This window comes from Hippocampus comes, unplaced genomic scaffold (genome assembly GCF_001891065.2).
Source record: "Hippocampus comes isolate QL1 unplaced genomic scaffold, H_comes_QL1_v1.1 scaffold314, whole genome shotgun sequence".
NCBI lineage: Eukaryota > Metazoa > Chordata > Actinopteri > Syngnathiformes > Syngnathidae > Hippocampus > Hippocampus comes.
In genome coordinates, this window is record NW_017805152.1 from 484,631 (window position 1) to 553,460 (window position 68,830).

The following is a 68,830-nucleotide window of genomic DNA, read 5'->3' on the forward strand; positions in this document are numbered from 1 at the left end:
GAAGCCTCCTCTTTTTTTATACTGTACTTGTGAATTTTTTGGGTTTTATTCTTTCAAACTTGGCAAGCTTGCTCACAACGCTCTTCTTTGTCCTGTGTCATTTAATTTTTAATTTACAGGGACTTCAATATGGCAAAAGCTTTGGTTACTGTCCTTGTTTGACTAACATAGAGCACATGACCAATAATTCACATCTAAATATACGTGTGTGTGTGTTTATACTGTATATTATAGCACCTTCGGGTACGCTGCACAGAGGGAACGGAGTTCTACACTCGTTCCTGCACCAAGGTGAAAGGTCGACTGGGACACAGATTCATGTTCATCGATGGAGACAAAGCCGTGTCCGGGTCTTTTAGGTCAGTGCTTCAGGAGTGACACGGCAACAATGAAAGTGGTCTTTCAATGCAATTTACTCAACATTGACGCCAAGTTAAACCTTTTCCATCTCGGCAGGTGTGGTATTTGGTCGCGTTGTAAACAACCATTCATCTCATTGTCAGCACGTCACTGTGTCATAGTTTTAGTTTTTGTAGTCAGCCGTCATCCGATTTTTTTGTGATGTAAATTTTGGTGTTTTCTGAATAATCCGCAGTTTCACCTGGATGTCCTCACGACTGGATAAAAATCTTGTCACCGTGGTTACCGGGCAGGCAGTGGAGGCCTTTGATCATCTCTTTCGCCACCTTTACATGAGCTCGACATTTGTTGATCTGCAACAAGTCACCATGGAACCCGAGCCTGAGCGCGACCCCCTTCCGCAGCTCGCCCCCGTAGTCCTTCCTTCTGCGACTATAACAAGGAAACTGTACAACCCCAAGTACGCCTTACTTATTGGAGAGAGTGCTAACTCTACCTCTGCTGAACAAGACACCCCCAAAGACTCCCAGACACCGGAGGTCCCAGATAGTAAGAAGAGAAAGCGAGGAAGAGGAAGTAAAGAACCTGTGCCAGAAGAGGACTGCACCCATCCTGGACTGATCAATCTAGAGAAAGCAAACTTGATCCCTTACTTGCCCACCTGGCCGGAACCCGACCCTCCCAGTGATGTCATTGGTTTCATAAACATCATGGATACGAGCAAGCCGACTCAAGTGCATCTGCAACGCTCCGAGAGGTTTGAAACCAGTCAAGCCATTCGGTTCACAAACCCTCTGACCGCGCCGAAAGAACCCCCGCCAGAGGTTGCAAAGCCGAAAGAGATTAGTTCTGCGATTGAGGACAAGACAAATCCTTCACCATCACAAGATCGGATCAAGCCTCCAGAGTCTATCTATGACAGGTTGCAGCGAGTGGACTCCCCCAATACAAAAGCTGAGAAAGTTGAGCAACACTCGGTCACCTCTAGATTTGAGCAGACTATTCACACAGTCTCACCAATGGGTCAAAATGAAGGTCAGATCACAAAACGCATGTCGCCCTTGTCCGGCAACATAGAGCACATGAGTCGAAGCGGCACCGGTAATCTCGAGCACGCCTCGGAACAAAAGCCCAGAATAGCACCACAAACGGAGACGAGTTCATCTCCTGCTAAACAAGTCTCTAACCTGCCAAGTACCGGTGACTCAAACCTGGGAACAGAATGCACCGAAACGAAAACAACACCGCATCTCACGCGAGCTAATCATACACAGCCATGTAGCACCTCTAAAAGTTCCCCGGATAGTCACACTCTTGACACCTCCCACCTTTCCTCTTCCTCACCTTCAAGCCCAAATCATCCAACTCTGCAACCTCACACTGTCCATTCAGCCACCAAAGACAGGAGCATCACTAATGGCCTGGGCACGCCAAATATGAGCACTCATAAGAAGTTGAACAGCCCGACGGCAGATAGAGTCACCAGCCACAAGTCCACTGGGGAAAACACGCACGACACTATCAACAGAAAAACGGGAGTGCAGAAAGATGACAGAACGAGTGACGCCCTCCAGAAAAATCAACAGAATAAACAAAAGGAAAGCACTGCAGACAGTCAAAATAATAAATTAGTTGGACTACATGATGGAAAGGGAGGAACTCCGGGGGGCTCCGGGAACACAAAACAAATCCAGTCGGATGCCTCGGCAACTTCAGCACCGAATAGAGACGGCGTGAATACACAAGAAAACACTTCAGGTGACATCAAAACTGTGAGGCCAGTCGACTGTGACGGAAGTTCAAAACCACAGGACGACCTTGTCAAGACTGAAAGCAAGTCTACGTCGAGACAGCTCACTGATCCTAAATCTCCCCAAACCCCAAATGAAACCCAATCGGAAATGAAAACGTACCACATCAAAGAAAACAAACCACAAAGAATCACTTACGGTCAAAGTTCCCCATTGACTATGTGGGAGCGAATTCAAGCTGCTACGGTCGGGCTGCCGGTCGATGGCGTAGATGACACATCGGCGAAACCCGGTGAGAGTACCACAAATTCGCCAAAGAAGAACACCCGAAGAGTCTCACAAGACGGCCCGCAATCTCCAAAAGAAAAAACAGTCGCTCGCCAACCAGAGAAAGCTGTCCAATCAGCAGAGAGACAATTGCGGTCAACCGCGTCTGGCAGACGCACTTCTGACGACTTCCCTCCAAGTTTACCTCCACCCGCGCTCTCTCCGGACCTTCGAACGCCTACGTCAGACATAAGTGACGGCTATCGCTCAAGAGAAGACTCCAATCGCTCCACAACCTCGGAGGACCATGTCGAATCCTGCGGCTCGCCAAGCAAAGAGCAAGTCATTGAAAGAGTGACCCACTCCGGTCACAGTACAGCAGATCAGCAGAATCCCGAGGACGATCAAAGCAATAAATCTAATAAGGATGCCACTAGTCCTATATTCATAGACTACAGTGCGTACGTTGCTTTGTTTGACAACAAAAACAAGCACACCTCAAGCAAAGAAAGCCAGGGGCTTGAGAGGAAAGTGAAAATGAGGGATAAGGAGGATGTGAAAAGTAAAGACGGTGGAATCCGAAAGACATTCAATCGAGATTCCAAAGGGAAAGAGGGGCGAAACGGGAACGAGGAATCAAAACCCAAACCGTTTGAGAAAGAAAAGGAGACCTCGAATCAAGCTCTCCTGAGAAAGTCACGAACTCAGAGGGCAACGGGTTCCGGTAACGCGGAGAACAGAGATGGCTCAGCCAGAGAGGTTGCTGGTCAGAAGGTATGAACGTACAACGAGAGTATCTGCAGTTCTACAACGCTAGAAAAACACAACCATAGCTATACATAGATTAGTCAATGAATATGACTGTGTCAATTCAAACAACAACAACATTCTTATCTTTAGTAAAGGCATTGCTTAAAGGGTCTTTATCATGCTATTTGAAGCCTTCCGCAGTTAACTAAAGCCGTATATTTGATTATATTTTATCTTTAGCACAATGCTGAGCTAAATTCTTCAGAATTATGATTTATTTCGGTTGCTATTTTTCGAACCCGGAAGTCAGGCGCCTGGCTCACGAAAACCCCGCCTCTCTCCGTGTGGCTGCCACGCCCCTTTCACGACCTTGTCCTCAAGCTGCCCGCTGCCACGGACGTATATATGAATTCGTATATGCGTCCGTGGCTGATGCTGCGCGCACCGCCCACGAAAATCGGAATAAATTTGGTCGAGGAGGCCGCTCATAGTGCCTATTTCTCAGATAAGCTCTTTGGGCATCCCACAGAGGTCCAGCCGGCGGGGCCGGCGCCTCGGCCAGAGAGGCCGCTCGGAGCGCGCCTTCGTCGGACTCGCACGTGCGGGCGAGTGCACAGAAGTGGACTCAGAAAAAATTGGGAGCACCGGAGCTACAAGAGGCAAGGTAGCTGATCATAGGGCCTCTTCCCCGGATATGCTTGTCGGGCATTCCACTGGCTGCTGGAGAAAGTGGGCGTGTGTTTAGTCTGCAGGGGTGGCATGTGGGATCGCTCCCTCAATTTTATACGGATAAAATTCATGATTACGTATAAAATTGAGGACCCGGTCGTTTTCTTGGAGTGGGCGGAGCTAGTGCTTAAATAGTAGGAATGAACAGGAATGCTCAGAGTTGGGTGAATGAAGGAAAAATACCACTGTAGTGGTCTGTTTGGTGAGGAATTTGTATTTGAATATGGCTTGAAGCTAAAAAATAAATAAATGTTGATTTGGCATGATACAGGCCCTTTAATACTTGTGTTGGAATCCATTTGATCAGGGGTGCACAAATAGGAGCTAAAACGGTCTAGTTCAGGAATATTTCTACCGGTTGAGATCCATCACAACATAATGTACGGTATGTTTTGCAATTTAGTCCATTCCAAGAATTTGTCAAAATGACCCGATAACAATACTGTAGGTCTTGTTCTGCATTATTGTTTATTTTTTTCTCTTTTTCTTTGGGATGGGAGGTGGGTGTTTTGCACCCTAGCAGATATTTCTTTACCGTCAATAACATAGAAGCAAATTCTATTCAGTTTGCAGAGAATTACCTCCCGCACATACTATTGCCTGTGCAACTAAATTGAATTATGCAACGTCATCATTACTCATAACTGAATGACACGAGTGTGTAAACGTAATGTTGAAAGAACCACGCAAATACACTCTGATACAATAATCATGAATGGTTTAAAGACCGATCGTGCCACATTTGTTGGCAACCCACCTCAATTATTAATATTTATTAATAATGCCCTCCAAGACAGTGCTTACTTTGCTCCACATATTTGTTTATATTCCCGAAGCAAATTCCGACTGCCAAGTATTATCAAAGACAACATTTACAATGTATACATAGACGCAGTACGTCGGCGCCGCAGCCATTTTGAATGTGGCAAAGTGAAGCTATTTGCAAGGACGCCTCATTCAGTTTTATTTCTTTTTAAACGCTTAGCTTAAGTTTTAAACTGCTGCTCTCAGCGCCGGACTAAAGCAGAGTCATCTGCCCTCGTTATTTACAAATGAGTTCATATTTTACACCCCAAAAAAATTTTAAATTGCAGATTCACTTTGAATGTCGGACTTTTACACACACACATTCACTTATTTGTCATTTATAAGCCTGCATACTTATTGGTGGGCAGACTGGGCCCCTCTGCAAGTAACTGGATTCGATCTCAGCAGACTTTGGACAAGGACCAAGGTACACCCGAGACAGCTAGATAGGCATCTCGAGAAAACATTCATCTTCACATTCACACCTCTGTGCAATTACAGTCTTTAATTACCCAAGCGTGTTTTGGCAGGGAACCGGAGTCCCACGATCCTAACTTGTGCTTTCGACACATCGGCAATGTTTTAATTTCACTTTCACAGGAGAAACTCACAATGGACAATTTTTTTTTTTTTTTAATCAGGTTTTGCTCCACCATTGTTTGACCACAAGGGAGGGTTAACTGACAGTTTCGTAACTAGATGAACTGCCAGATGTTCTGTCTGTCACTTGGCATGCTTTTCCCTCACACTGTCTGACTGGTTATGCCAGACAGTTCAGCAACAAGACGACACGCCTAAGAGACACTTTCAATTGCTCCAGCACCAGTCAGTGACAATACTGAACACAATATTCTCAAGATTTTTTTTTTCCTTTCCAGACCGGTTTGAACCTCTTATCATGTATTACTATCGGTATTTAAATGGCTCTGTTGCGAAGCAAGCTGTGAATGAGTGGCTTAGGTCCGTGGTCTCCTGCCTCCGATCCGCGGACCAGCGCAGATAGATTGGGGGTCGAGGCGGGGGCGGGACTTTTATTTCCTTGTTTTTGTAATGCAACCCCCTTGTTGTCGATGAATGGTTACTGGTCTTTGTGAAAAATCTATACAACTTTTAATTGGTCTCTGTTGGAAAAAAAAAGTGGGGGGGGGGGCACATGCTTAGGTTTGTTTTTCATAATAGAAGTCCATCCAGATATTGTTGCGGGAATAGGGGTGGCCCCGGGGATTTTGGGGCTCTGTAACAAACAAACAAACAAAAAAAATCTCACTTTGGTCCTCTTCATGTTTATGCTATTTTCAAGGGCCCCTGATGTTCGTTGGCCACTTTTCCCTTCTTATGGTGCCCCTGTTCAGGAGAATTACAATGCAACGGAAACAGGTCGTTACAAACAGAATTAGAAATTGTTTGATGCTTCACAAGTGGAACGTCTTTTTGTGTTTTGCTTGAAAGTTCAAATGACGTGCCAGCGGCCACGACATCCAAACCAGTGGGTTGCTTGGTTTTGAGATTTTATTCTGGTAGGATAATAAACACCAACATGCTCACCGACCAGTTGTAACATTCGTAACTGTGACTGTATAGTTTATTTTTAACTAGAATTTCACAGAATCAACCGATATTTTGTCACATTTTTTTTTTAATATGTACTTTTTTTTTTTTTAATATTCTAGTCGTAGTCACAATGTAACGATATTCAAAGATCTAACATCATTACAGGTATTGTATGTGCAGGGACATTGTACTGTATGTTAGAGTGACTATATGGTTCCATTTTCCAGATGACACTCATTGTGCACTTTACATTTAAAGTATGTTGAAGGTAGATATTCTGTTTTACAGAATGCTCTGTTATTCTACCGTTGTTGAGTACGTGCTATTTTTGACACGATGTACGTTCAGTGGCTTAAGAATTCACGTTCCGGATTGTTTTCTTTCTTTTTACTATTTATATTCAAGGTTTTCTTGGCAGAGAGATAAAGTTCTTGTACAGATGGATTACTTGTGAGTGAGAAGACTGTTCTCTAAAAGAGCGACAGCGTACATGTTGGCATTCAAGTTTGGTCGTGGTGAGCTGCAGCGTCTTCGTTTTCAGGACAAATAAACGCATTGGCGACATCAATGAAACGGCTCCTCTTTCTTGACTGAAACATTTTCACATCTCCAATAGGCACATGTGTTATAATTGAGCATTACGATAAACATGCATTTGCACACTTAACACCTACACGATACAGCGACCACAATGTGAGGCAATATGCTATATTTTATTTAAAAACTATTCAAGAGCAAAGACCCACTTTGCTGTGTTTTATTCATGATTTAAAGCCACACTTCCCAACCCGTCCTTCTGACAACTTATCGGCACAAACTGCTTTAGACTGTACGAAGGCAGGTGACCTCTATTCTTCGACATTGGCGATGGCTCTTAAATCATGGACGACTTCCTCTGAGCAGCTCTGAAAGACTGTGTGCGCTGTCTTGGATCCAAAACGCATGCATGCCTCAAGGCAGAACAAGCAGGGACGGATTAAATATCTTAAGAAGTTGATCTGCCCATCTTTTTTTTTTTTTACATTCAGCGCTGTCAGGAAAGTCTTAAATAAGGCTGCAGTGCCATTCTAGTTCTGATATTGTCAGCTAGGATGCAGATTGGACATGGGTGGGGAACCACATTCGATTTAACATTCCAAGAGATATTTTCGGCAAGCAAAAAAAAAAAAAAAAAAAAGAGAAGTTGCATAAAAGGTTTCATTTTCTCCAAAGTCTCTTTGCTGTTTTAAAGGATCACACTGACTTGAACTGTCTGCTGCCTCATTTATGCAAGCCTGGATTTGCATGTTTTGGGAACAAGAGGGAGATAAAATGGAAAGATTAGGGTGTTTGTTGCAAAATATAGAAGCGTGCACAGACGCAATCGCCCACAGATTCCGTGACAACGCCACGGCTCCCGTTGCTCACCAATAAATCCTGATGATACAGCTGACTACTGGTAAGAGAGGAAAAAACTCGATGATAGAGATGCAAGATGAAACACTTCAGGGATACTCGTCTGGGTTCCTAATCCAGATTAAAAATGAGTCAGGCCGCATGAGGAAGCGACAGAGAGTCGAAAAGGCGGTGATTGATATGTGGAAATCAAGAGATAAGGATTTTGGAGAGAACAGAAACCCTTGTTATCTTAGAAGATGGAGAGCAGAGGAGGCGGAGAGATGCAAACACAGGGAATCGAGTAAACTAAACTGAACCTCTGACTCTTCATCATCAATCTATCAAAGAAAAAAAACATGTTAGTTCGTATGTTGCAATCAGATGTTTTCTGCATTGACTTGTGAATGTTTTTTTTTTTTTTGTGTGTGTGTCCACAGCAGCCGCATGATGAATTGTTATGACAGCTCAGGCTGAAAATTACTTTTGGATAGATACTGAATGACGCCTTCTATGATGATTAAAAAGAAAAATATTTGACCTGGGGCTCGTCACTCAGCGTGATTTGCGAGTTGCACTAAGCAGGTGAAATGTTTGTATGCCAATCAGTGCTTTAGTAGCTTAAAGAGGGCATATTATGGGAATTTTAAATTGTATTTCCTTGTACAGTACTCAAATTTTGATCCCACGTGTAGCTGCCTCCTCATAAAGTGTGAAACTAAACAACCAAAGTAAATTAGTTAGCTGCCTATTTCTGGTTTCTATGAGCAAACTGTTCTGAATTTTGCCAACACAATTTTGCTTATTTACATGGTACTGTATCCACACCACTTTTTAAGCAAGCTAGCCAGCTAGATGGATCGCTAGCTAGCTAGTTAGATGGATAGCTAGCTAGATAGCTAGATAGATCGATGGGTATGCTGAAGACTTCACATTTGAGAGTACAAAAAAAATGTTAATCCCCTCTGACAGCATCAATCACAACTAACCATTATTTATTTTGTAAAGACAAGATTGAGCTTGTGTAGGATCTTCATACATAGCTCAGGTGTGCCGATGAAGTGGGTGGTGAATGTATTTGATGGAAAATTACCCCCCAAAGTGACTGCGATTGGATTTCATTCATTTATAGGAATTGAGAGTGGCTGTCAGAGAAAGAGAACGTTAAGTCTTACAGTCTGTTCACGGCAAGCACTGCATTCTCATCTACGCTCGAGGCAGGGGAGAGGTATCTATGTACGGTATTTGTTAAGACTGATGACTGAAAAGAAAAGAAAGCCATCTATTGTTTGAACAATTTCCAGACCGCGAAATAGTTTTGCCCACTCCCTATTTATTGTATAGAGGGAGTGGGCAGGACCACACTGTGAACCCACGTCCAAAACATCCAACAACTATCTGAAGTGCAACACAGACACGCACGCATAGGGTAGGTTTCATGATATAGTATTTTGGTTTTAAGAGTGATTGGACTGTATGATAGAGTGGACAGCTCCCGGAATAGGAAACGACACGCACTCAAATCCACGTTTGGATGGCGGTTGCCATCTTGCCTCCCTGAAGCCATTTATATGGAGATGAGAGACTTGACTTTCCCATCAGACACACTCAAACACATACGCATAAGAGAGGGAACGGTGCCCCTCCTCAAACAAATTCCACATAATAAAAGGTGGGATGACATAGGCGGTGCCGCGCAAAAGATAAAGACGCGGGACACACACTATTATGCTCGAGGCCTTATTGCAAAGGCATCCATTCAACGGGGCCCTCCAAGCGCTTATCATAAATGATCATTGCTGACATAGACTCATCCTTAGGGGTGATGAAACAACAGCCATGCACAGAAACACGGATAACAAAACACACGCTCACTAGAAACACTCGTATCCTCTCGGACATGATATGAATTAGGAGGTTGGTGCGTGCGTGTGTGCACGAACCAAGGAGTCTGCTCATGAGATCTATTAATGTCGAATGAGTCACACTTTAATGAGCGTACTCACGCTCACTCAATCCTGTGGGTGATTCGACTTTCAAGCAACCAGCACACACACAGGTCAGTGCAGATGTGTCCATTTCACAGAAGGGGGTGCATGCAAGAAGAAGATATTTCTGTTCCAAAAAGTCCTTCCAGATGCCGTTACTATGACAAGAGGACATCATCTTCAAGTTCTTAAAGGGACCAGGCAACTGAACTACACAGCACCGATCTTAAGATCTCCATACTGGTTTTAAAATCTTAACTATTGCTACGCAAAGCTCCAAATGGCCTTGGAGCAAAATATTTTCAAGACCTTTTCAGGCATCCAGAACGCTCAGGTCATCCATCCGGTGCAGGTTAGTTGAGCGTTGCTAGAACCAAACAATATGACGCAGTATCGTCAACTGTGGCACAAACTTCCCAAAGACCTGAGATCTGCTAGTACATTTAATTTGGGCCTGCAAACGTTCTTGTTTCCTGCTGCTTTTTCATAAAATCAAAATAATGACTTCTTGTATTGGCTATCTTTTGTTTTGTGATTTCAACTCGATCATCATGATTTCTTTGCCTCTGCAAAGCACCGTGTGTTTGAATTGTACCATTCAAATACCAAGAGTGTGATTTTGTGTGCGTGTTTGTCATTTTAAGACCAACACCGACCCAGACACCAACGACACGCGAGCAGCTTTGACTTGCAGTTGGCGCATTACATCAGCTGGTTTGAAGATATGACAGGGGGCAAAGATCAGTCTGCTGAGAAAGCGGCGAAGCAGCATTAATACAGCACAACTCCGCAGACGCTAATAATTGTGGTGGCAGCTTGCCGCATCGCTGCTGGGTGTCCACATTACTACAGTTGGATATGCTTTCATGGCTTGCTTTTTAGGCACGTTTTCCACCAAAGTAAAAAAAAAAAAAAGCCCACAAGTAGCACGGATGCTGCAGGACGCTGACTTCATCCAGTACAACTCTCAAACGGAATTGTGTTTTCCAGAGGCCATACCTGTGCTAACGTCTTCTGGCAGAGTGTCCAGTCGACTTACAGAGAGAATTTGAATGCGGCACGAGATGAAATGTGAATATTTAAAAAAAAAAAAAAAAGGGGGGGGGTGATTTTTATACAGGTGTTCTCAAAGTTTAGATTTAAAGTGAGTGTTTTTAATGTCTTTCGGCTAATCAGTTTATCCTCGAGAGGACGAGCTCACAATAACGGGGTGTGTCCACCCGTTTATGCTGCGCGCACATTGGCAGTTATCTGATATGTTTTGAATTTTTATCCACATTTAAAAGAAAAAGCCTGATTGTGATCTTTGCATTTTTGTTCTATTTAGGTTGCGATGACGAATATACGAATTCCACCACATGATGGCAAACAAGCTCCTGCAAGAAGTTAAAATGGAAAAAAAAATGTGCCCCAACCGTTTACAGTCTTAACAGCTTCCACTGATGTTATCTACAATCTCTTGAAATGCCAAATAATTAAGATTCAGGGGGAATTTATGATTCTTATCGAAGAACCAATTAACTAATTAGTTGAGAAGTGTTTCTCACTGACTTCCTCGTGCATTTTTGACAGTGACAAACTGAAGCTGGTGTATACAAAGCCACCACAGAAAATCAGGTGTGGCATGCAGCGTCTGGAAGATCCCATCTGCACACATTCTAACAACTGCTCGGGGACGCTAAATAAAATATGAGCAGACATCTCTTTTAAACTTGCCCCATTTCAAAAATTGCCACTACTCGGAATAACTGTATGGGATCCAGTAAAGTTATACTGGCCTGAAGGATGAAGGGAGAAGTCCCAACACCAACCTCTGAGAGGACCAAACCTGAACCCTTTGAAACATCATTCACCGATTGATCCCCACCAATAGACTTACCTTGTCAGGCTGGTCTGCTCTTTTGGGGGGAGAGGCAATGACCTACACAGAGCAGAACAACATGAACAAATATTAACCATTGCCGTTGCATTGTACCAAAAGATACACAAGGAAGATGACAGATTTATGTTACAGTAGAGCTTAATTTTTATTACGATTTCCTTCTTACGAGTACATTTTTAAAGTTATTGTCAACCTTATTTCCCCGTTCCCATTGAAAAGACACATTTTCAATGACTTCCGAAATTCTTTTAAAAATATGTAAAAACCTCCTGGTTGCACTTCATACATTTCTCTGACAGCTAAAGGGTGATCAATACCTTGCCACGCTGTACGATACTAACTTCTTAGTATCGTTTGAAAGAAAACAACAAAGAGCCTATTTTAATTGCGTTGTATCACTTGATTTGGTATTGCAAGAAACAGTAAATCAAGCAACACGTTGGGACTTACGCACTTCCTTATTCGAGTACGTAAGCAGTTTCCATCAAGATCCCAGGCTGATGGCTTCGAGTATGCTAATTAATGGGCTCATATTTGTTGTTTCCTGTTTTCTTAAGTCTTGTTTATCAGTCTTGTCGTTCCCTGTCTGCGATCAAGTTCTCCTCTCATGACGTTTTTTTTGTTTGTTTGTTTTTGGGCGTTGGCTTTTACCTGGTTTCTTTGTTGTCTCGTCGTCTCCACCTTGCTTTGTCTCCTCTGGTTTTACTTTGAATGTCAAAGATTTGACCAAACTGACCGTCACATTATGTGCCAGCTGAATCTGGTAAAACTACAGCAGTCTGGACCTCAAACAAATACCTAGTACATTCAGTAGGAAAAGAAGAAGTCTGAAATACATCACGAATGTTGACAATTAAAAAAAAAAAAGACGCGCGCCAGCACTGGAAAGCATTCCGTCGACTTCACGAAGTCTTTGTCTCCACCTAGAGTAGAAAAGCCTACATTACAGTCTTTCCACCTGCAGTCATTTTTACAACTCCTCTGTGAACACCTAGCGCCCTCTATCTGTGGATGACCACAATCTCACACTTCTGCAAGAAGTAAATATAAATGACAGTTTTTGATTTTAATTTAATTATGTAATCAGTGAAATAAAAGAGTATGGACAAATATGTGCTTGTCTAAGGACCAGCTTGCTTGTTTTGACATTCGGCTTTGTCACCGTCATATAGGGCAGGCCAATCAATACATTAAATAACTAGTTTGTGCATAGATTATTGTGTGTACGCATCATACAATCTGTGTTGAGTGAGTGGAACATTGTATCTCTAAAATACTTGTTTTCCTTTCGTACTCACAAAGGTAGTTTCTAAAAACGGTAAAAAGCATCAGACGTGAAATAAAATGTTCCAGATCAAAATTTATTGCCTTACCAGCATAAAGCACTGAACAACAGCATACATATCTACTGCATTGAAAGTTCGTTTACCAACACGTTTAATGATGACAAAACAATGAAGGAATTTCCTACGGCATCTGTAAAGTATCTTTTATGCTTGTGTATAGGCGTCTCACAAATGAGACCTCTCGTCCGTTATTGTATTCATTGTACACTACAGCTTCATATACTCACAAATGATGTTTTCAACGTAGGTCCAAAATCAAGCAACAAACGTCACTGCATCAGTGAGTTTTGACCTGATTTCTGCACATAACTCAGTGAGACGTCTCCTAAATTATGAATTAAAAACTCATGACAAAGACACTAGCCGTTCTAATTGTGTTCAGACCGACGCTACATTACGGCAGCGAGTGGAATAATTTATCATAGCAAACCACAAAGTAGTGCAGCGACATCCTTACGAACACGTTTGTTTATATTTTCTACGCAAGGCTCTTGTAAATATTTCTGGCAGTAAGTTAGAATATGATGCTTTTTCTCCACATCAAATTCTAATACAACTGTGCTTAATCCTCTCAAGATTTAAGTAAAAAAAAAAGATATGACTGTCGTGACGGTCTGAGAGTGTATTATATACCTCCAAAAAAAAGCTCAGGGTCAATCGAGATAGCCTTGTTTACTGCAAGTCATCCAGTAGGGGGAAGCCTCGGCCCTCACGTGTGTTACCATGACGATGCATTTGGGATAGCATGCCATCCATACAACACTTGGATAAGACAACTCAGGATGCGATATTTTGCTCATGCTGCAGCTATGAGCATTATATAGCGACTTTAAATCATAATCATAAATGGAAAAAAAATGGGCACTGCATTGAAGATGCTTTTAGGTCAAGTCTACTTCAGGTACATTGCAATAAAAATGAACAATCCCAGTGAAAGGTCGAAGAAAAAGAATGTGTGCAATTCTTTTGTCGTATTCGTATGAGGCGCTGCATGTGTGCACCCATGCACCCTTGGAACATGACGGTTAATATTTGACATTTGTGTTTTGGTGTCATTCTGATTTCCTTGAATCTGCTGTGTCAGGAGAAGAAGAAATTTGCCATAAAGGTCATCTAAGACCTCCCGCTGCATGATGAGATGCAGCTGCTGCATACCCGGCCGGGTGTGGCGTGGTCGGCGGCACCATTCCCAAAAATGATTTGTGCATGTGCGTGTCAATGAGGCAATGATGAAGTTGTTAACATTTGCCCCTTTCCTCCGCCCCAAGGCGAAACAGTGCCCGACTCCCTCCAGCCAACACTGATTGCGTGCATCTTCAAATGACAACACAGCAGAACCTGTGTGTGGAAACGCTCTGGCTGCTCTTATGCAACTTGTGACACAAACAAAACTTATTTTTAATCAAAACAAAACGTTCTTTTGCGGACATAAAGCTCTGCAATAAGGACACATGGTGATGGCTCATGAACGGAGGGAAGAAGAGTGAGTGCAGTCTTCTCACTGAAGAGAAGATGCTTCGCATGGCATCTTAACATATAGGGAACAGTGAGCCCCCAGCACTGTGTCACGGCACATTTGTGTGCCATCATGAAAGGTCATCAGGAGCGTTGTTGTCAATGAATTGCTCTACTTGTCGAATGAATCGTTTATTTCTTTGATACAAATTGTATCGTTGTTCATCCATCCGTGCCGGCGACATTACAGTGACGGGCAGAACAATTCAATGCTGTTCCAATAGTTTGGAAGACGCTAGCTAATACACACGTAGCCACTTTTGGTCACTTTTTAAGTTTGTAAGCGACACAAAGACTAAGAGAAATTTTCCTCAGGGATGTCTTCCCGCTCTGATAGAGGCGCTCGGGTATTCCCTTGAGAATCTCCCTGGATGGCAAAAATGTGCTTGTCTTCGTGTGCGCGGCGCTGATGCGGTCTGACAGCAGAGTGCACAATGCGCTCCTCCGCCACGGCAACCATGTGCCAAAGCTCCTCGCGCACGGTCGCACGCATACATTGTATTCGATTTCCACAAACGCGTACGAGGAGCTCGCGACGAGTGTACGCAATCTCTCGAGCGGTCGGTTCCGCTGGGACCAGCCAGCGGTCCAGGACGACATCCAACGACTTGGACCCTGAATCCAAAAGGTTGGGGAAGGTTGGGTCTTAAAAAAAGGGGGTTGCTTCAGTATAAAAATAGAGGAATTCTCAGAGGCTGATGACATGTCTTTGGCACTTAGGAGAACACAGCGTCATACAAAGAGCTCAACGCTGAGTGAAAAGGCCCAACTTGAAAGCTCTCCAACTCGAAGATTAACATAATCTGCCTTCATCCATAAATGAGTCTGGCCAGTCCGGGGTGGATTTGAGCCTGAACCGGCCCGTATTCCACCGTCTCTCCGTCCACCGTGATCACACCCTGCCTCGAGATGGGCTCCAGCCGCAGCGCTCGCACCTTCTCGTAGACCAGGTGAGGGCAGCCGCAAGCTAAATGAGCACCTTTCTCCATGGCGAGGAAGAGGCGCAGGAGGGCGGGTCGAGAGATTCCGCCGGTCACGTAAAAGAGGTGGATGATTCCGTCATCCGCCGCGGCGCCGGGGACGGCCCACAAGTCCTCGGCCAGGTGAGACTGGTAAATTGCCAGCACCAAGACAAAGTCCTCCGTCTTGACAACGGTCCAGCTCTCCGGGACCGGCTGGTCCAGTCCCGGTAACAGAGAATCCGGCGGCGCTCGGGTTTTGCCGTCATTGGGAGTTTTGAGTCTTTTGGCGTGAACGGAGGAGCTGCTGACGGTGTTTTGGGTGGAGTTCGTGTTGTTGCGATGGCGGTGCGGTTTGTGTGTCGGGGAGGAGTTTGGAATGAGCTGGCAGGGGAGGGAGGAGCACAGCGAGGGTCGCTGAGGCGCGGGAGAAAGGCTCGGCTTCTCCTTCACGGGCAGGTACGCCAATCTGCCCTGATACACTCGCAGAGTGGCCAGGCGCACCAGGGTGCCCATCAGGAAGCGGATGGCGCCCACGTGACGGTACTTCTCGCTCTCGATGTCCACGTCGGCCACAAAGCCCCAGGCCAGGGACAGGAAGGAGAAGATACGCTGTTTGGAGGCCAAGTGAATCGACACCAAGTCCAAAGAACCCACGAGACCCTTGCACAGCATGAAGCCGCAACTCAAAAGGAGTTCTTCATTCCACGCAGGGGGTGACCTGACGGACACGAGGGCAAAGTTAGAAAGGGGAAAAAAAAAAAAAAAAAGAAAGAAAATAAATGAGCCAACTTGTACCATTCGGTTTGGAATTCTTAAAGAATGTGCGTTTTAGCTTATCAAATGTCAGCCATGTTATCTCTTTTGTTTGGAAGGGAACATGACATTTTTATCACTATGTAAATAATGTGCAGCTTTGCTAAGTGTGGAAAAACGACGGTCGGGGTCAAAAAATTAAAATAAAAACACATTTTTGGCCCGCGCTATCAAAGTAGAAGCTTTTCGCGGAATGAGTCCACCGCCCACAAAGAGGGCTGTGACCATCGCGAACGCTGAAAAATGAATTTGTTTTATAATTCCCACAAATGAATGGACCGGGAGAGGGAGTCAGCTGGTCCGACTGCGCGGCTGACCCCCAAGACTACAATTGCGCTCTGCCTTCTTGGCCGGATCACCCTTGAAAGAGACATCTCGTGCTCAACCACACCCCTTGCCAATGAACAAACTCAAAGCTGCTCAGCTTTAAACTAAACTAAAAATGTCATGTATCCATCCATTCATCCATTTTCCAAAGCGATTAGCCTGACGAGGGTCACGGACGTGCTGGAGGCCATCCAAGTCAACTTCCAGTGGCATGTAATCAACCTACTAGGCAAACATAATAATTCTGACCATGACTATCACATGACTCTGATGCTTATTTTCCCAGTAAGACAAAGTATAATGTTGCACTTGCCTTGAAAAAAAAATTTCTCATAATTTTGTACTCACTGTACCGAAAGTGAACCAAATTGTGAATTTAATATCAAGATACATACTGAACCATCATTTTATTTTTGGGGTGCTACCTTTTGACTGCCCCTCCCCCCTTTTTTTAAAGGCTGAGCAAGCTTTTTTTTTTTGTGGCTCTTTTGCACGATTCGCCCCATGCATTTAAATGGCTTCTTAATGAACTGACTCACTGAGAGTAGTGATGGACAGAGGCAGCCAGGGCGTTGCCAGAGCCACCTGGGAGAATCCCCAGAGGGGTCTGGATGGCCTCTTGCCAGTCGTCACGCTCCATCAGACCATTTATCACCTGGTTGAACAGAGATGCAATCAGACGGGCGCTTAAGACAAATAATAGCCGTAGAACACAAACATGTGCGCGTCTAGTGACGAGCACCTCAAAGAGCAGCCCGTCTCCGGACATGATAACCAGAGCGTCCCATTGTGACAGGTCTGCCTTCTTCACCAACTCCCGTGCGTGGTTCTGGTGCTCTGATAACACACAAACAGTGGATGATACATGAGGGAGGGAAAAGAAGAGAACACAACATCCATTTCTCCGAGGCGCAGGAAAACAAAAAAAAAAAATGAGGGCAAGGGCAAAGCGAGACACGCTTACAACATGGCCAGAGGAGATTAAGTGTTCATTTTGCACTTATGAGGCCAGACATGTGACATTCGGCTGCCCGGTGGCTCCTCTGGCGCTCCAAGGCAGCTTAACTGCACTGCAAACATCTGTGACCAACTAATGCAATACACAAAAGGTAAAGAACAGAACGATTTGTTTCTTCTTTGCGGCGGTGTAGTGTATGCGTGGAAATGGGAGGCGTGTGCAAGGCAAAAAAGGGAAAATCCGACAAGAAAGGAGACTGCTCAATTAGCACGAATCGATGCACTGAAGGTATGTTTCAGCTGCAACATTGATCGGGGAATTATTGACACACACACACACACACACACACACACACACAGACACACACACACGCTCTTCTGTGGCTCTCGTATGTGTGCGCAATATGTCAGGATGCGGCAATTGGGGTGTTTTGTGCTGTGCTGACAGATAAGGCGGCAGAAGGAGTCAACTGCGCTCAGCAGCCAACTCAGCATTTGGAGCCTGCCAGGTCTCGAGCTGATGCATTACTTCCCAGCCAACTTCCCTATTCGGGAGTGATTGACTATCACGCTAACCTCGACCCAGGGGGAGGGGATGCTCAGTTCTTATAGAAACCAGTCAGAAGCGTGACTGCGTCCCTTTTTGCAAGGGGGGTGTGGGGGGGGGGGGGTTCATTAGAGTAGTTTTACTTCAAATGCACCACTTGACGAGATGAAAAGAAGGCAGGGTGCACTGGATGCTTCATAAAGTATGTAAAAGGTGTACTTGCAGAATCAGGAGGCTGCTTCATTGATTCTTGTCCTTCCTCAAGCAAAGGCTCCATGATAGTCTTTCAAGGGGAAGTCAAGCCCAAAACACATCTTGTGTGTGTGTCTAGCAGAAGGAATTGGGTTCTGATGCCATTTTTCTTTATTCTATCCAAAAAGTCTATAACATGCACAAGAAATTCATCTTGTTGACACTGAGGCTATTCCAAATTAAGTGTGTAAGTGGGAGATTGGATGGCCCAGTTGTCAGTACAATGGTCCCATGCTGAGATGAAAAATGTAACACCCCCCACTTCATCAACCCTGAGATGCTCGCTTCTTTGGCTTTATGTACTACGTCTTGATTTTAAAAAGGTTGAAAAATAGAACTTTTTACATCCACCCATTTTCGATGGCGCTCCTCCTCATGGTCATAATTGGGTTTGAGATGCTGTGACTGATAAAGGGGTGAAAGGTATCTCATCAATGTCTGCGCTGAGATTATGCATCGGAAAGTAGAACTCAACCGGGTGACTTCCCATGGATTGAAACACTGGTCACAAATCAAAGTTTAAAGGAAAGGAAAAAAAAAAGGTTTGTTGTTAGTGTGTGTGTGTGTGTGTGTGCGCGCGCGCATGCGCGCGCGCGCCTCCCCGACCTGTGATGACAAGCGTGTAGGGAATGGCAGCTTCGGTGAGCATGCCCTGCAGGTGGCCGGTGAAAAGCTGCAGAGCCTGGCCGCGTCCACTCAGAGGGTTCACCAGGATCATGACTCTGCACGGCCGCCGCACCTCCGAGTTTGTGACGCCTGATAGTCAAATGGAGAAATGCTTCATGAATGGGATCGCAGCGCATACTCGCTTCACAAAATATGCAATCATTTCAAACTGGGTATCATCTTGAAATCTATTTCCCACAATGCACTTGTGCTGCAGGGAATGGCTGCCCGTGACCCCGCGTTGGCCATGCGGTACAGAGGTGCGATTCCAGCAGGAGCAGCGAGGAGAGAGTGGAAAAACAAACACGCACATGCCCGAACTGTGCCTCCATTCAGCCACACACGGTCAGCATTGTTTTTATTTGTATCAAAGCACAATGTGGCTTTCATATACAAAAAGGCCCTTCGCACTTCCAGAATATCAGATACAAGGCTGGAAAATGACAGCTTGTGATCAGCACAACCTTAATCCATCCATCAATGTTGTACACCACGTATGCTCTTAATTATATCGAGCGACATGTTTTCTCAACTATGTCCTCAATTTGGAAGCCGGAGTGTCAATCAAAGAAAACGACGCAAGCTCGGCCAGAACGTGCAACATCTACACAGGAAGGAAGGAAGGAGCCCAGTTTTGAACCGATGACCTCATAGACTCCACCGTGCCGCCGAGCTAGAATATAATTGAACTTCCAATATTTAATTTAAATAATGAATGGATGGCAGCTGGACAGAAATAGAAACACTTCTCGCCGATCAGTGCAGATTTATAAGGCTTTGACGAAGTCGTGGTTCACAGTTGTATCTGGAGAAGCAATTTTGGGGGATTTGGACAATGCAAACACTCGGTGGGCTTCCGCACTACTGTCATGTGTGAAAATAAGCAAAATTCCATCACCGGGCTGGAGGGCAGAATATGTTGGCAGTGCGTGTCGCAGAGAAGACCACGACGCCTCGCAGGGGTTTGAGAGATACTGGCTGAGGTCAGAGGTCTTCTCGTGACGCAAGTCACCATAGAAGCCACAGTGGGGTCATCAGAGCTGGCGCGCACACACACACACACACACACACACACACACACACACACAAACACGCAAGCCCTCCTGTGAGGCATTTGCATGTTCTTGCTTTGCTTGCATAAAATCTTCCAGTGGCTGGCAACCGGTCCAAGGCATGCCCACCCCGTCGCTCAGTGTTACCTGGGTTGCGGTAGACTGAGCCCGCCTCAATGAGAACAAGCAGGATAGAGAATAAATAGATTTTTTTTTTTTTTTTTTTAAACCATGATACAGTGGAAAGAAACTGCTGGATATTTGTACTCAGCAGTCCTTTACAATATTGGGCTGTAGTATATTTTGTTCCCAAATGGAGACAACAACATCTAAAAAGAGTTGTTGTTAAATTTCACGAGCAGAAGCAATACAAACCTTGCACGGTGCACTTCCCTTGCTCTTTTAATCCAGCCTTCCCAACTGCAGCGAGCTCAAATGTAATTAACTTTAGGATAAATAGTCTACAAGAGATATGAGGGATTAAGGATTCACACTGACTTTCATACACCCTCTGCAAGAACGGCAACATTTCTTACCACAACAGTGATCTGCTCCGTCAGTTGCTTTGACGGGCTGCTTTGGGTTTGGAATGCTATCAAAGATTAGAAATTAAAGATGTGTGAGCGGAAAACACGAGAAAAGACAACCATTCTGCATCTCCAAAGTGGATCGATGATTGGTCATTTTCAAGACTCCACAAGCTCAGATGCAGCGTTATGATGAGGTCAATATAGGAAGACACAGACCGAGTGCCACAGTTACCGCTCAGGTTACCGTCTTCCCTTCTGCCTGCCAAAATTCCTGCTGACTGCAGACCGCAGGGAGGCGATATGCACACAGCATCTTATTTATATGTCACCGACATTCCACATGGGTTGCTTCCACAACCAGCTGCTTGTTCCACTGCACTGTTTGGGTTCTTGCAATTTTCAATGGTCGACGCTACACTCACCAGACACTTTATTATTTACATAATCTGCCGAGATCAAACATAAGAGCTTCCGGTGCTGCCAGGCATGCCCAGTTATCGTTTCATAGTTGCACACCGACGAATATGTACTGGATCACTAGGTCTCACATGCTGCTTCTTCCCATTTGAGTGATGGAGTAATTAGCTGAATAAACAGCTCCCATATGGTTGATATATGTTAATTACCACCTCATTGTGATCCAGGATGACAGGATAATGAGATTGGGGGGGAGGTGGAGGAGGACGAGACCTCGTTAGACAATTTCAGATGCAGCAATCAGGCCGTGTTTTCATTTTCCGCACATCAACAATAAACCCTCGGTGGGAATTGACTGCACAGATGAATGGCGTGTGAGCGGCAGCGACGCTCTTGTTGACGGCGCAGCAGTTTGAAATGTAAATCGACCGGGCGGAGTCAAATAATGGGACAGTCAGCCTTTTGGAAAAATGGAAGAAAACAGAGTTGGTCCTCTGTTTCAACCTCGAAGCTAGCTCCAAGATTTTGGAGTGCGTATTTCTAAAGGGCCAAACTCCCTGCGTGATTCATGCGTCTGACTAGAGTCATAAGAACGCTGGAAATTGTGCATAGATGTGAATGCGAGCGTGAATTGTTGTCTGCCAATATGTCCTGCGTGCGGCTGTCAACCAGTCGGGGGGGGGGGGTTAACACCGTCTCTCGGTCAAAGTCCACTAAAGAGGCTAAGTGATATACAAAAGTGATTCCCAATCAGGGTGCTGTGAGAAATCATCACATGTGCTCCCGAAAATGATCCACTTTCACTTCATTTGTCCGACAATTATTTATTTACTCCCAATAAAATATATTTGCTCATCTATCTGAAGCAGTGACATTGAGTGACAGCTGGGAGAAATAAATTCTGTTCCTGTAGTTGGCAGAACCTATTTATTTAATGTGTATATCCGCTTGTTGTAGTGATTTCCCCCCCTCCAATGTAGACCGTATGCCTTAATCAATCAAGATTGGGAAATAGGTACAATATGGGCGGATGGATGGATGACTAGCGGTAATTAATTTAAAAGGTGTGACGAGGCAAGACTTTGGCCCGTATTACTAATGCAGTCAGCTATTGTGTGCTGTTCTAGAGTGCCTTTTCACACAGGCCGGCTGACTGAATGGATGGAAGGTGGATCACCTTCCAGGCAAGTCCAGCAGGTTATTGGCAGACGGAATGCAAGCATACTGTCTGACAAACTTGTTTTTACGGAGAGGATTGTTCAATAAAGCACTTGTATCTCCAATTTTTGCTCCCAGTCGATGAAAGAAAATCGTTCCGGGTCAATGGCTCATATCTTGAAAAATTCTAAGCATCGTTACTCATATCTCAAGGAATCACTCTCAAAGTTATGACAGAGTATTCTATCAAATTTTTAAAAGTTGGCTTCATGCTCTGAAGTTGTATCGCTCAACATACATTTGTGTTACTAAAAAGCTTTTTATCTGTCTAGAGGAAGAGGAAAAAAAAGGGAGCGACATGACTCGGCATAATTGACAACATGAAACTAATTGCTCTGACCGTAGACAAAAGGTAAGTCTTTGCTCAACATTTTCACACATATGATGGATTGTGTCACGCCAACGCAACTGCTGAAGAAGATTTTTTTTCTCACCATGTCAGAAAAAGACTCTAATAATATCAGGGAAAAAAAAACACAGATTATGATCAAACCTACTGTTGTTGTCATACACAATATAGTTTTTTTTTCTTGAAAACACGCCAACGTCATACAATAAAATAAATACTCTGTAATCGCCCTCCAATTCTGGGATGACCCACATAAACTGCATGAATGTAAACAGTGTGACCTTGCTCACCGTCTTTCCGGGGTGCCTGCTGCACAGAAGCATCCCTGATGGCACAAGCCCACCGTTCAGCCTCCAGAAGGTTAGTCCGGGGGTCTTGGACCAGCGCCACCCGAAAGCACTGCTCCACTCGCTGCCGGGCCACGCCGGCGCTCATCCAGCGCCGTTTGAAGGGGTAAAAATAGGCGGTAAAGTAGGCGCCGACGTCCGCGCTGTCGCTCCCTCTGTACGCCCGGCAGCCGACGCAGTCCGTCAAGTTGAAGACCACCTTGGTCCGGCCGGGGGACGAGGAGATCCTCTGGATGGTCAGGGCGCTCTCCGTCAGGCTCACTGAGTACCGGACCTTGTCGTCGAGCGTGTCCGTAAACTCCCCATAAAGCATGCCCACGAAGCCGTTCCGCTGACGGGGTGGCTCCGCTTCAGGGGCGTCCTTCTCCATCCCGGCCAGGCCACTGTGAGGATGGCGCTTGCTGTACCGACTCTCAAGTGGAGTTCTGCTGTGGGACGCTCCGAGCGCCAGGTCACCATTCCTGGTTCGGAGTCTCTTCCTAGTGGCCAAAAGAGGGAGTGCAGCCACCAAAGCGCCCAAGTACATTTTGCATGCACACGTTTTCTGTTTCGGGCCAATTTTGGCCAGGCCAATCATAGCCTCATAAATGTCGAAATCAAATTTAAACTGTAACATGAACCTTTCTCACGTCAATAGATTGACGATTAATCCTTTAAGTATGTTCAAGAGAAAGGGGAAATCATTTTCCTTTAAATTAACATACACAGACACACGCACACGCGCGCGCACGCGCACAGGAATTTTGCCTAGATCCTAGAAATAAATTATGTCCACGGGGAAAACATCGCATATTATTGAAGGGGTAGTAATATAGCATTGTTTATTGCTCTCGTGTAGTTGTATGCTTGTGTATAAGTTGATAATCAAAGTCAACATTACTGCACATTTTACTAAACAAGATGAACACATTTTAAAGTAACGAGTTTTCAGTACATATAAAACCATTTTCTTAGGGTACAGTAAAAGTACTGTACAGGTATTTCGTAACCACGCATGATAGTCACGCCCATTGGTTGTGACGTAAACCCCAAATAAAACCAGATCGCGCGAGACTTCCTGTCTCTTCTCGCCTCTGTCCTCTTGCGGAGCTGTCGACCAGCGTGGAAGATGAATACAGATATCAAACGGGCCAACGTGCACCAGCTTTTGATGCATCGATGCTCAAACACGAAATTGGTGAACATAGACGGTCCTTCTTGAACTGAGGTTCTTTTTAGATATTTATTTGGATAATCTAGCGACTTTGTAATGGGGCTAGCTCGTTAGCTCCAATGGAACCAGCACGTGGTGCAGTCGCATCATCACGGGTAAGGTCTTATGGTTGACGTTTTATACCGTTTTAAATTGTAATCTGCTCTTTGTATGTGATGAGTTTTGTTATCCCTGTCTGAAAACACCGTGTGGAGAACAATGGTACCTGACCAGCAGTAGACTGTGGCCTGTAGAAGCACGTTGCTGATGTTCCAACCCCCCCCAGTAACTTCTTGTTCTTGTTTCAGGTGCACTTGGTTTCAAATGTCCGAACGAGAGGACTTTGAAAAGGTTTGTACTACACTGTCCCATTACACTGCGTTGTGCTACCGTTTCGGTGATGATAACTTCTGCATAGGAAGTGCCGTCCGATGCGATAACTGACGATTGGCAATATTTGATCTGAGAAATGGCCGCAGACTTTTTTCTTTGGATCAAAGATGGTCGCAAGAGAATGACTGAGATTTTTCTTTTTAGGTGCAGTGAATTGCTGTCGTCAGAACGTGGTTCTCTCGATGGGAAAGAAGATGCATGCGTACTTACCGATGGACTTGGGCAGATTCAAGCAACCCAGCGATGATACAAGTTATCCCTATATAAAATTTCTGCGTAGGGATGAATGACCTGAGCAAAATAAGTGGCACGGAAAACAAAATTGTAGTTTTTTTTTTAATAAACAATGTTGTACAAAAATATATAAAGGCCCCAAAAGTGAGCTTGAATCAGGAAGCTGGAGCCCAGTGTGACTTCTGTCTGTATGACTTTTTCTTCAAGCTTTCAAGGAAGATTTGCTGCTCTTGCAGGTAGTCGTGCTCCTGTGTGTATGAGTAATTCAGTTTAGTGCAAATCCATATAATGAATAAATCATTTGAAAAATAAGCATGCATGTTTTCCTGATATGACCATTCATTGTGTGAGTTGCAATAAAGGTTATAAGCGTTACAATAGTTTGGGAGTATTTTGTGAATCTCTAGTTTGACCTTTTTGAACTACTGAATTTTTTTCCCCATATCTAATTCATTGACATGCACCTGTTTAGCAAAAATATATAGTATAGCATATTTAGATACATGCCGTTCATACTGTAAATGCACACGCATCATTCAATGAATGCTGCTCACCTTTCGCGCATTGTACTTCCATATAGCCAGACTTGCTTGGAGTGCCACAGACTGCGAATTGGGCATTGTCTGAGTGGTTAAAGGTGGTGTCAATTTTGGCTCTGGTATTGCTGAACCTGAGTCTACACATGAACGCAAATCATGGTTATTTGCATAGTGGGTCACTTTGAAATTTGTGCAACTGATTATACATCGACATCACCTGGGAGGATGGAATTGGCTTGTTTCAAAGAACCTCTCGGAGGGTCTAGCTTCGGCTTCTCTGTTGCTTCCTGTGGATTAAACCTTATTCGCTCCTACAATTGAAAGTGCAAGGTTCATTACCTGAGAGTGAGAATCATTTTTTTTTTCGTTGATATTAACCTGATTAAATACCTGAAGAGCACGTTGTTCTAGCTGCCTCAGTCTCTCAATCTGGGAATGAATTGTTCTCAGCCTTGCCTGGTGTTCGGACTCTACACGTTTGGCTTCCTGCAACGCCTGTTCTCCTTCCTCATACTTTTCTGCTGCAAGCTGCACAAAACAGGTCAAGTAGCAGTTGGGGGGGGGAAAAAATATCCACTAAAGTTTGGACAGACATTTTTAGGGTAGATGAGGATAAAAGTGCCTGCGCGAATAGTAGCGACAAAGAGTCAAACTGAGAACGTTCGGAAGGAGTAGAAGAACATATTGATCCCAATCTTAATGGCGATTTGAATTGACCTTGCTGAAGGCCTCAACTTCTTGTGCTCGGATTTTGAGCCTCAGAGCAGTGCTGCTGATCCTCCCTTTTTCTTGCTCCAGTTCTCCTTTCAGTTGTTCCAGAGCCTCTCTCTCCTGTGCCACAGCCGTCTCTTTTAGTTTTAGCTCTCCGCTGCGAAGCTTCAAATCAGCCTGTTCCTGTGACCAAAAAAAAAAAAAAGTTGTATGCATTTGGGACTTGTAACCGAGTGAGTGTATTGAAAAACAGTTTCATCTTACCTGCGCAAGACTCATAATGGAGCCCTCTCTCCTCTCCAGTAACGTGCTGACATCCTGTTCGGCCCTTTCTCGACGCTGCTTTTCCTGGGTATGAAAGATGTTCCACTCCGCGGCCAACTTTCTTCTCTCCTCTGCACACTGCTGTATTACCGACTTCTGCTCCTCCAGTAACGCACTCTATTGTGTCGCGAGAAAGGAAGAGTCACGGGGAATTAGGTTTTCACATTTTTGTCGTGGCTGCGCCTGCTCTCTGCCCTACCTTGGCTCTTTCCAGCTCCTCTCTCTCCATGCTCATCTGCATAGTCAGGGACCGGCGTTCTTCTTCCAAGCTCTTCAGGGACGACTCAACCTTGGCTTGCTCTGTTGTTATCTTCCAACGCTCCTGAAAGATGAATCGTATTTATCGCTTAAATTTTGGCCCACAACCGAAAGAAAAAAAAAAAAAAGCCCATAAATTGTCATTAACCTTCTCAATTTGTCTCTGCTGTTCATTGAGCTGAGTGTCCATCCTGGAGATGATCTCCTTAAGGTAAGCCTTCTCCTCCGCCATCATTTTCTGCTGCTGAGCCAAACGCTCCTGCATGACTGAAAGAAACATTTCGCGATTCCACGGTAGCTCTCGTCCACGAGCGAATCTTGATCGCCGGGAGTGCGAAGCGCATACTTCGAAGCTGCTCATCTCGGTGTCGCGCGCCTTGCTCCAAGCCGTGGGTTGTGTGTTCATGCCTGCTCTCGACCAAAGTGGAGAGATCCCCAAGTCGAAAAGAAAACTGCTCCATCTTCTCGATTACAAGCGTTAGAGACCTGCACAAAAACGCGAGACATTCTTCCATCGAATCAAATCAAAAAGGATTTTACACACTCTGTTGATGTATCATATTCATGTTGACTGGAAACAATCAAAACAAACCCATAAGCACAAACACGTGCTAAATAAATAAATAATGGACCTGGTCTCGGATGTTGCACTTGTTACCGCGTCAATCTCTTCTTCTTTCAGCCTTTTCAGCCGATTGACATGGTCTTCGTGGTCTCTCTTCATCTCTGTGATAGATTTTCTGAAAGTCAACAAAAAGAAAGGGAGGATGCATGAGTGGAATTTGTTACCATCATGCAGAGCAAGCCTTTTATGATCATCCGATTTTCAACATTTGAAGCAAACCCTCAATGGGGACTTGCCAGCGAGCTCTATTGACACAGGTAAGTTTTACCGTTGCAAATCCCGGAGTCTCTCAACATCTCGGTCTTGGTCTTGCTGGAACTGCGCCAGTTTACGCTGGTAGTGAGCCTGCAGGTCCGAACGCTCCTTCTCGGCCGCTTGCGTTAGCGCGGCCAAGCGTTCAATTAGGTCATCGCTCTCCTGCCGCATCCGCGTCTCCCGCTGGATCGCCGATTCCTCAAGAAGCTTAACGCGAGTCCTGCAGGTGGGCGCGTTGGATGGTTTCAGTGCAACTCATCTTTTTGAACACATGGTGGGTGTACAAGCATTTATCTCGGAATGATTACTTGTGTGCGTTTTCCATGAGTTCTATGTCCTGTTGATGCTGCTGCTGGACACTTTCCAGCAACTTCTGGCAGTGGTCTCGCTCCAGCTGCAGAGTCTTAGCCTGGACAAGAACAGGTTGAGGTCTGAGCTTACATCACGAGCGATCATTATCAAGCAAGCAAGCAAGCACATACTTGTCCCTCCAGCTGAATGATACGCGCTTGTAAATCCTCTCCGTCACCGCGGTGCTGCTCATTGAGTTTTTGCAGGGCCCCAGCATCCAAAACACCCCGGAGCCCCAATAACTGAGACTGCATCATCTTTCAGACAGAAGCAGGAATAATGTGAGAACAAAACTATGACATCCATTGCATCAGTCATACCGAATGAAGAGGATTGAAATGGATCTGAAAACCGGACTAAGTAGCACCTCCATACCTGCTGTTGTAGTAACAATTGCTGCAAGCTGTCAGCTGAAAATGGCACCTGCCCACGGGACAAGGAATTAAAATACAGCAAGCTAAATCGAAACAACATTATTCGTCATGAAAACAATACCTGTTTCTGGACAGCGGCTAATGAGTTTGGCATGAGGTTTTGCTGTGGGAGCGCTGAAAAAAAAAAAGCATCCATGGGAGTGACGATATACATTAAGAAAAAGAAATGCTTGGTGGCGGGTGACGACAATGAATCCCGGGTACGGGCATGGGTAAGTTAAGTTGTTCAGAGTCCAACAAAGTCAGCTCAAATATGTGTCATGTTTTATCCATTGTTAAGATGTCAACAATGCAACAAAGGCAAATTTGAATGGGATCAAACCTGCACAAAAAAGATACAGTACCGGTATTTTGAAGCTGATGTCTATTTCGTCATGTGCGGCATGACTGCCCCAATCAATATACAAAGCCAGGACCGAAACTACATCAAGCACCTCACCGATATTTTTATGGAAGAGTCGACAAAAACGTGTCACGGTACCTCAACATAGTACGTGTGGAGCAATGCAGTCATGTAAAAAAAGACAAATGTACAGTACCTTGCTTGGCTCTCTCTTCTCTTTGAAGCGAATGTAGATCAGCAAGGCTCGGTTGTCCATGTGAGGAGCTGAAACAAATTCAACAACGTTGAAAATATATATATATACATGTACAGTATGTATATTACTCAAGTTTGGGAAGCATTCAATCGATTGCGTTTTTACTTACCCAGCATCCTTGGAGGGTGACGATTGGTTCCCAGGGATGTTGTTTCTGCCTCTGCGGGCGTGTGAAGGGGCTTCCTTCCTGAAAACCAGATCATCAAACAGTTCCATATTGAAAAATAAGAGTCAATGTATGACTACTGAGAGATTGTGTCATCTTGTGAACATTACCTAACAAGTGACTCCAGATCCACTTCTTCTCCAAGGCCTAAAGATTGTTCCTGATTTAAAATTTTGGCATCAAACTTTGATCCCGAGAAAGACTTTTTCCTGCTCAGAGCTCCTGCCAACCAGTCATCCTCCTCCTCCTCCTCGTCCTTCTTCTGTCTTTTAATAGCCTCGGGCTTGACTGCGCTGGTGTCAGTCAAAACGGAGGCATTCACTTCTATTTTAGCGGCTGATAAATTCTGCTCACCAGACAGAAAGTGCTTTCTCTCCAATAGGGGAGAAGAAGGAGATTTTGGAGAGTCTGTGGACGTCTTCTTCTCTTTGACGTCATCTTCAAGGTGGCTCTGCTCATCGTTGGCTTTGAGACAGAGCCAGTCCGCTGGGTTGCGAGATCGATTCGCGGTTGGGGCCGTGGGAGGCTTTTTCTCCGGGGTGGAAGCACTGACATCCTCCGTGGGGAATCTTTTTTAATTTTTTTGGGGGTAAGGCAAAAGAGGAATATTGCCGATCAACTTCTCACATATCAAAACGGTTCTCCTCAGTGAAATGAAATAGCCTGAATTCATTCCGGGCACCAAAAAGCGACCACTATTTTTGTGTGTTTTAGTTTTTAACGCTCTTGAATGAATGGCTGAAAGTCCATTGCCACTACACTTTGGTCATGGCTCGTAACTCACAACGTTTATGAGATTGAGCACTGGCAATCAAGGTACAAGTGTACTCGCGGAGTAAATGTCCACCTGATGGACTGCCGACGGGACTGGAGTCCTGAAGAGGTGTCTCCCATTGTGGGCTGATAGGACCCAAATGCGAGGTCATCTTCCAAAAGGGTTTCTGCAAAATGGACATAAAGGTCTGACATTATTTTAAAAGACGACATCCCACTCACTGTGTATGACACAATTAGGCAGAGTGATATCTTAACCTTTCATACTGAAGTTTTTCTCCCGAGACAGGGGCTGGTCCTTCTTAGCACCCGATGGTGGCCATTCCGGACGACGAGAATTACAGTTCTCCAGAATTTCATCGAGTCTGGTGCGAGCTCGCTGTGGTTGCTCACTGATGTTTTGAGATAACACATACAAAAGGATTTAGGTCATTCGTAAATACAAAAAAAAAAAATCAGTATTACATAAGGGGGGGGGGCAAAAATCACTAAAGGAGTATCAGTTGAAAACTATGAAAGAGGACCAATCACTACTATGTTGTATATTATGAGGGAAGACAAAGCCGTCACCTTTCCCTGTTGGACCAAAGCACATTGTCGTTTTTCTTGGGAATTTCACAGTCCAAGCCAAGCTCATCAATCAAATCGTCTTTCTCATCATCAAACGCAAGGTCGTTGAGTTTTTTTGCTCCAGTATCTGATTAAAAAAAAGAAAAAGGAAAAAAAAAACATATAAAAGAGGAGAGGAATTCATCATGTGAGGTTTACATTGAAACATGATAAATATGAGATCGTGTAAACTTTCATGTTTACTTGTTTCCTTTTTTTGGCCCAGAGATGCCGAATGTGAAGGTGCGGATTTTTCAGGTTTGGTTGGCTGTGATTTGGATTTTGATGGCGTCTTGTTTTTATGTGGCGGTAAACCATCCAGCAGGTCAACCAGGTCATCCAAATCATCCTGGTCATCAAGGTCTGCAGAAAAAAAGACCAAGTATGGTTCGGATCTGACCAAAAATGTCAGATGGCCCTTGTGCCCAAATAGAACCCAAGACGAATGGCAGACTCACCAGAGAAGCTGAACTTTTTGTTACGTGCAAAAGATGAGTTGATTTTCTTCCCTTCTATGGCAGTTTCATCGAGGTCATCTGAGTCAGTGAATATAATCGTCAACTATTTTCCAGTAATAATAAGGGTGCGGCGATATTACCTGCTTCGCTTGGTTTTATATCACTGGCTTTATCTGGTTCTGGCAAGAACACTTCATTCTCAGATTGTTTCATTTCGACAGAAGGTGAATTAGTTGTTTTCTTTGATGCGGCATTCATATCATCTGGACCCTGTACAAAGGTGAATTCAAAATAACAGACACAACATGGAGAGTGAAATAAATTTGCACTGGTGCTTATGATGTATCCCCTATTGGCCCTGTTGTATTTAATTGTTATGGTTTTCTTTATTTTTCAAAACATTCCTCGCCAGCTTACCCTGAAATATACCCACTTATTGTATTTCTCGAAAGTAAACAAAAGTAACATTTTCTTAAAGACTTAAATAAATAATACAGTATATAGAAATGAATGAATATAAAGGGCCAGGTTTTGGTTGGGCCACCACAACAGAGATCAATCATGGTGGCCCTGTAAAGGCTCTGGATAGCTGTCAACATACCTCAGTGTTGGCTTTATCCAAATTTAAATCGTCTAGCATACTGAAGATGTTTTCAATGTCAGATGTGCTGAAGAGAAAAAAAGTATTCATAGGTCGTATAATTTCTTATGGATTATAAATAATGAGTCAAACAAACCTATGTTGTAATCCACCACGTCCTGATTTCCTTCTTAGTGGGAATTCTGGTAAATAAATTGTTAAAATATTAAGAACATAGGCCTACTATAGTAATCATAACAAGTTTTTTTTTGTTTGTTTTTTTTTTTGCTGTCACTTACTGTCACTGTCAAATGAACTGTCGAGAAAATCTCCACCACTGAATGGGCCTTCTGAGAATTATGAAAATATCAACTTAAACATCAGGATGGAACTCTTCATTTTGTTACACTCGAGGCTCTAAGTGTGTATTATATTTTGAACGTGAGGGCACGTGTTAGCTCTTTACATACAGTACTGTAATTCTGTATCACAATAACATAAGAAACTTACTTTTAGGAGGCTTCCCTTTTGGCTTGGTGGCCTGAAAATAGCGTCACAAATAAAACAAACGGACAAAGTCAACAATTCAACGACAAAAATCGGTCACGAAGACTGCAGTCAGTCATGATACGAACCATTTTGGTTTGTTTACCATTACAGGAGCGGTTAGCTGGCTACTTTAGCATCGATTTGATGAGGCGTCTCGTTTCCAATGGTGATGACAAATACTCCTGTGCCCACTCGCGCTCCACCATTTATAACGTGACGGTTAATTTAAAGAAGAGTGCAAACGTTCGCACACATATGAAAAGAATCTGAGGGCTTAGTTTTTGCACACGAGCGCCCTTCCATTGCGAGATTTAAACCGGTGTGAAGGAGGAACGTTGCCTGTTGACTTGTCCATTGGCATTGTGGGTAATGTAGTTTCCAGAGAACCCGCGAAGGCACCGAAGCTGTGCTCTCAAAAACCCTTTGCATGAGTGTGCGTGTGTGTGTATCATATACACACACACGCACACTCATATGCGCGATACAGATTTAAAAGATTACAGATTTAAAAGAAGTCAACGTTTTAATCTGTGGTTAATGTCACGCTGAAGCTTCTAAACACCCTCACCACCAGGCGGCCTCAGAATTTACAACATTAATTGAAGGAAACCGGTTCGAGAACTGATCTGAATGATTCATATTTTGCCCGTGTTTAATTCAGTAAGATTTACACTTTATGTTGCACCTTAATCAGCAAAGCGATAACCTAGAAGCAACGTCCAGTCATCAGAAATGTGTGATCATTCCTTAAATATTTTCATTGTGTGTACAATGAGCTTCTTGCTCAATTTCTAACGGGCTAGACTTTTAAACATCCGGTATTTTAGTGTGTAGGTGCATATTTTAGCCAACATGCAGCACAAATTGTATAATTTTGTGATCTAAATATTATTCCGCAAGTAATGAAGACACATTAAAAGCAACAACATAAAAATATCTTGAATTCTTTCAGTGTGATGTCATGCAAGATGTGAGTTCACTTCCAGTTCAGCAATAAATATCATTACAGCAATTAAATCATCTGAATAGATGTGTCATTTCACATGAAAATGATTTAGTTCATGCTCCTTGGATTTTGTGGCTATATTAGACGCCTACACGAAAAGCGCTCTGCTTAACTTTTTTTCTCTCTCCTTGTTGGCCAAAACGGCCAGCAGTAATGTCATCACTTAATCATTCCAAAGAAGTGAGATTTTAATTCAATTTGAGTAATAACATGGATTAATGCTTTATTACACGTCTCAGGATGATCTATAATGGACTCCAAATCAATACTACATTCCTTTACTAATACTTCCTGACATTTGCCCTGTGTTTGTACACCTTCCTTAGTATTTGGTATCACGCATGGAGATACTTTACAACAGCACACGGACGTTTTTACTTTTTTTTTAATCAAGCAACAGGACAATTAACCTCAAAAGATTTTAGGGAACTGCCTTTCATGACACATCAGTTGTCGATTTCATAAGATTCAGAAGGTCACTTAAGAGATGTTCTTTCAAATGGCACAAAAAAAAAACTATCGAAGCTCGGCTGTCCTCATTTTTATGAAAAGCACATCTCCCGACCGAGCTTGAAGAAAGCAGCTGCACAAATCAAAGGTAATGTCTGTTTCATCCATTTATTTATTTAGTTATTTACAAGGAGGCACATTACTAGTATCAGACAGAGCTCTGCCCATAAACATTTTAATGCGGTGATGCAAAACTAAATCAAACAATTCAGGGTCATTGGATAAATCTATCCAGCTTCAACTGGCATGAAAACAGAGAATATGTTATCTTCAAACTGGAATTCAGCCCAAATACCCTTTGCCTCAGTTTCCTGTCGCATAATGGGGAGCATGTGCAGGACAGAACAGACTCAAAGCCCACCCACCCACCCCCACCTTGTTGTTTCTTCACTCCTGGTTGGAATCTTGGCATGAGCCGCCATGTGCAGACCTGTCTGAATCAGCAAAGAGAGAAAACGAAAATACAGTGAGGGGATTGTTGCTACATCTCCCCATATCAGTCTTGAGAGCAGAAGTAAACATTTGATTTGACATCAACAGATGAATACAGGTGAGGGATCAACAGTTTGCCTTTTAGCTCCACGTGTTTACATCTGGCTGTGGATAGCAATAGCAACCATTTTATTTGAGCAGAAATATTGAAACTGGCATTTCTTGCTCTGCAGATGGTTATTGAAACAATAACGCTGAATGTGTACAGTTTTCCCGTAGGAAGTACAGCCAGCATAAAAGTTAAGCATATAACCAATATGAAAACCAGAGAGTGGTTTCATAGGGGCGAGGTGGGGTGAATCAGAGTTATACTCCGCCGACTCCTCGAAGACTGCTGCGATAGGCACCAGCATGCCCGCTTTCTGATAGCGTGACGCCAAATTGGTGTTTGGAAGTTGAGCCAAACTGGCAACAGCTCAGCGTGAAAAGTCTACATGACGCTTGCGTGCCTTTGTTCTGCTTCTCTCTATGGCTTGAACGAAAAGTGAAAAATTCAACCACCTTGAGGGATTTGAAGGAGTACTATAGTACATACATTAAAAACAAATTCTGAATGTATGAAAGTAAAGAGCAGGACAACTGAGCACGCAAGTTCCGTAACATATACCAAACCTTCATTTCCGCTGACACACGGCTTATTCTGTTTTTACTATCTACTCTTGTTTTGGTGTTCTGCTGCGACATGGATAACTGAGTTCTTATGAGCAACAAGGAAGAAACAAGACATGTTGTTACTTTTAGGATCAGGAGCATGAGCAAAAACCATGCACAACCTGCAGATGATAGTCACACACCGCTGCAGGATGACATTTGACTCATAAAGCATGACTGATCGCGGGTCAGCCAATGCAGGAGTGCCCAAGCACATCCCACAAATGTTCGCTTGGGTTAAGGTCAGGCTGGTTGGCAGGCCATTCTATTCCTTCCACTCAGAAATACGAGAGGTAATCTGTGTGTGTGTGGCCGAGTGTCATTTTGGTGGATGGAATTTGGCCGCAGACTGTGTTGAATTCTTTCATTGACGGCAGGCCTAGTTGTTCCAGGAACGAACATGGTGCGGGCCAGGCACCATCACGCTACAACCGCCACGGCACTGTCAACTTCTTGGAGTGCCGAAATCCCGAATCACGAGTAAATGTTTACAATGCAGAATGCTGTTTGGCATCAGGGTTGAAAATTCTACATACCACGTGCACACTCAGTTGTGCTGCTCGTCCCAAGAATTGTGCTGTTTATTTTATTTCAATTTTTGGCAGAGAGTATCATTTACTGTAGAAGGAAACAAACAGATTTTTCAATGGTACATTTTTTGGAAATACAGTATACATATAATTTAACGTTTTCTTTTGTGAAGCAACCAAATTGCTTTCTTCCATAAAAATGTATTCATGTCAAAAAAAAAAAAGTCATGTTTTTTGAGTGCTGTAATACTTTCATCGCGTTGTGTATCGCATTTCTTACAGCTGTAGATGTGGAAGGCAATGCATTTGTAATCAGTCTCCAAAGTGATGATGATGGATTGTTGTTCAGCCTCTGAATCATTTAGCGTTTGCAGAGTTGCAGCCGGTGCATAAGAGAGAAATGTGGGACAGGCGTCTTTGCAGTTGTTCCTCTTTATGCATCTGTGCCTCAGTAACATGCTCCACTTTCCGCCCTTGTCTGGAGCCTCTTGTGAACCCCTTCCCCTACCCACACCCTCACCTCCAGTCTCACAAACGCTCACACACGCACGCATCGACAATAGGATCTGTTCCGGCTTATTTTACCAATTCCAATCCTTTGTTTTGGATTATTGATTAATATCATGATGTCGATCAAAAAGTTACCCTTTTACATTATATCAAGGTTTCTGTACATATGAAACATTTCCCTTGTTTGCTTGATGGATTCTTTATTATTCCTTACCCCGTGAGTGATACTCACCGTCATTTATGATTGTCTGCAGCTTCGTCGCTCTTCACATATGGCACCTCTTCCTCCTTCTGCCTGCATCCGATGGTAAGAATAATTATACGCAACATTAAAGGGGAAGTCAACTCGAACAATTTCTTCGCAATAATGTGTTCCATGCAGATACACAAGTCTAAACATAGTATTCTGATTCATACTGCGTTTGTGGAATATGAATGAAGCAGAAAAATCAACCCATTTTTATCCATCTCAAGGGGTGGCCATTCCATTTTGCCACTTGCTGTCGACTGAAAATGACATCACAGTTGCTCAAGGGGTCAGGTAACGACCAATCATGGCTCAGTTTGCCAACATCACATGACCAAACTCTGAAAACAGGTCTAAACCCACCCGCATGGTCACGCTAAGGTCTCTGTGAGGTACTTGCAAGAGCAATGCTTTTCTCCCCTTGACCCCCTTGTCCTGGAAAAGGTATACTGTTTGTAAACATTGGAGCCCGATAATTAGCCACATGGGGTACATTAGCGAAGGTTGTCTCTCCCTGACATACACTATTTCTGACGACCAAAATAAATCTTGTAGGAGGGATGGGATGAAAACATGAGTTTGGCGCCTCCACAAAAAACAATGACAGAGACATGATATCAATATTTGCCTTTTTTTGTAACTCGACTGTATCATAAGGAAGTGACACCTCAAAATCTCAATATTTTGGCCCAAAGAGAATTTTCTGCGGAGAATGACGAATGACTTCTACTTACGGGTTGATTTTACTGGAGAATCTATGCCGCAGGATGAGACCGATGCTGGTGAGGACCATCATTGTGGTGCACATGATCCTTCCCCAAGGATCTCCTTGCGATTAGAGCGGTGAGACCTCCGCTCCCATTGAAAGCCTCGAAATGAAAAGGCAAACGTTTGTGGTGCAACAATCAGACTATTCCTGTCTTCCCTCTTGGCTGTGACTCTCGATCGTCAAGATTAGCTCAGAGGATTAGCTGGGATCAAGGAGGGGTGAGATCTGGCTGGCATGACGAGCAGGCAAACAGAGCCTGCTGTGGGGCTCCGTCCCAAAAACAACCATCATGAGATTCGTTATCAGAATGTCAGCTGACCGGTTAGCGTGTATGCCTCACATTTCTGAGCTGCGGGGTTTGAATCTCAGCTCTGGATTTCGACGATGGATGTGTTTATTATTAAGACTCAACATGTGTTGGGTTTTCTCCAAATATTCCGGCTTCCTCTCACATTACAAAAACATGCATGAACAAATGCAGGAACAACTGCCGCACACCAGTATCGCATATCATCGAGTCACATGGCTTTTTCATTTTTTTTTTATTTCAAAACATTGGTAAATATGGATCCAAAGGTGCATCATGATGAGAAAATCTACTGTCGTTACTGTTAAAAATGTAAAAATGTGTCCAATAGGGAAGACAGACTTGAACGAAGCATCATGGGAAATTTACATGGCCGTTTTCAGGTTTGTACTGTACACATTCATTACAAGGCACATTCCATGTGTCAAATGTGTCCTCTTGTCCTTTGTTACACTTTCCAAACTTCCACTCTTTACCTGGGTTGGCTCCCAAAAATTGAGATTCCAGTTTCTTTGACGACTTCTAGTCTAATCCAGACTCATGAACATAGCTACGGCATAGCAGCGAAAGATAACAGAATTGCTCCATATCGGTTTAGCTCACGTGCGCGCCCTATGCAGTGTATCCTATGTACTATATTCCATAGCTGCCCATAGACAAAATGACACGGTATTTCTGAGATACAGGTTCTGTGAAGATACATCATTTCAAAGCTAAGACGGTCTTCCGTGAGGACACACGGTCAGAGGTCTAGAGATGCGCACCATTCGATAAACCCGCTTCAACCTTCACCCGGTTGAGCTGGAGAGCGTCGTCCAACCCACTTCCTTGTAGGTGGTTGTGATACTGGTGTAGATTGTAGCCAAGAGTTTAGTCCAGGCTCCCGCCACCTCTGCTGTCATCACGTCTGAGTACTCTTCCGCCAAAACTTCCAGGATAACGCCACTGAGGAACTGACAGGCACACAAATGGGGCAGATAAGATGCAAAATGTAGAGTTCGTGCATACTCTTCAAATCCATTAATTTCTGGTGCAAGATATTTCTGGTACTGTCTGTTACACCAAAGAAAAGATTTCCATCCATAGAACCTACAAAACCAAAGAATGTGGTGAGTTCATCGCAATTTTTCTGCGCCAATCAGCCTCAAGAGGTGCACCAAAACATTCGTATTGAATGTCATGCAAAACATTGGCAAATCTTGTGAGATTTTGGCTTTATGGGCCTTTGCATTGGCTTTGTTTTTCAGTTTACTTTTTCTTTGGCTTTTAGTGATTTTTTTTTTTTTTTTTGGTGGGGTTACGCTATCAAAAAAGGCCACAAGCAATGGCAACGAGCAAATATTCTGTACGCTCCCGCCAATAGTGTAATTGAAATTTAGCTTACCAGATTGTCACAATGACAATTGTATTCTGAAGGCTAATTTGCACCGATGACCCTTAAGTAGGTCTATTTGTGTTTTTTAATTCATGTCTCTTTATGTTCCTTATCTCCACCAACAATACCTTGAAGTACACAGGCTCCACTTTGTGTCGAAGCGCATGCGCTTTGCCAAGTAGCTTCAGCACTGAGGCCAGCTTGTCTGGGTTCTCCAGGTTCTCCACCAGCGTATTGATACTGTTCATGACTCTGCGGGCGTGGTTCCTCAGCTGGGCGCTCTTTTCCAGTTCCTCCAGTTCCGTCATGTTCTTAAACTTGCTGAAGTATTGCTTGGATGAGGGGTAGCTAACAAACAGCCTGTCCGGAAGATGAGAGAGAAAGTACAGGACTCATTAGCACATCTGCATCACATTTCTATGGTACAGAGCTGGGATTTCATCTCCGGCCTTCCTCTGTGGAGTTTGCATATGTCCCCTGTAATTGCATAGGTTTTCTCCGGGTACTCTGGCTTCCTTCCACAATCCAAAACATGTGTTTTAGGTTGACGGAGATTTTAAAATTGCCCATATGTGATCACCTGAGTCTGGCTGCACCCTGCCTCCCGTCCAAAGTCAGCTGGGATAGGCTCTAGGTCGCCTTCTTGACAAGCAGGATAGAAAATAGATAGTTGGGCTTTTAGCTCTTCACTATGATTCAAAATACAACACGCCATTATGTGTGAAATAAAGTGGTCAAATATCAATGTGATTTTTAAAATTCAGATTTCTGCTGGTACTGATATATTTCATTAAACCATATGTCACACAAGTACAAAAAAATGTTTCACATGTTCCCTAAATTTTGACAGAATTTTGACAAAATAACAAGTGCTTTATTTTTTTTTAACCACTGCTATGCCCTGAGGCACATGGAGGGGCTTTAAAAACTCACCCCCCTCCCATGGTTAAGGGAGAGGCCCAGAGCATCTGGTAATGTAATCCTGATGTTCTGTTTCCTTTTCTTTCACCAAACAACTGCTAATTAACTTTTAAACCGAGAGCTGCCTTTTGAGACATTGCATTTGTGAACTGAAATTCCTGAAAATAGGATGGAGGATGGATGTTCAGCTCTATGTAGATGGAGGGCCTCTGTAAGTATTCCAATTGGATTCTTACAAGCTAATGAGGGACCACGATGTTTAATCTTTCGCGCATGGAATTGAACCACCTGTGGTTGCATATAAATAGCCTCATTAGTATATTAAACGACCATTGGAGCCTTAATCCTTCGTTATCTATTCTTCAAGATGAACCCAGGTTCTGAACCCGGAGAAAGTTTTTAATTTCACAGGCTGTGTCAAAGTCAGATAATATCCGCAACCCGTAAGAGGGCACGGGCAGTTTAAGAGCTTAAAAGTTTACTCTGAACCTTGATGGAAAGGACTCTTGGCACCGAGCAGGAAATTTACAATGGTCGCGCTTATCGATGAAGATTCATTCTTCAAATTCCGAGAATTTCTTTCCCAGTTTTGTCCTTCTTAATGCAGTAAACAAAATATAAATGTGGAGCACTGCCAAATAGACGGCAATAGCACACATATTAAGATGTATTGACTTCATACAAGTAGGTTTTTTTATTTTATTTTATTTTATTTTTTTTTGAGGAAACTCTTCAATGGGATTCCATAGGCCTAGAAATTGTACGTTGGTACTGGCATTCTTAATAAAGATTTGAGTGAGTGTTTTTTTTTTTCTAAAGTTCACTCTTTCAACCCCGATACCCGTCATCTGTAAGCAATATATAGATGACTTGGAAGAGTTATATGCTTTGCATTCCATCTGAGGTCCCTTTAAACATTCAGCTCATAGGCATATATAAAGATACGGAGGGTCATGCAATGAATTATGACCCCCCCCCAAAAAAAAATGTTGATAAACCTGCGGATCCTCGCTCTTTCTGTTTACTCCATGAAGAGACAACAACCACAGCTGTGAAGCCTTCAAGAATAAACCATAGCAGACTGCGTGATCCACCACACTTGGATGAAATGGATGTTTACATGACGGCTTAACAAAATTCAAAAATGCTGTATGCAAAAAAAAAAAAAAAAAAAAAACAGTCTCAAGTCACCCTCCCCCCCAAAAAGCTGTCTTGAAGGTCTGATTGCTTGTGATATATTCGAGCCACCGTGGGATGCCTGGCATTCAAAACATGACCCGCATCAAGGGAGGGAGCCCTTTGAGAGCCAAGGGTGTCTGATTGACGGATTATTGTTTATCCTGTTTGCCTCTACACTTTGATGAATGGGATTATGGACAAGGAGGAAAGTGAGACAATTATATCCAAAATCATGACTGGCTACGCTCCTTTACACGTCATATAAAAGGTCTGAAAAGATCACCTCTAGACACGTGCCACATATACATATATTTATATATATATTCTGCAACAGATAAGCATCAAAATGCCTTGACGTTCTAGACAAACATATCTGATCATTACGGAACTAACTGATGATGCGGAGCTGTAGAGAATGAAACGTATGTGCAGTAAAATGTCTTGAGAATCAAATAAGAAACAGTCAGCGAAAATATTGCTGTCAACAAGAGAGTAAAACTAAATACCTGATAAGTATGGCCACTCCAACATCATCGCAGTTCTGGTAGACTTTTGCCCAGGAGTCCTGGATGTTCACCTTATCCTTGTCAGTCAGCGGGCTTGGTCTCTCCAGGTGGTCCACCTCTCCCTCTCCCTGCATCCTCTCCATCTAGGAACACAGCTGATCAGTGCTTAACACATGCCGAAGCCAGGGCAACGATCTTTCCCCAGCTCACCTCCAAAATGAAGAACAAAAAGTCAAATCCGACCTTTTTTCTCGTCTTGGCTCTTTCCCGGTGATGGGCGAGAGGGGGAGAAAGCTGCTTCCCTTTCCGTCTTTGCCCAATGAGACTCGTTGCTCCCCAGCCCTGAATCTCTGCTGAGCGATAGTGTGAGTGAAGAACAGGCTGGAAAAAACACAAGAAACACACGCAGCGAATGAGGAGGAGCTTCTGTACTCTCTTTCACACACACTCCCTCTCCTCCTGCTCCCCTTTCCACCTCACTTTTTATAAGTGCTGTTTGATGAAAACATGATGAGATAGACGTCTGAAAAAAATAATCCGCGGTCAGAGATACAATGTGAGATTAAGACCTAAAAAAAATAAATAAAAATAAAGACACACACTTCCACTATTCCCACTCTTAACTGTTCAAGAGATTAACCTCGAATCGTTTTCAATTCCACACAAAGCCAGACCAACATAAATGCAAAAGCACACCAATGGGTGTAAATTAAACAGAATGACGTCAATCAGAAATAGGACAGATTCTCATTCATTTTGATTTGTTCTTTGTCGCAAGACTACGTCACAGCATGGTCCCAAACCCCAAAACACCCCGCCCCACTCCGCACACACACACACACACACAGGATGCACTCTTTGAAATGTATACTATTCACCCTTGCTGTGAGCCTGTTGTGACAAAGGTTCTCCAAGGAAATAGTACATCTTGGTTTTGTTGCCACAGCTGAGAACGGGCTCCGATTTCAATGCTGGTCGGGCAAGGAACACCAATCACTCAAGAATTAGTCCAGGGCCACCTGTTGAGAGAAAAAAAAATGTCACTATTCACAGCCGATATTGTTGAGCTACAATGTGTATGCAGAAGGTGTGAAAAATGTACAGACGCGGGTTAAACGTTGACAGGCGTGTCATTAATGATCAAACTGGTTAGAAAAAAGAAAAGGCAGCAACACAATGTTGTATGCACTTGCCACTGCCATCCTGTGTTGTCATTGTTTGCACGTCAAACCAGCATTCTTTGTGGATGTCACCAATTTATTGCGCTGTACCTCAACGTAGCTTGTAGGAGTCATCAGGTTTCAGATGATTGATTGACATCATGCTCACAAATTCAGATCAGGTCGACTTCAATTGAGAATTGAATATTTAACATCCAAAGGCAACATAAATAATGTCAATAGCTATTGGAATCTAAATGCTTGAGTTTACACATGAAAGGGTGGCAGTCGGGGACGGCACCAGGATGTTTTTCTCTCCCTAGACTGATAAATAGGGCGGCTGAGATAATTATTTATGAATATATTTTTGCCTATCAAATAAAAAGATGGAGGGCTTAACTGGGGCTATAAAGATTTCTGACAGGGCTAAAGTACAAACGAGCCCCGGTGCAGCGCTTACACATCCCAGTAATAAATCATGGTCTACATTGTTTTAAAGCTCATTTGTGACGAATACTTATGTCTCCCACATCACTGTAATAAATTTGACCAGCGTAATAGCACTTAGAGAGCCTCAATTAATGAGGTTGTATTTGGTATAAGTTAAAAATCCTTGCGTTGTTCATTATCTGGCAAACGTGCTCACATTATTGCCAATAAAGATAAATTAGAAGATTACAACTTGCAGAAACAACACCCAAAGGAATGAAAGGTTGAACCGGCTGCTCTCACCAAAGCGTTTTCTTGGAGCCAAACGGTGACACACAAACACACATACTGCAGCAGGAGCGACGCGATTCGTAATGTTTGTCCAAAAGAAGCTTCCGTATTAACCAATATCGGGTGATGCTTGGACCAGCGGCATGGTACCTGAACTAGTCAGGTATCACGCAGTCGTTTGATCACCGCAACACGTTCTAGAAAATTGCAAGTGGCGCATAATGTTCCCGTGCTACACTTTTCTGACGTGAAAAACAAATTGAAAGTTGTAGTTTCGATTGGCACGGTTTAAGTGAACAGGCGAGCGCGCGAGCGGCTAGCGCGGCAGCTAACGTCAACGTCACGAGAACAAAACTGCTCCCCAAAAAAAGCTGTTTTCACCCAAAATCCAGTGTGGAGCCTCGGTCGTGGACCAAATAACATCAGCAACAACACAATGAACGTCGCAAAAAGTGGCTATCGCGTGTTCTCGGCAAATTCCTCCGTCGCATGCACAGAACTGGCGAAGAAGATAACAGAGTAAGAATATTGTCATGGATCATCGGCTCATTACTAGATCTTGCATGCCAAACAGAACTTTCCAAATAACACATTTGTTTCCATCTTATGTTAACCTATTAAACCTGTCTTTTGACGAGTTATTCACAACGCTACATACGATGTAGAATGCTTGCACTGATGGCCAATTAGGCCATGAAGTTCTTCTGACATTTTGAAAGACCGCTTGTCTGCGTGTGCAACACAAACGGAAGATTATTTTAAATGTTGTTCTTTTGCTCTTCAGGCGACTTGGAGTTGAATTGGGAAAGTCTGTTGTCTTTCAAGAGTCTAATAGTGGTAAGAGAAACTATTGAAATGCTAAGTCAGTGTATGTGAATGCGAAGGGACTGAAGTACTCGGTCTTTATGCAGAGACAAGAGTGGATGTAAAAGAATCTGTTCGTGGGCAAACCATCTTCATCATTCAGACCATCCCAAGGTGAGTGGAGAGGCTCGAGACATCCGCACACTGCAGCTGTAATTTAATATGTCATATTCTATTTGTGGTTGTAGTTCCAGTGATTTGTCACCTTGTCACTTTACTCCAAGCAGAGATGTCAACACGGCAATCATGGAGTTGCTGGTTATGGCCTACGCCCTCAAGACCTCTTGTGCAAAGAACATTATTGGGGTTATTCCGTACTTCCCCTACAGCAAACAGTGCAAGATGAGGAAAAGGGGCTCCATAGTATGTAAGCTGTTGGCTTCCATGTTGGCAAAAGCAGGTAAAGAGCGTCTCTGTTATCGTATTCATATATTCATATACATACCCTTATTTCCTGTTTGCATTCAAAAAAAAAATCTCATCGACGTGTATTCTCCTATGAAGGGCTAACACACATTATCACCATGGACTTGCATCAGAAAGAGATCCAGGGTTTCTTTTCTTTTCCGGTGGACAATTTGCGGGCCTCCCCATTCTTGATCCAGTATATCCAAGAGGAGGTGATAATTCCACCCAAGCAAACTTGTTGGCGCTTGAATAATGCACCGCTTTAAATCTGTGATAAGGGTTTTTTTTTTCTTTCTCATTTGCCTATAGATTCCGGATTACAGGAATGCCATCATCGTGGCCAAATCCCCAGCAGCGGCCAAGAGGTAAAGGCATGGAAAAAACACTCGCACAGATTTTACCTTCCTGTGATCAATGATGTTGTGTCACAAAATATACTTAGCCTTGGTATTGGCATCTGAGGAAATCTGATTGATATAAATCAATGATTGCTGACAATAAATAGTAAATGATAATAAATAAAATGTCAATTTTATTCTAATTTATTTTTATGCGCTATCATAGCCAAGTGCACAAATGCAGAGCACACCTGGGAAATTTCAGCCATTTTCTGCGTCTTGCTAGCTGCTCGCCTGTCTCTTAAAAGTTGTGTGTGTGCGTGTGTCTGTAGTGACTTTTGGGACAACCAACATAGTACAGCAATGCTCCTGATGAAACACTAAAATACGTATCTGGTCAGTGGATTCTGATCAATTTTGGAATGGTGAATAAGGCTCATTCTGATGTAGTCGTTCAAACGGTCTGCCCGTCTACCGATGAAGACATGCAACGTATTATGTGGAGGGTGCAATGTTTTGTCATTGATTCTCGTAGAGCTCAGTCCTATGCGGAACGCTTGCGCTTGGGTCTGGCTGTGATTCACGGCGAGGCTCAGTGTTCCGAGTCGGACATGGCCGACGGAAGGCATTCACCGCCATGTGTGCGCAACACCACAGGACACACAGGATTGGAGCTGCCCTGTAAGCGAGATGTTTTTTTTTTTTTTAATTGATGACTTCAATTGTGTTTTCTGGTGTGATTTTTCTGCTGTGACTTTGTAGGTACGATGAACCCAAAAGCAGCACATTTTATTTTATTTTTCCGACTGGAACTGCGATAATACTGACTGACATTCCTCCCAGCCTTTTGTTCATTTGCCACACTTGAAGCAAGCGAATGAGAGGTTTTAGGCTGTTTTTCACTCGTGCCCTCAGTTGTACGTGAAGAAATAGGACGCGTGCGATGGCATGCTTTCATTTGCTCAATATTCCGTTGCTTATCACATCGCAACCTTCACCTACCTCCAAAACAACCTACATTGAATGAGTTGTTGCCCCCTTTGAACTGTTTGCAGTTGTCAACTAATTATATAAAAGCGGGAAACGATAGATTTTGCACAGGATACGAATGCTCGATTTAACCACCTTCCATGAATTATGCGTTGCGAACACTTTGATACCGGCGTCCGAGCTTTCGGGCATCGAAGTCGATCCCAATACGCTTTTACTGCATGTGAGACAAGTTTGATTTGTATATTTTGTTGCATGGACTATGAATTGACATCTGTGGGTTTTCATCTTTTTATTCATAGTTTATCATTTCCCAGCACATTCATTTATATCGGTAAGGATCAGCCGCACAACCGAGTCTTTCCAAAATAAATTCGAACGGTTGTGTCATTGGCAAATGACTCCAAAAAAAAAAGCTCACAGCCACAACGTCCCCTTTTATTGAGCGAAAATAGCTTTGTTTTTGTTTTTTTAACCTATGTTTTTATTCTTAACCTTGACTTTAAAAATCCTCCCCTGGAGCCGTCATTGTCAAATTCCATCCATATCTACACGTCGATATCTATCTATCGACGCGACAGATCCAAAGCATTGAGGGAATGAGCCGCAAGAGGATTTTCCAAGTCTTGGCATCATGTGTTTGTGTACTATGTGTGTGCATTTGTGTTTAACGTGGTGTTTATTTGTTGGCGATAGCAGGCAAACAACAAGCTCCGTTCCCTGGCATAGAGCTTCCAAGTACGAGCGTAAAACCCTAACCTCCATCTAACTACCAAATGGTTCCTCTTCAAATGGTTCCTCAGTTGTTCGTGCATGTGCTGGCAAAAGGGTTTGTGACGCATCCTGGGAAAATAGTCTGGATTGACGAAGGGCAACCGGTGCAAAGACGTTCAAAGTTTACGACAAGCGGGAAAAGAAACGCTCCTTGCCTTGACTGTGTCTGGCACAATTGTGCTTGTTTAAAATGATTGCACCGCGCCTCAGATTCCAGACAGTTAGTTCTACAAGATGGCCCAAACCTCCTTTGTTTTGTAGTGTTCTGATTTTATTCCCCCCCCCCCCTAAAAAAAAAAATCAAACCAGAACCACGTCAAGCATCTTTTATTCTTCACTTCAATACCTGGACTCATCTTGCCAATCGGCACATGTTGCATCTTTGTTCAACCCGCTCCTTTGCGAAAACCCAATTAACGTTTGTTGCACTTCTCGACCGCATGTGACGAGACCAATGAAGCATGCTTTCCTAACGGAAAATTATTTACCTGAGGGAAGAGGAAACGTGAAGAACGATTTCGCTTTTAAGCATTCACTTAATATCCCCAAACTCAGTTTTTTTTTTTTTTACCCGGTTCGTCATCAACCTTTTCATTTGTTTTTTTTCCATTTGTTGACAAAAGTGCAGCTTTACACTTTCAAGTAGATCGGCCTCCTCTCATGTTTCAAAGCGTCTCGGCAAGTCGTATAGAACTTGACAAAAGTGCCCTTGACCGCAAGCGTGGCTATCATTGGTTTGACTTCAAAGCGTTGACGTTGACTGACTGATGCTGTGCGCCTCACGGCATTCAGTCGTGTTGCACAAGGCATGCGCCTCCTCTCTCTTCTCCCTGAGACTTTTCCTCTTAGAATTTGCTTGGTTGGCTGATTGTCTCCTTCAACCCTTTGAATTAACTCAAGCATTTACATGGTCAGCAATTCTCACAATGCAGCCGAATTTCAACCACCAAAGGCAATTGGCTCTGTTGTAATCACTCCCAACGCAACGTCGGCCTTGCTTCCGCCATATTGCGCCATGAAGTTGCGACGCTTGGCAAAAGCAGACCCTAAAGACAAGCCGGGCTAAATTGAATGCCCATTTTGGGGTGTTTTATTGGCGATGTTTAGTATGATTTGTTCAAGCCGAATTTGAAAGTTAAGCAAATGCATATTGTCTGGATTTGATTCCTTTTTTTTTTTTTTTTTTTTTGCACATCAAAAGCGAAAAACCTGCTCAGATCTCCTGTGCTTGGCAGGCGAGGCGCATTGTGGTTATTGCGGCGCATGTATGCAAATATTTGCTGGAAGCAGTGACGTTGGACTGGCGATTGACCCGAAAGATTGGCAACCGTGATTGAAGAAACCCTCAGCGGTGGTTGCCGTCCTCTGTTGTCCACTGTCAACTCTGGTTTCTCTGGTGCATAACTTGTTCCTATGCACACTGCTGGCATCTGCCTGCCCCACAGGCGGTTGACGCGCTGCCTTCTGATTGGGTATCCTGGGCAGAAAAGCTTTCTTTGCATGGCGCATGTGCTGCACATTCTGGCATTTCAAATCAACCTCTTATAGGTGGGGTAGAATGGGGGGAAGAATTTTGAGAAGTAACATTCTCTTGCCAATTTCAAGTCAAGACAGCTTTCTGTTTTCAACTGAAACATTTACTGCGAGGAAGGAATTTGGCAGACTACTTTTCCTCAAAAAAAAAAAAAAAAAACGAACCATTTTCTCGACCCATTTTACCCAATCTACCGAGAATGACTTGTGATCAGGCGGGCTGCGGAGTCGGCAATGCCGCTAACGCAAACTAATTTCTCTTTCCAGTAATGATGGCCAAGGAGAAACCTCCCATAACTGTCGTTGGGGATGTGGGGGGAAGAATTGCCATCATCGTGGTAAGAGGTTGCAAAAGTGTATCCCCCCCCCCCCACCCCTGTATTGTTGATTGTATCCCACCATGGGGTTACATTCAGCTGTCCGCCTACATTTTTGACGATCGTGATTTGATTTTTGTGTTCGCGTATGTACAAGGTACATGTACTTGAGAGTACACTCGATGTTCATGCCACAAATTGCCAGAAACACTCTACCAAATAGTTGGGGTGGTATCCAACCATCTTCACAAACACAAAACAGATTTTTTTTGGTTTTGTTTTTTTTGGTGTGGTGGGTGTCTTTCAGCCTCAAGCCCCCACTAATCATTAACCGCTGTGCTTGCTTCCCAGGACGACATCATAGACGATGTCGGAGACTTTGTCGCAGCCGCTGAGATCTTGAAAGAGAGAGGCGCGTACAAAATTTATATCATGGCCACACATGGATTACTCTCTGCCGATGCTCCACGTCTCATCGAGGAGTCGGCCATTGATGAGGTGAGGACAAGTGAATTGTTCATTAACTTTCCAATGTTTCCTTTAAGTTGAGGTTTTCTGAGGCACTTAGTTTTGTTTCCATTAACTGTAGGCCATAATCATCAACCGTCAAGAAATAAAGGCTAGAAATATTTTCTACTATGTGTAATGAATCCATACACGTAATATATGAGTTTCCGTATCTGAAATTAGTGCTTAATATTTTTCAATATTGATTTTTTTTTTAATGTACCGTTTTCCTGATCAGTAGGCAACAGAGCCGACTGTCAACCTCGTAGAACTTGCAAATTTAGGTTTGTGTTAGCATTTCATTGGAAGTAAGGATTTTTATTTGATGTATTTTGAGGTGGTGGTGACAAATACAGTCCCGCATGAAGTGCAGAAGCTCCAGTGTCCAAAAATCAAGACGGTAGACGTCAGTATGATCCTGGCTGAGGCCATCCGCCGTATCCACAATGGAGAGTCCATGGCTTACTTGTTTCGCAACATTGCTGTGGACGACTAGAGTGTAAACCAGAGAGGTGGCTCTGGGGGTGACTGAAGGGAGATGCGCTTGTTTGGGCTTTCCTGCTCCTTCAACGACACTACTGTGATGATTTAAAAAAAAAAGATATGCAATACATATCTAAGTCAAGAGTTTTTCCCTGTACTTTAACTTAAAAAAAAATCTCCATCAAATGCAATATAGTTAAAAAAAAGGTTTACGGGATTTAACTATTTTATTTTTCATCATGCTGAAATTAAGATTAAGTATACAGTGCATTTTGAAGTCCCGTCTTTCTGGAATTATTATTTCCATAACCCAAGATGATTTGTCGTTGCTTGAAAAACAAACGAACAAAACTAGTAAGGTACTAAATATTCAGTGACTAAGAAGTAGCAAAACACGTCTCCTTGCTGTTAATGAGTCTGCAACTCTCTTGCTGGCCTTTCTGGTCGGAGCTGCGTTGCACTTTGATCAGCTTGCATTTATGACGGGGTATGTGGTTTTCAGCCACCCCAACACCTCGTTGCGACCAAGGTTTTTTTTTTGTTGTTTTTTTTTGGCACCATATTATACTTTTAATTGTCACATCGGTTATGTTGAGTTACTAGAAGGAACTGCACTGTTTACACTGCAAACATCATTGAACTATTGCAGAGAAAAATCCCTCTTACCCCATTAGATGAATTTGTTGGTATTCATATAGCTTGTGAGTCGCTGATAGTGCAGTGGCACACTCGCCTGTCTTGTGTGCGGGCAGCGTGGGATCGGTTCCCACTCGGTGGCGGTGTGAATAGTTATTCATCTCTTGTCAGCTGGGATCGACTCCCGCGACCCTGTTCTGGATAAGCGCCGTTGAAGATGGATGGATACCATCCTGTGTTTGTTGTTGTTCGACTAACACATTCAATTCATGTACTTAAAAACAACTGTGATAATATAGTTCACATTACTATTACTAAACTATTATTGTTAGCAGCGACACGGTGTTGAACAGTCTTCATTTACGTTGTTGGTCTGTGGTACTACCGCGTCATGTCTGCTGCTCTGTTCAGTTAGCCATTTAGCTTCGCTTTATTTTCCAAAAAGTATTTTCACCAGTGTGTGCTGTTTGCGCTCATGTAATGCCTTTTTTTCAGTCAACATTTTAAGTGTTGGTCCTTAGCTCAATAATGAAATTGAAATACTTTTGGCTCAAGGATCTTGTCAAAACTTACTTTGAATAAATCCCAAAAGGCAATGCTGATTTGTGATTTCCACTCTCAAACATGCTAGCTAGCAATATGGTATGACTGTTGGCAGGCACCCCGTCTGTGTATAGTGTTAAACAAGCAAAAAAAAAAAAAAACATTTATTTATGCTAGCATATTAAGTGGCAAAAATTAAACTTGTAAATTTCCATTGCCATTTTGTGAGCCTCGGACCAAAATTCACATGATTTTTAGACTCCACCAAAATGAAAACACAACCACTGGGTGCCTGGATTAGATGATGACAAGATTTATGGTATTCAGAAAAAAAAGAGGTAGAATGGCAACAGTGTGCAAATATGTAATTACCGTCTTAGTGTACACGTAAATTGACTTGTTTCCCATTGACCTATGTATGTTTTGAACACGTGCACCTTTTGATCATGAGAAATGATGCTTAGTCTGTATCTTAACATAGCTCTCTGCTCAGGGACATATACTTTATGAGCCAATGCAAACTACTATGTCAATGTTGTTGATGTTGGGGTGCTTGCTTTTTGCTATTTGTTGTGTAGCTTTCAATGCATTTTTTTCTCATCAACGATACTGTAAAGGCATGTGCTGATTCGCAAGCAGGAAGTTGCTGTACAGTAATTGAATGATGTCTTCCCGTTTTTCGCTGTCCGCTTCCCACATAAATGTTTGTCATTGTAAAATAAAAGAAGCGATTTGCCATACCGGTGCCTTTATCCAATACTAATGTTGATGTGAATGCAAGAGAAATGATGTAAAAATGGACGATTTGATTAGAATACGTAGTGTTTTATATCATGTTCTTTCAGTCCAGGAACAAAGACCTAAGCAGCTTTCCACATCGTTCCAACATGTCCACAAAAAGCCATATTTTTTTAATCTCTCCTTTTATCGAGAAATGACACCCGAAAGTTGCATTCTGAGCCAATTTTTCAAACTGCTGCATGACAAATGTTGACCATGAGAGGGCGATATCGGACAGCCACGAGCTGCTTGACTTCTGTGGGGCCAATTCTTCACTTTCAAATAACGTGACGGAATGGAAATAATGAATTACAGATTGTCTTTATTGATCAGCGATAGATAGAAAGACAGATTAGTCCATCTTTAAATTCACTTCTTGTGATATCATTTAGAGGCAATTCTTACAATGAGGAGTCCTTTGAGGGCTCCATCCAGTCAGCCACCCATCAATGTAGTCACCACTCATTTTCATGCAGTACAGTACTTCCTTTTCAGTGAATTTTCAAATCGGTCTCGTCTATGCCATCACTTCATTAGGAGAGGAGGCAGCCGCCGGCCTTGTTCATTTTAGGCATCTCTTTCTTCTCCTTGGGAAAAGTCTCCCTCCTGTGGCACAGTGTCGGACTAAGCCAGCTGGGCAGGTTGGCTTGCTGTAAAAGCTCCTGGAACACCTGGAGCACGTTAATGTTGTCTTTGGCAGATGCCTCCACGAAAGCGTTGTTCCAGTCCAGCTCCACTGTCGAGACGACATCCTCACTTGACACTAAACGCTCGTGGTGGCGGTCAATCTTGTTTCCTATCACCACAATTGGCGTGTACTTGTCCTCCTTGACTTCCAGAATCTCATCCCGCAGACGCTTAACCGCCTCCAGGGATGCCGGGTCGTTCACTGCATAGACCAGTGCAAAGGCATCGCTGTTCTGGATGGAGAGCCTTCTCATGGCTGGGAAAGAGTAGCTGCCGCTGGTGTCCATGATGTTGATGTTGACTTTGACCCCCCCGACCTCATACTCCTTCCTGTGGAGCTCTTCTACCGTGCGGCGGTGCTTGGGTTCAAAGGTGTCCTTTAAGAAGCGCTGGATGAGGGCTGTCTTCCCCACACCCGCTGCTCCCAGAAACACTAGTCGCACATTTGTCCTCTCTTTTTCTTCAAGAGACATACTGGCGGAGTAACTGAACTCTTGGTGAAAGAAGCCCTCTAATCCCTGCAGCGTAAATTGTATTTAGTGAAGTGCATTAAGGACGGGAAGATGAGGACTTCTAAAACTGGAGTCGATGAAGCCGGACGGACAATCCGCACGCTGTATTTATGTTCACACCCAGGGCTGCCTCCCCCTGTCATCCAATCCAATCATCACAGAGGCGGTCATGTGATATCAGACATTCAAAGACATACTGTTGATGCGCTCGCTATCTATCCATGGGGCTGTCACTAATTTCTCCCCAGACTTCGAATGATGGAGACATCGAATAATGAAGCAAATTAACATATTGGACTAAAGCAACGTTTCATTGGTATTCGGTTGCAATTCCTGTCAAAAGACAGCTTTTCAGTTGTGCGCATTTGAATAAATTCATTTATTTTGGCCTTGTATATTTTACTTGATTCCAAAGCAATCAACATGATCTCTCTACAGATTGTACATGAATTCTCGATTCATTTTCCACTAATGCGGTGGTGTGCCATCGCTGACCTTTGCTAATAAAAATATTTTCAGTCACTTTTCAGTCACGTCGGTATCCTTAACCCCCGCCATAAGCGAGAAATCACTGTCATCCGTTAATATTCCTCCTATCGTTGCTCTATTAAAAACGACATAGGACGTCTGTCAACATGAAGTCCTGCTAGCAAATCCCCCAAGTTCATGCACACCGATATGTTCTGCTCTCTCTCCCTAATCCGGCCTTTCACTCTGTACCCTTGTGTCTTCACACATAATGAGATGGCACATGCTTGTTGCTTCCAGAATTGTTTTCAGACCGACTCTCTCTCTTGCAGGCTTTCTGGGAGGGAACATCCAGTCCTGGTAATGAGAGGTGTGGTCGTGCTGGCATAATGTTTGCATCTCCTCTAATTACATTACTCCGTGGTGCCGTCCCTACTTTATAGCATTAACTGGGCTGCGTCTGCATTTGAGTTGTTTTTCCAAACGTGCATATATGCATAAATAACACATACTTTTGAGCATTGATGGCTCATGGGGTTCAAGGGTTCACTTGCAACATTTGACTCCTTGTATTTGGGATGAAGGCATGAATTTCATGTTTATGTTGGGCAAGGATTTTTTTTTCATCATGTTTATGAGTTGCCACTTTAAACTAGTTGGCGTAGCAGTTTGAACGCCCGAGACTAGAGTTAAAAGGGCTCAAAACTCAGAGACTCCTCACTCCATTCACCGCATTCTGCACTTCGCGCTGCACTCATCTGTGCTTTCATCGCGCTTCCAAGTCCTCTCGCGAATGTTGGTCGCCCGGCACCACAACAGCGTCAGGGGGGGGGAAAGGGACAGTTTATCCTCCGACAAAGGTTCAGCATTCTGCTCTTGGCAGGTTAACCTTTCTCCGGCCACTGGAGAACATGCTTCCTTGCTGGGTACATCAACTGCTGATGTAAGCGGCGGTCACATTTTATAGGCACGGACTTTTCTTGGGCGAATGACCAACCTGTCCTACTCAGAATACATCTTTTGATGTATGAAATAAAACGAAGAGTATATGTTTGTCACGCGTGTGTTGCAAAATCAAGATGCATCTCATATGAGAAGTTTTTCGTATATTTTTCAAGTTTTTATTTTCATTTCTGTGAAAAATACATTGACAGTGCAAAAATCAAAGCCGGTGTTTTGTTTTTGTGTATTTGTTGCAAACTTTAGTAACATAAAAAAAAAAAAATTAAAAAACAGTATATGCGCTCAAACTGCTTCCTGTGGCTTTAGAGGAAATTAGCATTCAGTGGCAAATGGTGGCTTCTGCAAAAAATATATATATTTACAGTACATATACAAAACACACATTCTGAAAAAAAATATGACCATAAAACACTCATTAGTAAGTTCAAACTTGCTTCTATCATGACAGGATAAATGTCACCAATGTGACATGCAACGTCATACAGAGCCACTGTAGTTTGAATTTGCTCCCGGATGAAGTTCGTGAATGTTTGACCATGACCACCTCTTGAAATGAGACGTATTTCTTCAGCTGGGTAATCCATAATGAGCAGTTGTAAATTTGGTTTCCTGTGCTGTCTTGCACTTTTATTGAGCTTAGGATATTGTAGCGTCCATATTGGTCAAAGTCTTCCTTTGAGCTGAGTGAAGTTAAGTTCTCATCTCCCTTGAACCAGTGGATTTCACCCCGGCTGTAAACTCCGTGGAACCAGCAGCTTGCCACGGACTCATTAACCAAGTAGTTTTGACTTCCAAGGCAGTCTGGGGAGATAAACAACCACGAGAAGAATCAAAACAAGGCAAATAGAAATGAGAAAAAATAGCAAACTCACCTTGTACGGTGATAAAACTGGTGCTGTAGTTTACCCCGACCTGTGAGCGAAATTTGCAGAGGTACTTTCCTTGGTGGTTGGGCATTACGTTGAAGAGTCTCAGAGTGAGTTTATGGAGCGATCCGTCCGTTTCCTTCTGGCACCCGACGGCAGAGTCCATGTTGCCCATCGTGTCACATAATGTTTTGTTTTGACCGGTCCAGGAAAATGATTTAACATCCAACAACTTGTAAGAGCTGGCCTCACATGTCAGCGTTACGTTGTCCCCACAGCGGGCCACCTTTTCGGGGGTCGTATTCAGATAAATATCTGCCCTCAGAGAATATGGTAGAGATCATCAAAGTCACATTATAGTTCATCTCAAAATGTGTTCAGAAATATGACAGTCAGTGTAGAACAGTAACCTCACCCACAAATGTATCGGCATGCTATTTGATGCGGCGAGATCTAAAGTTGTTTTTCAAAAATTGTTAACGGAGCTATAAAACGCTCATCGAGGGTTTTTATTCAGAGCGTTGGAATAAATTGTGGTGGTCAACACATTTTTAGGATCACATCATCATGTGGTCTATTGACGATGAATCCACTTCTGGATAGCCCTTAACAAAAACTTGAATTTGAGGTAAAACTGCAATTTCCAGTTTGAATCGGATACAAATGGAAGAAATTTTGATTTATTGTGAGTTGGACACGCTTAACCCTGCCCTGGCCAAATGAAGGGATTTGTGCTGAGAAGTGCGAGAGCTTGAAAAGCAAATGTTGCAGCTCGACAAAACAAAGAGATTTTACCCTATAAACGTTATATAGGCAAGGTCAGACAATCCCGTCCACATGCCATCCAAATAACGTGTAATATCGCTTGATTATCTCGTGAACCTTCTGGTATTTTCGGCCCGTCTTGTCACGTAGTGTTGCTACCTTCACCATAGTGTACATAGCCCACTACTGCCACCTGCAGGTCAATGGTTTTATCACAGGATTCTAGCTAAAATCAGATCCGAAAACGAAACAAAACTTTCAATTGCAGTATATTTAACACTTTTTAAAACACTTTTTTTTTTTACTAATTTTGCACCTGCATGCCGTATCCTCAACCTATTTCTGTATGTGACCATTTTTTTTAACACTACACTACACTTTAAAATTACACTTCACTTCCTCCATTGTGCCAGTAGCATAAATAAAAGGGGGGAAATAAACCGTCAAGAAGATTGAACCGATACATTTGCCAGAAAAGAACCAGTTTTATTCACAACCCCTGTATTAGTTGATACGATGGTGCTTTACTTTACTATCTACAGATGGGCTTGAGACAAATCATTTCACAAAGACAGCACTCACCCGTGGTGGCAATTGCCAGGGAGAACCACATGATGGAAAACCAGTTGAAAACGCGCGTCCCAACGCCACAGGAGCAAATGCTTCTTTTTATCTGCACAGTTGTAGCATTTGTCAAATAAAAAGTACAGGTAGGGGGGAAAAAAAGTATGCAATTTTCGGACATGTTTCTTGGTGGTTTTTACTCACCATGATGGTCTTTTGCACACACTGTGAAGGTGACTTTTGTGATCCGGGTGAAAACTTTCTGCAGTTGTTATATCCACTTCACCGCAGAGAGAACCAAGCGTGGCTTCTTGTAACTTCAGGTGTGGTGTGATGTGTGTGTTTGAACGTGAAAGAACATGTCCCGGAATGACAGTTGAGGCTTGTGAGTAGTGAAGGTCTCTACCCCCCCCCCCCCCCCCCCCCAGGATTTTGTTTGACAACCTTTTGAGGTAGTGACTGCAATCAAATGCGCTTTTAGTGGGGACTTCTGCCCCTCTCTTCAGGTGTTTTGGCCCACTCTTGATGAGCAAATTGCTCCATTTGTGCAGGCGCTCTCTCTCTCTCCAGATGGCACCTTTCAGATCATTTCACAGATGTTCAATAAGATTTAACGTTGGATCAGATCTCACAGCAGGCCACTTCAAAATAGTCCGATGTTTTGCTCTTCGCCATTGGCGGGGTTTTTTACACTGAGTGATTTTGGGTCATTATCCTGTTGCAATAACAAATTACCTGCCACGGAGAACCAAGCTTTCTGGCACTGTGCAGCATGTTTGTCTCTCGAATACCTTGAAAGTATTGAGTTTTCGGAGTACGCTGTACAGATTCAAGGCACGGCACGGCAGAATAGAGCGGAGCCTCTTCCGTGTTTCACATTGGATGCAGTGTTCTGTTCTTAGTATGCTTTGTTATCGGCCTTCCCAACATTTCCAGGATTGTCTCATTTGTACACAGGAAATTCTTGCCCATTTATCATGATTTCTTATCCACAGTGGTGCCCTCCTTGGTCGTCTTTCACGAAGTCCATTTTGACCCCAACGATGGTGCAATATGACGCTGATGTGCCTTGACCTTGAAGTTCACCTTGAATTTATTTGGAGGTTCTCTTTTGTTACCAACCGTATTATCCATCTCTTCAATTTGTCATCAATTTCCTTCCTGCGGCCACATCCCGAAAGGTTGGCTACAATCCTGCGGATCTTCGATTCAGGAACAAGATGAGCAACTGTCGTCATAGTAACATGAAGATGCTTGGAGATGGTCTCATAGCCTTTCACATGAACGAGGCCAAAATAGTCATTTTATATGCAATGAGGTAATGCAATTACACGATGAGGGGGAATGTTAATGACGCATGTTTTTGATGCAAAACATACAAAAAAAAAAAAAAAGAACACACACACATACACACGCACACACACATTCTCAAAAAGTTTGCTTATGGGCTTGCCCAGCACTGACCGATCATTTTGGCGTGCAGGCAAGTTCAATGTGTCTGGACCAATATTATTGAGTGCAATTAAAAAAAACAAAAAAATCATTTTGACACGTATGAATTGTATTAATGCTTCATTCTCTTGCCATTTGGTCATCACTTTCCTTCCTGTGGCCACATCCCGAAAGGTTGCCTATACAATCCTGCGGATCTTCGATTCAGGAACAAGATGAGCAACTGTCGTCATAGTAACATCAAGATGCTTGGAGATCGTCTCATAGCCTTTCGCATGAACGAGGCCACTGACCGATCATTTTGGCGTGCAGGCAAGTTCAATGTGTCTGGACCAATGTTATTGAGTGCAATTAAAAAAAAAATCATTTTGACACCTATGAATTGTATTAATGCTTCATTCTCTTGCCATTTACATGCTGACCCCTCTTCTCGTGCCATTATTAAGTCATGAAAACCTTCACAGTGCAATCCTAAATGGATCCAGAAGGATAATTGCCAATGACCAGTCAGGCATGGAGGCTCCTGTCTTTTCGAGAGATGAACTACTATCGCCCCTAGTTTGTAATACTGTATGGACTGCTGTATAAGTAATAACGCACAGTGGCACTTTCAGAATTCACAGGGCAAAGTTGATGGATATCCACCCAACTTCCACGGGAGGCTGGAGGCAGTTTAGCATCTCTCCAACAACTAGATGCCAATTTACATAAAGTTTTTTTTTTGTTTTTTTTTTGCCCATAGCGGGACCCTGTGACTCCAAAGTCTAAATCCTTCTCGAGATGAACTACTATCGCCCCTTGTTTGTAATACTGTATGGACTGCTGTATGAGTAATAATGCACAGTGGCACTTTCAGAATTCACAGGGCAAAGTTGATGGATGAGCAATAGCGCTAGCATGAGTACTTGGCTCAGAGCCGACCCGAGGCAGAAGGGAATTAAGCACCAGCTTAGAGTCCCATTACCGCAGGGAGTCAATAGAGCCCGGAGTGATATTTTGAATTTTTACTGGTTGTTTTTCCACATTTTTCTACAGTTATTATTCTACACAATTATTCCACTTTGTTTTAAAATGATTTTTGTTACCCTTTTTTCCAGGAACCCGTGTTCACTTGCATCACTACTTGCTTGATAATTGTTATTTAGCAGTCTAGTTTTTTCGACATTGTATATTTATACATCTAAATGATTTTTCTTGTTGTTTTTGCTGTTGCAATGTTGAAGGCGCACATGATGTTCATATGCTGTTCCCCTCTTCGTGCTTTGCAGCTCACAATGTTTTGTAAATCAAACCCGATTTCCCCCAATAGGACCCCTGACTGTTACTGTGTGATGGCAAGCGCAGCCCCCCGAGAGACGACTGATATTGGTGTATTTCAAGGACACAACCGGAAACTCCCGAAGACGCTGCAGGTTATTATTCTACACAATTATTCCACTTTACATTTGTTTTAAAATGATTTTTGTCACCCTTTTTTTCCAGGAACCCGTGTTCGCTCACATCACTTTTTGCTTGATAATTGTTATTTAGCAGTCTAGTTTTCGACATTGTATATTTATACATCTAAATGGTTTTTCTTGTTGTTTTTGCTGTTACAATGTTGAAGGCGCAGAGAGACGACTGATATTGGTGTATATCAAGGACACAACCGGAAACTCCCGAAGACGCTGCAATGACCGAGCATTCGGGAATTTCCCCCAATTGGGCCCCAAAACAAAAACAACACAATGAAATTCTAAGTGAGAATGCGGATCTGTGACATAAAAATAAAGCGGAAGTAAGTTTGTCCATTTCCCACGAAGCATTCTGAAAACTTTTTGGGTGATTTCCACAATATTTTAAGTTGGTGTTGCCTTATTTATGTTCATATTCTAAGTGAGAATGCGGATCTGTGACATAAAAAAAAAAAAGTGGAAGCAAGTTTGTCCATTTCCCACGAAGCATTCTGAAAACTTTTTGGGTGATTTCCACAATATTTTAAGTTGGTGTTGCCTTATTTATGTTCATATAACTTAATCGAAGCGTATCCATCGCCGTGTGGTGTGGGGAGTGATCCACGCTCCTTCTTGCTTTGGGGCCCAGTGGGGTTGATGAACACCGATTTGGTTGTCTCAGCATCCGCCATGTTTTATCCTCATTTTTCAAGTATTTATGTTCATATACTTAATCGAAGCGTATCTATCGCCCTGTTGTGTGGGGAGTGATCCACGCTCCTTCTTCCTTTGGGGCCCAGTGGGGTTGATGAACATCGATTTGGTTCTCTCAGCATCCGCCATGTTTTATCCTCATTTTTCAATGTGACTCGCTAGATGGCGCTCTCGGCCGTCTTCATCCACTGTTTTTCTTCTCGGGTCAGTCAGTCGTGTGTTGTTGATAACCCTCCGAACAGAACACGCCGTCGTCGAGTCCGGGAGCAACTGTATAACGCGGGATGCTGGGCGAATATCCGCAATCCACGCAGTGTGTGGCGAGAGGCTGACAGCATCAACGAGGAGCCACTGAGCCGCAGCACTCATCGGAGGAAGAAGTTGGTGTGGACCAGTGACACAGAGAAGCGTGGAAGTTGTGTTTTCGGTGCCACTCTCGGTCGCTGGCTGCCACTTGCCCGCTTGAAAGTTATGCGTTGGAGTAGTGCTGTGCTGCCCGGCACACACCGCTCGGTGGTGAATGGACACGCGTGTGCGCGACGATGAGCGGCGATATTTCCACGATGACGAGGAGATGTCTTCTCACTTACAAACCATTCAGGTAAGCAAACGCTAATGAGCTCATTGCATGCGTGTCTCTTTTTTTGGGTGAATGCGGTCGTTTAACATTTGAATATCATACCTTGAAATTGAAACGAATTAATTCATTACGCACAGTAATGGGAAATGGGTTTCCATTTTGGTGATGGCAGGCTTTTTTTTTTTGAAACAAAGTTGACAAACGCACATGGTGTGACGCAAGGAAGTACAAATACTGCGTCTCTACAGGACTTGAGTATTTTTTTAACGACATTTGTGTACCTTCTACAAATTACTTTGTCTCGATAGCCTAGCTAGTTTGACCACCTCCACGGATGACGACGAGACTAGAAAAGACTTGAATAGAAAGATGTAAAGGCAGACAAGGTTGGCATTTTGATTGAGTGACTGGCTGAGTGACATTTGGGGGATTTATAAGGCGACGTGAACCGGGGAGCACTGATGATAATGAGAGATGCAGAGAAGCAAGAGACTCCCCATTCACATCCTTATTGGTAGAATTTTTTTTAAAATGTTGTTTCCAAGTGTGCAAACGTGTTTTCAGTGTGAGATGTAATTGGTACAAAGCACTTCTTTTCAAGCTTAGAAACCTGAGTTTGCACTCTCTGCCCCCCAAGTCATACGGCTCACTCAGCACTATGAAATTAAAGTAATGAGCCGAGAGAGCTCATGTGGGTCGATTGGTACGGTGTAAAAGTCTCACAATGGGCATAACGTTCAATGGGAACTAAAATTGCATACGTGCGTCTGCATTCAGTTTCTCCAGCTTTGATGTTGATTCGTTTGCCTTTTCTTCTCCCCTTTTAGGATTTTCGTGCTAGGGATTGGCTTCTTCAGTTTGTGCTTTCTAATGACCTCTCTCGGGGGCCAGTTCGCAGCCAAGCGACCCTCAGATTCTCCTTTCACCACGCGGGCAGAAGGTAGGCTTGCGGTTCTGCTGTACATCAGGGCTTTTGACAGTGTCTGGAGTGACTGCGGCCCATGCTGGTAATGGACAAGCAACATGCTGAGCGTGGCACGGGGCTTCCTTGATTGCTGCATCGCAGGCTGGCACACACTCTCGCTTTGTTCACCAGGAATCCATCGTGTTCGTCTTCTGTCTACCAGATTGGTTTCTCTCATTCATGGTAGCCAATAGCCAACCCATCTGTCTGTCTGTCCGTCCATCATCCATCCATTCGTCCATCAATCCATTTTTTTTTTTAGCAAGTGAGCTGGGGCAACTCCAGCTACACTTTGGGTTAGAGGGGAGACTAACCCAAACAAACATATTCTTGCAAGCCATTCCATAGACATCTTTCGAAATATTATTTAAGCATCGCAGAGTATTGAAGTGGGGAGTTGTATGCAAATTGTATTTATCACAAGACTGCAAGGGATCCACTCTTCAGCATGATGCTGACAAGTTAATGGTGACAATCTTCCATAACATTAAAACTGTTAAAGCGAAAGAAAGCTGTTATCTTTCTAAGCACGCTGTCAGCGTATCCGCTTTGTGCCCATGCATATAAACAGCCACGAAAGCAGCCATTTGGGGGAATCGCTGCTCGCTATTTGCTTCACTGTCTCACCTTTTATCCGCGTCTGGCATGCTGTTGACATGGTGGGCACCACCGATAGGTCATGTGGCTGAAAGCAGCTGGCATGAAATTTGTGTAGGGTCGCCTCTGTCTATCACAACCCATTTGTTTTTTATTTACCCCCAAATTGGCATCCTTCATGTAACCGCGATCAGGTCAAGCTTTTGTAATCATCGTGACAGCGCGGTTATCTTGAGCCACCTCTCGCTTTTAAGTTGTTAGCTCCCATTGAAATCTTATTAAATGTGTTCGCATGGATTGGGGAATAATTGGTGCAGTGCCACTGCGTGTACTTTCAAGTGTAGTAAGCAGGGGAAGCTCCACTGATGTGCACTTGGTGCTCTTACATTAAAAAAAAAAAACAATTCAAAGGCTCTTGCTCATTAATGAAGCCCTATATGCAGAGTTGTAGAAGAGTGGGTTGCAGACGACAGGAGAGCTGTCTGATTAATTTTGCACTCGCACGCTGTAGTCAAGGGAAGGCTTGTTTGGCCTTTAGCTCATTAAAATCAGCCTTAATGCAAGCCACGGAACATCAGTCTTCGGAAATCCTCACATGTACTTTATGTTGTTTGTGTGTGCACGTGTACGTACAGCCGTGAACATCTTCGTGGAAGCGCCAATACCCATTCAGCCTGACTCAGAGCACACATACACATCCATACAAACAATAAGACGAGTATTCGCGCAGAAAAGACGATCAAATCCCATTGAGTTGAAACACAACGGAACACCAGTGACAGGAGTGTGTAAAAATGACGTGTTTTTTCTGCTGTCCTTTGACCAATTTCATTTTTCTGGTTTCTCTCGCCAAATTCTGCCCTCCCTTTTCCCTTACCCATTAGTGTTTTTGTCAGACTTTATTCGATTTAAAACAATTTCCATTGCTAATAATGTGGAAAAGAACATGCCAAAATAGTTGCACCTCGGTTTCATTGCACCGTAACACACATTTTCCCCAGCGGTTCATGTTAGCACAAACTTGCAGACTTCTGCGTAAAATAAAAAATGAATAAATAATCATATGTCAGGGGAAGCCTTTTGAAAAGTTGAAAAAAAAACAATTGGGTAGCCTATTACAGCTTATAGGTCACAATGGTGGAAAAAAAAGGTTTGAAATAATTCATCATGGTCCTTTTTTTTTTTTTCTCAGCCCAGCATTTTCACAAGAGGTATGTAGGCGTCTTTTTTTTTTTGTTGTTGTTCACTTTAATACTGTGCTTAGAAATCTTATTTCGTTTTGTAAGCCAGCTGGGATTTGCTCCAGCAGCCCCATAAACCATAACATGATGAGTGCGGTTGGAAAAAAAAAAAAAAATCTATTGAGCTATACAGTTTATAGGTCACAATGGTGGAAAAAGTTTTGAAATGATTTATCATGTTTTTATTTTGTATTTCTGAAAAAAAAGCTTGGCATTTCAACAGGGGTGTGTCATACTGCACTTTGAAATCTTATTTGGTTTGTAAGCTGTGAATGTATGTGGAGTGCGAGTGCAAATGTATTGCTGAATGGATTTCACAAGAAGAAAAAATATGATCAAGAAACACCTCCCCGTATGATGCAGTTTTAAAGTTACCGCTCAATGACACATGGGTGGGATGAGAGCTGAATCCGCTCTTAAAATGCATGCGTTTGCTTGAATACGCTCCGGTGAAGGTACAAGTGACTAATGATGTGAAAAAGAAGAAAGATGGCACAAGGATCCATTTTCTACCAGAGTGGGAAGCATTAAAGACGGAGACGTTTGATCCAAGCTATCTGAAAGGCTCCAGAGGTGCACGGGCGCTTTCTAATAAGCTCTTTGAAGACCTCCTTCAGTGTGTCCTCTTAACCTGAGGGTCTTAATGCAGCATTGCCTCAAAGACCTAGCATACTTATCCTGGACAAAGTACACTAAATGGTTTGCATGTTAATGTTGCGCTCTTTCCCCAGTGCTTTCTTATTGCCGGCACCCAAACCAATGCATGTTCACTATGGTGCAGAGATAGGGAAGGTTAATCTTGAATTGAATTGAAAAAAGAAAGGAATCTGTCAGCTCCCCTCCCCCTCACAAAAAAAAAAAAAAAAACCCAAGTGAGTGAATCCCCACCTGTGAAAGCGCGGTACATTATAGATAAAGCTGTATTGTATTGTATTCCCTTTAATGTAACTCCATCTAGTGGCTGCATAACGCAACCGCAGCCACTATTTTAGCGTCTATTCTATGTGCCTTATAATGCGGTGCACCCCATATATGAAAGCCGTTTTAAAATAGGCCATTCATTGAAGGTGCGCCTTATACTACGAAGCGCCTTATAGTGTGGAAAATACGGTAATTTTGATACCCATCAATACACATGGTGCAGGTCTCGAACAGTATCCTCGCCACTACTTGTCTGCGGCATGAATACTCATCCACCATTGTAAACGTTGGCGGTGTTTGCGCACGGCCACACCAGAACTGGGACAACCGCATGATCATCTCTGGATGCTCATTGGATTGATTGCAGTTAGAGCCTGTCATGGACAAATGGCGCCAGGAGGTCATTGTGTGCCACTCTGACACGTAACAATGTTGACTGTTTCATGTCAAATGAAGAATATGGCGATGTTTCATTGGCAAAACTTCAGCCACTTCTTATTACTCTGAAAAGGGGCTAATATACACCGATAAAATCAAATGGTCCCGACTAACGACATTACGTAACGGGTGGCATGAGACTCACCACTACACGCTGCTGATGAGCCAAATAAAGATAATACAATGTGCCCTTTGACATTCTTTGTCTTCTTGTTGTGATAAATAGCCACGGGAGGAAGGAACAACACAAACAGCACAATGCCCTCCTTTGTTTATCGTCGTGTTCTTCAAATATTTGTCACCTTGATGTCACACTATTTTTACACCTGACTTGACGCATGCTGGCGGCGTCGACACAAGGCAGGTCAGGCTTCACGATTCCAAACAGCATTCCCAACTGCACTGCAAGCCCAAGCTCCAGTCACGTCTCCTCGTCACTGATTGTCTCTTCCAGCCGCAGACCAATTTGAGTCCGTTTGCCTCTAATGACTCGGACCGCAGGTCTGCGAGCGCTAAGTGTTGGTTCACATTTGTGCGCACACGGTGTTGATGTAAGCTGTGCCACTTGTTTAAATTGTCTCCCGAGGATACGAGCGGGGAAATGAACAACTTAATTGCAATGTTTTCTGTAAATTAGCTGCAGAACACTTGTTAGCTGCGAGGCAAGGGGTGAGCATGAAGGGAAAAAAATGGTTTGGCACAAGTGAAATCTATTTCATAGATCTAGCTGTAAAAAAAAAAAAAAAAAGAAATGGATGGAATCAGCGACTGATTTGACTGCCGATTCTGACTCTGCATGCTCATGTTGATCAAATGTTGTTTGGTTGAAGTGAAAGTGGGTCAGGAAGTTCTTGTCAAGCCTCGGTTCAAGTACCGTTTGCGGTTCTTGTATGTGTATTCCGTGCGCATGCCAAACTTTTTTTTTTTTTTTTGCTATGCAAATAGGAAATATGTTTATGCAAATGATCATCATATTGTCCTGGTTTGGCACAATGGGAGCACTGAGAGCATAAAAGGGAACGAAACCCATAATAACTCATCTCCTCATTGTTTGCTGCGACACTCTGCGGTGAAATGAGCGGTGTTTTAATAGCCTCGGGTTTTATCGGCTGAGCTTTGTGTCCCGACTTGAAGAAAAAAAAAATATGGAGATAATGAATGTTCTTGCAACCACCAAACCGACAGTATGATTTTAATTCCATTGTGGATTCTAATAAAGTACAACAAAACAATTGTGCCGACTTCCATTGGCAGACAACGCAAGCTTTTGATCGAAGTTATTATTATTATTATTATTTATTTTTATTTTTTTATGGGAGTAGAGAGCTTGTTTCCATTTTCAGGATGCCAGACAGAATACGCGGATGGAGTTGCACAGAAGATCACGTACAGTCGTTCTCTGCTCTGATAGCTTCTCCATCCGGCAACCCCAGATCTCAATCGGCCTGCTCGGTAATGAATCTTTAAATTAGGAGTGAAAGCACAGGAAGACGGTTCGATTGTGTGATTATGTTCGGATGGGATCCTGACGAGATGGAGACTGTGAGAGGAACATAGTGCAGCTCACATGCCAAGAGAGCCTGTTTGTAAACCCACTTTTCGTCTAAACAGCCAAACCCCTCAAAAAGAGCGTTCAAATGAAGAATACGATGAGGTGTTCCGTGGCAAGACACGCTTCAAATGTCCGGAAGTTGACATTTGGTGATGTCACCTCAGAGGTGTTCAAATGCTGAGGCTTCCGCTTAACCCCCACGCGTCTCGACGCAGTTCAACAGCAAAATTAAACGTGAACTTGATCAATATTATGCACCGCCGCAAACTATAATGAGAGTGATGAATGACGATCTAAAATTGTTCAATGAACACCTCTCTGACAGGGTTGCAATGCAGCACCGTCAATCCCTCCCCTTCCGTCGCCCGTACACTATTTACACTGAGTACATTTGAAATAATAGTGAACACAGGAAGTAGTCTGTTCAATGGTCAGCCTGTTTTTTTTTTTTAATTCAATGTCAAACCCTCTGTAATCCTGATTTTTATGCCAACAAAAAATGAGGACATTTTATAAGTTTTTAATTGCCCCCCCAAAAAAAGCTCCGCAAAATACGGTATATATTACGCAGCTTTTTTAAAATACCCTAATATATTTTTTAACTGTGTTTGTATTCTCTAGAATGTCTCTTTGAAAACCCTACAAACAAATACGTGCCGTCGATGGTATAAGAACATGCTTAAGGAGTTCTTATATAGGGTACTTCCATATCACTTATTGTGGGTGTGGTCTGGAAGGCAACCCCTGCGACGGAGTGGCGTTTCTTGTCTTACTTTTGTCAAGACAGAATGTAAGTTAAGTCGCAGCTTTATATTTGGCAAGTGGTCAGCGTGTTGTGGCTGGTCTGTGTTTCTCCTCAGATTTTGCATCCGGCTATGAAGTTACCTTGGCAGCTAATGTAGGAAGTTGGTCAATATCGACGATGCTCTGGCACTGCTGGAATGGAATTGTTTGAGGAGATTAGCCGCTGCTGCTATTTAAGTTCTTTATTAGCCGGCAGATGAGGAATCTCACGACATTGGCACAAAAATCTCAACTTGTAGTGCGTTTTTTTGGTAAGGAACACAATCTTTTCCGAGCAGACAAAAGGGGAGTCATGAACAGTGGCCTAATGAATACTTGATTGCAAGCGTCCGCTATCTAAGGCCCAATTCTAAAAACGGACTGTCTACGAAGGGCGTTTTGGTCTCCGTAATGGTGATTTATGAGACGTATTAATGTGAAGAATTGTGAGTTCTCCTTCCCACACTTTAGCCCGGAGGCTTTTCGATTTACTGCAGCACTGCAGCTCAGAGACCAACTTATAGCAGATATCTGGAATCCTTCTGCAGGGAGCCTCAGTCTCTTTTTTAAAGTTGGAACCACTATTCTCAGAAATAATTGCGAATTGCCCGGTTGGACGATACTGTACTGGAAGCGTGCCGAAATCAGCACAATGTCAGGCACAGCGGTACAGTATATTCGATTTAACCATGCAGCACTTGAGTCCCATTTCAGACCTCGTCCCTTTTCCTGTATGGATTCGTGATTTCTACTCAAGCGAAATATTAAACTGCTGCTCGAAAGCGACAGGAATTCATCTTTCGATGGAAGTGAAAAATGCTTGTCGAACTGTTGAATTATTGAAAGGAGGCTTTCCCTTTGACTGGATATATTCCAGCAATGATTGAAGGTGCGAGTAAAAAGCAGAAGGAAATATTGACAGTCTCTCCAAAACACTCTTCTCAGCTGAAAATTCTCCCGCAACTTTTCCACTCTTCCAATTGCGAATGTTTCATTTTTTTTCCCTTTCTTTTACTTTCTCTGCACTGGACACAATGAGGAGGAAATGCTTTTCTTGTGTTGCATTTGCTTACTGGAGACTTCCCTTCCAAGAGAGGTGAATTTCTGCTGGAAGTGTCAATTCAATGTTTTGCCAAGTTTGTTGCGATTTATTTATTTTTTAAAGCCTAATGCTGAGGGAAGAGCGAAAGGTTAGAATCTGCTGTCACGCATCAGGCGACCCTGAAGTGAAGTTTGCACTTGTTCCCTCCCACATTGCAAGAACATATTTCTTTGCTGAACTGAAAACTCTAAAAAAAAATGTCGAGTGTGAATCTGAGTGCGGATTTATAGTTTGTCTATATGTGCCGTGCGATTGACTTTTCCGTCCAGGGTGCACAGTTGGGTTTGAACTTACAGCCCTGATACATTTCCTTATGTGGCATTGAGATTTCCTTTCCAATCACGACTTTGATCAAAAGGTTTGATCAGGCAACTGCATTTTAATTGCGCTTTCATCTGCAATGGGAATTTCTGGTGGGATAAATTGTTTAATTGTCCTCTTGATCTAATTTGTCTTTTTTTTTTTTTTTTTTAAGCTGCTAAGATTGTTCACCCGCTTGACCACTGACACTATCGTGTGTTAATTAGCGTTTAGAGCTTATTGCGATCAAATAACATTGCGGGGTTGGGGGCGGGGTGGGGGCTTGAACACATCGCATTGCAGTCTTCTGACCTTATTGTGTGCTGCTGTGGGCCGAAAAATTGACAAGGTGTTTGCCAGCAGCGTTAGACCACAGCCCTGGTCATTAATTATTTGAGTCGGGCGAGAAAGCAAAACCAATAGTGTCAGAATAAATTGCTGATTCTGTCTTTTCACCCCCTGTGTTAAAAAACATTGGCTCCCAGAAAACTGTTGATTTAGTAATGAAGGACAGTGGGGGGGCTACACTGTACTTACAACAGAGCGGCTCTACAAAACAAAAGATTGGTCTCGGTGTGTTTTAGCTTCAGTGATGATAGAAATTAAATTCTGGCTCCCAGAAAACTGTTGATTTAGTAATGAATGAATGTACTTACAACAGAGCGGCTCTAGAAAACAAAAGATTGGTCTAAGTGTGTTTTAGCTTCAGTGATGATAGAAATTAAATTGAAATCATGAGCATGCATTTTATTTTGTTCACTTTTAATCTATTATTTTGTGATCATTTTTGACACCCCCCCCTCCTCCCCCCGGTCCCCCCCTCACCCCCCCCCTGATTTTTATTATTTGGTGGCGACATGCTGGAAGTCATTATGAAGCGGATGGACACTCTGTCTCGACTGGGTAACACCACTGAAACCCACAAGCTGGATGAGCTCGCCTCCGTCCTAGACAGGTACACCGAGCACATCTACTTGACTGTTTCACTCTCCGCTCTGCGAACGTTGCACTTATCTCATAGGAGCAAATATGTTTTGGTGTCCAGGCCACTTTTAAGATGTACT

General features: G+C 43.3%; 8 protein-coding genes and 1 long non-coding RNA gene across 17 annotated transcripts in view; 4 read left to right on the top strand and 5 right to left on the bottom strand.

Annotated features, from left to right (window-relative positions):
• Positions 1-4,099, top strand: part of fam83ga (family with sequence similarity 83 member Ga) — an 8,028-nt gene extending 3,929 nt beyond the window's left edge. Inside the window, exons 3-5 of the mRNA XM_019868377.1 lie at positions 235-359; positions 596-3,152; positions 3,658-4,099. Of these exons, the coding sequence (XP_019723936.1) occupies positions 235-359; positions 596-3,152; positions 3,658-3,873 (2,898 nt within the window). The 3' untranslated portion in view covers positions 3,874-4,099. The remainder of the gene's footprint in view (positions 1-234; positions 360-595; positions 3,153-3,657) is intronic.
• An 8,713-nt stretch (positions 4,100-12,812) lies between these two features.
• Positions 12,813-23,681, bottom strand: LOC109514836 (sphingosine kinase 1-like). The gene is made up of 5 exons (XM_019868237.1): positions 22,701-23,681; positions 18,785-18,934; positions 17,165-17,259; positions 16,962-17,077; positions 12,813-16,000 (listed from the first exon to the last, which is right to left on the bottom strand). The coding sequence occupies exons 1-5, from the start codon at positions 23,371-23,373 to the stop codon at positions 15,130-15,132; spliced, it is 1,905 nt and encodes a 634-aa protein (XP_019723796.1). The 5' UTR covers positions 23,374-23,681; the 3' UTR covers positions 12,813-15,129.
• Positions 23,682-23,801: 120 nt separating this feature from the next.
• On the top strand, positions 23,802-24,956 carry LOC109514918 (uncharacterized). Its single transcript, XR_002168080.1, has 3 exons — positions 23,802-24,065; positions 24,258-24,300; positions 24,487-24,956. It is a non-coding gene; the product is annotated as an uncharacterized LOC109514918 (long non-coding RNA).
• Positions 24,681-32,168, bottom strand: fbf1 (Fas binding factor 1). The gene is made up of 29 exons (XM_019868378.1): positions 31,895-32,168; positions 31,770-31,800; positions 31,559-31,609; positions 31,417-31,462; positions 31,281-31,347; positions 30,820-30,949; positions 30,680-30,757; positions 30,426-30,584; positions 30,183-30,309; positions 29,871-30,004; positions 29,686-29,779; positions 28,949-29,407; positions 28,782-28,859; positions 28,613-28,680; positions 28,135-28,187; positions 28,015-28,062; positions 27,771-27,896; positions 27,597-27,697; positions 27,302-27,508; positions 27,041-27,148; positions 26,755-26,894; positions 26,557-26,675; positions 26,350-26,472; positions 26,091-26,267; positions 25,833-26,009; positions 25,506-25,643; positions 25,333-25,426; positions 25,131-25,252; positions 24,681-24,824 (listed from the first exon to the last, which is right to left on the bottom strand). The coding sequence occupies exons 1-29, from the start codon at positions 31,895-31,897 to the stop codon at positions 24,732-24,734; spliced, it is 3,351 nt and encodes a 1,116-aa protein (XP_019723937.1). The 5' UTR covers positions 31,898-32,168; the 3' UTR covers positions 24,681-24,731.
• Positions 32,169-33,413: 1,245 nt separating this feature from the next.
• On the bottom strand, positions 33,414-41,821 carry LOC109514927 (cytoglobin-1-like). 5 transcript variants are annotated; one of them, XM_019868390.1, is made up of 7 exons: positions 41,690-41,821; positions 41,022-41,192; positions 40,812-40,954; positions 38,334-38,565; positions 36,489-37,783; positions 35,740-35,802; positions 33,414-33,754 (listed from the first exon to the last, which is right to left on the bottom strand). In XM_019868390.1, exons 3-5 carry the CDS (start codon positions 40,952-40,954, stop codon positions 37,619-37,621), a joined length of 540 nt encoding a protein of 179 aa, XP_019723949.1. In that variant the 5' UTR covers positions 41,022-41,192; positions 41,690-41,821; the 3' UTR covers positions 33,414-33,754; positions 35,740-35,802; positions 36,489-37,618. The 5 variants fall into 5 exon arrangements, with proteins under 5 accessions (XP_019723949.1, XP_019723947.1, XP_019723951.1 ...); XM_019868388.1 differs by having other exon boundaries at positions 41,055-41,192; positions 41,690-41,816; XM_019868392.1 differs by having other exon boundaries at positions 33,414-33,758; positions 41,055-41,192; positions 41,690-41,816.
• Positions 41,822-42,783: 962 nt separating this feature from the next.
• Positions 42,784-49,706, top strand: LOC109514892 (phosphoribosyl pyrophosphate synthase-associated protein 1). Of its 4 annotated transcripts, none has more exons than XM_019868325.1 (11): positions 42,784-43,210; positions 43,476-43,528; positions 43,603-43,669; positions 43,783-43,955; positions 44,060-44,175; positions 44,273-44,328; positions 44,837-44,982; positions 45,991-46,029; positions 47,866-47,936; positions 48,267-48,413; positions 48,760-49,706. In XM_019868325.1, exons 1-11 carry the CDS (start codon positions 43,128-43,130, stop codon positions 48,916-48,918), a joined length of 1,110 nt encoding a protein of 369 aa, XP_019723884.1. In that variant the 5' UTR covers positions 42,784-43,127; the 3' UTR covers positions 48,919-49,706. The 4 variants fall into 4 exon arrangements, with proteins under 4 accessions (XP_019723884.1, XP_019723883.1, XP_019723886.1 ...); XM_019868324.1 differs by having other exon boundaries at positions 42,785-43,210; positions 45,988-46,029; XM_019868327.1 differs by having other exon boundaries at positions 42,785-42,854; positions 45,988-46,029.
• A 1,191-nt stretch (positions 49,707-50,897) lies between these two features.
• On the bottom strand, positions 50,898-52,159 carry LOC109514894 (ras-related protein Rap-1b-like). The gene has a single exon (XM_019868330.1). The coding sequence runs from the start codon at positions 52,022-52,024 to the stop codon at positions 51,398-51,400; it is 627 nt and encodes a 208-aa protein (XP_019723889.1). The 5' UTR covers positions 52,025-52,159; the 3' UTR covers positions 50,898-51,397.
• Positions 52,160-53,671: 1,512 nt separating this feature from the next.
• Positions 53,672-56,041, bottom strand: LOC109514893 (uncharacterized). Of its 2 annotated transcripts, XM_019868329.1 has the most exons (5): positions 55,894-56,041; positions 55,708-55,798; positions 54,367-54,675; positions 53,911-54,295; positions 53,672-53,833 (listed from the first exon to the last, which is right to left on the bottom strand). In XM_019868329.1, the coding sequence occupies exons 1-4, from the start codon at positions 55,894-55,896 to the stop codon at positions 53,934-53,936; spliced, it is 765 nt and encodes a 254-aa protein (XP_019723888.1). In that variant the 5' UTR covers positions 55,897-56,041; the 3' UTR covers positions 53,672-53,833; positions 53,911-53,933. The 2 variants fall into 2 exon arrangements, with proteins under 2 accessions (XP_019723888.1, XP_019723887.1); XM_019868328.1 differs by having other exon boundaries at positions 53,762-54,295; positions 55,894-56,040.
• A 12,583-nt stretch (positions 56,042-68,624) lies between these two features.
• LOC109514895 (alpha-1,6-mannosylglycoprotein 6-beta-N-acetylglucosaminyltransferase B-like) overlaps positions 68,625-68,830 on the top strand; it is a 5,131-nt gene continuing 4,925 nt past the window's right edge. The window contains exon 1 of the mRNA XM_019868332.1: positions 68,625-68,721. Coding sequence (XP_019723891.1) covers positions 68,639-68,721 — 83 coding nt within the window. The 5' untranslated portion in view covers positions 68,625-68,638. The remainder of the gene's footprint in view (positions 68,722-68,830) is intronic.

Bases quoted from the DNA above. Each gene is read 5' to 3' on its own strand.
- LOC109514836 (XM_019868237.1), bottom strand. From the start codon at position 23,373: ATGTTACAGTTTAAATTTGATTTCGACATTTATGAGGCTATGATTGGC. The intron at 17,260-18,784 runs GTCGGGGAGGCG...GTGTGTTATCAG, and splicing joins CTACACGCTTGTCATCACAG to AGCACCAGAACCACGCACGG. The intron at 17,078-17,164 runs GTGCTCGTCACT...CTGTTCAACCAG, and splicing joins GAGACGGGCTGCTCTTTGAG to GTGATAAATGGTCTGATGGA.
- LOC109514927 (XM_019868390.1), bottom strand. From the start codon at position 40,954: ATGGAGAGGATGCAGGGAGAGGGAGAGGTGGACCACCTGGAGAGACCA. The intron at 38,566-40,811 runs GTATTTAGTTTT...TCTTCCGGACAG, and splicing joins GGAGTGGCCATACTTATCAG to GCTGTTTGTTAGCTACCCCT. The intron at 37,784-38,333 runs GTATTGTTGGTG...TGTGCCTGTCAG, and splicing joins TGGAGCCTGTGTACTTCAAG to TTCCTCAGTGGCGTTATCCT.
- fbf1 (XM_019868378.1), bottom strand. The intron at 31,610-31,769 runs GTAAGTTTCTTA...CATAATTCTCAG, and splicing joins AAAAGGGAAGCCTCCTAAAA to AAGGCCCATTCAGTGGTGGA. The intron at 27,897-28,014 runs GTATGGAGGTGC...TCTGTCTGAAAG, and splicing joins AATTGTTACTACAACAGCAG to ATGATGCAGTCTCAGTTATT.
- LOC109514894 (XM_019868330.1), bottom strand. From the start codon at position 52,024: ATGTCTCTTGAAGAAAAAGAGAGGACAAATGTGCGACTAGTGTTTCTG.
- LOC109514892 (XM_019868324.1), top strand. From the start codon at position 43,128: ATGAACGTCGCAAAAAGTGGCTATCGCGTGTTCTCGGCAAATTCCTCC. The intron at 43,529-43,602 runs GTAAGAGAAACT...GTCTTTATGCAG, and splicing joins CTTTCAAGAGTCTAATAGTG to AGACAAGAGTGGATGTAAAA. The intron at 46,030-47,865 runs GTACGAGCGTAA...TTCTCTTTCCAG, and splicing joins CCCTGGCATAGAGCTTCCAA to TAATGATGGCCAAGGAGAAA.
- LOC109514893 (XM_019868329.1), bottom strand. The intron at 54,676-55,707 runs GTGAGTGCTGTC...CTCTGAGGGCAG, and splicing joins CCTGGCAATTGCCACCACGG to ATATTTATCTGAATACGACC. The intron at 54,296-54,366 runs GTGAGTTTGCTA...TTATCTCCCCAG, and splicing joins CAGTTTTATCACCGTACAAG to ACTGCCTTGGAAGTCAAAAC.